Source organism: Erpetoichthys calabaricus, chromosome 12 (assembly GCF_900747795.2).
Source record: "Erpetoichthys calabaricus chromosome 12, fErpCal1.3, whole genome shotgun sequence".
Lineage (NCBI taxonomy): Eukaryota > Metazoa > Chordata > Cladistia > Polypteriformes > Polypteridae > Erpetoichthys > Erpetoichthys calabaricus.
Window position 1 is genome coordinate 27,747,875 of NC_041405.2, and position 72,089 is coordinate 27,819,963.

At 39.1% G+C, this 72,089-nt stretch overlaps 2 protein-coding genes and 1 long non-coding RNA gene across 3 annotated transcripts; 1 reads left to right on the forward strand and 2 right to left on the reverse strand.

Annotated features, from left to right (window-relative positions):
* Positions 1 to 5,638: 5,638 nt before the first annotated feature.
* LOC127529897 (uncharacterized) lies at positions 5,639 to 10,002 on the reverse strand. Its single transcript, XR_007936502.1, has 2 exons — positions 9,845 to 10,002; positions 5,639 to 6,418 (listed from the first exon to the last, which is right to left on the reverse strand). It is a non-coding gene; the product is annotated as an uncharacterized LOC127529897 (long non-coding RNA).
* Positions 10,003 to 12,526: 2,524 nt separating this feature from the next.
* LOC114661988 (tripartite motif-containing protein 16-like) lies at positions 12,527 to 31,402 on the reverse strand. The gene is made up of 6 exons (XM_028815267.2): positions 30,737 to 31,402; positions 30,433 to 30,528; positions 20,441 to 20,674; positions 20,087 to 20,246; positions 19,873 to 19,929; positions 12,527 to 14,192 (listed from the first exon to the last, which is right to left on the reverse strand). The coding sequence occupies exons 1-6, from the start codon at positions 31,307 to 31,309 to the stop codon at positions 13,654 to 13,656; spliced, it is 1,659 nt and encodes a 552-aa protein (XP_028671100.1). The 5' UTR covers positions 31,310 to 31,402; the 3' UTR covers positions 12,527 to 13,653.
* Positions 31,403 to 44,978: 13,576 nt separating this feature from the next.
* On the forward strand, positions 44,979 to 62,332 carry LOC114661987 (E3 ubiquitin/ISG15 ligase TRIM25-like). Its single transcript, XM_028815266.2, has 6 exons — positions 44,979 to 45,614; positions 49,163 to 49,258; positions 52,013 to 52,246; positions 56,622 to 56,781; positions 61,402 to 61,467; positions 61,558 to 62,332. The coding sequence occupies exons 1-6, from the start codon at positions 45,036 to 45,038 to the stop codon at positions 62,097 to 62,099; spliced, it is 1,677 nt and encodes a 558-aa protein (XP_028671099.1). The 5' UTR covers positions 44,979 to 45,035; the 3' UTR covers positions 62,100 to 62,332.
* Positions 62,333 to 72,089: the final 9,757 nt, after the last annotated feature.

The following is a 72,089-nucleotide window of genomic DNA, read 5'->3' on the forward strand; positions in this document are numbered from 1 at the left end:
GAAATGCATGTGTTCCAAATAACGATATATCATTTACCCAATACAACACCAGGCACCTCACACACAGTCAAACAAGACTTGAGCTGGAAGAACTTTTTGCCCGAGTTGAGCTGTTTGCTGTTATCCCATACCCCCTTGCTGCTTGTACTGATCGATACATTTACAAAACAAAAGACGCTGATGGAGCGGTGCAAAGGAATTTAAAATGAGCCAGTATTACAAGTTTTTTCGTAGGCTTTGGGGATTCTAGTTTTAAACTTCAGCAAGGCAGTAGCACTAGCAATACACTATTGTGCCGCTGAGATGTTTACCTGTAAAATACCACATTGGGAAGCCTGTTTAAAATGCATTGAACAAGTATAAGCTAATACAGGATGGGCAATGTCAGTCTTGGAGGGCTGCAGTAGCTGAAGGTTTTTGGTCCAATCCAGTTTCTTAATGAGAAGTCAGTTATTGCTGATGAAGTACTTATTGCTCAAGTTCCCCACCCTTAACTGCTTATTTCAGTCTTAAACAGCTGCATTCACTGTTTTTAATGGCTCCTTATTAGCAATAAGATGCAAATGACAAAGGAGCCAGCAGTTCTCCATCTAACTTGTTTCCTTTACCCCAATGTGGATTCATCATGTACTATTTGGTTTAATGAAACACTTGAGAACAATGTGACAGACTGAAAAATATACATTTTAGGCTTCAAATCACTAGGAAGATATCCTTGGAAAGGAAAAAATCTACGATATACTGTAAGAACTTAACATTGCAGAGTAACAAGTCATAAAATTAAATAAGGTCTGAGACTGGCAAGGGATGGTTTCTAATTAAGCAATTTGTTGGTACAAAAACCTGTGGCCACTGCAGCCCGCCATGACCAACATTGTCCATCCCTTTTTTTTTTACTGAGAAATACATTAGAGTAAGAATTTCAAAAAATGTTTCCATGTAATTTAAGTTTAGGTTCATATTCAGTTAACAGCTGAGACTGGGCAAAGAGCTCTTTCACTGTTTCAAAGGTGAAAGTTATTGTACAAGATATACTATGATAGTTTTACGAAAATCTTTGTGCACCCTGGTCAAATTTAGTGTTTAACTGAATTTATGTTTCTATCATTATTGTGATATGGCCTCACAGTGAAAAAGTGATACCACAATGTCTCCAGAGTAATTTATTGAAGTTATTGCAAGTCCTAAGCATAATCTCTCATTACTAAAGCACCATTGAAGCCGTGCCATGTTGTTTCTGTTTAAGCCATTAGGATCACCAGTCCTATTTAGGCTAAACCCTCTAGTTTACAAATGGAGCTTGAAGTCTAGAGCTCCCTTTTCTAAACCTTGAAGTAATGAGTTCTTTTTTTTTTCTTATTTGTTTTTTATTGTAATCACAGATTTGTACTTCTGGTTCAAGTTTTTCCCAATTAACTCTTAAGAATAAAGGTGCCAGAGTGGTTCTTCAGAGTGATGCCATAGGGGAACCATTTCTGGTTCCCAAAAGACTCATCCACTTAAAGGATCCAGAAAGAACGTTTTAATTATTTAGATCCAAAACAAGCGCCATACAATAAATAGCTATGAATAGGTGGTAACAGATTTGTGGAATACCAACATCTTGTTTTTAAAGGACTCTTCCTGCATACAGTAACACAAGCATGTTTTCTTAATCTGTTAAAGTCCTGCTAGGTACTGTAGTCTACCAAACATGGAAGGTTTCAGGTTTTTCCTACATATTAGAAAAATTTTCAAAGCCCAAAGAACCATTCCTAGAATGAAATGGTGCTTGGTCAAGCCATAGTTCTACGAGGAATCATACAACCCAGTAAAGAACAATAAAATGCCCTTGGACTTTGTCTTGATTGCCTTTGAGCGATCATATTTGCCTGCTGCACAAATTGCTCTTTACTCATTCTTCATCGTTTAAGCACATCTGAGTTTTTCTTCAGTAGATGTTGCTTCTCTTCTTCTTCTTCATGCCATTATGGTGGTTAGCACTTTGCTGTAAATACACAAGCAACTGGTCATATCCTTTATGCACGTTTAATAAAGGTTGATGTTCAATGAGAAATAATTACAATGTATTCAAAAGTAGGATGTTGTTTTTAGGAAGTACTGATGATCTCCTTCATTGTTGCCATGCATTTCTAGGTCTTTGTTCTTGTTTTCTATATCCTACTGTTCATGCTCAACAGATGCTCTTCTTCTTCTTCCAGTTATGGTGTTCTTTGTCGCATAATCAGCCTCTGCCATTTCCTTGATACTCAGCAGATGTCACTGCTCTTTTTCTTTACTTTTGGCTATGTCACTTGCTTTTGCAGTCCTTTTTGCCATAATAAACTTGTGACCAGAGGTCAGTTTGATAAGATTTCCACTTCCTAATTTTTATAATGTCTCTGGTCATAGCTTACGATTAAGACCAAGATCAAAGTTCTTGACCCAGTAGTCTGCGAGTAATCACACATCAAAGAGACAGACCTTAGCATTTATATTTAGCTAAATAACAGAATTATTTTGCCCTCAAGCTTGAAGGAGGCTATCATTTGTTGTTGTTTTGACACCATCGTGCATTTGTTTTCTTTATTATTATTTGAAGTTAATGGAGATGGCAAGGTTGGCACCCCAACATTTATTTTGATTTGACCTGTCATTCCCTCATATGACCACTATACTTTATATATACTACTATGCTATATATATATATATATATATATATAGTGTAACAGAGGCGCTATATAGGTGCCTGACCCGACACAGATAGACACAGAGGCATGTATAAAATGAACAGCGACTTTATTTTTCTTCACCCGTGGGCGCATGTCTTCCTCGTGACCCACAGGCAATACACAGTCCCAAATATCACACCAAGAACCACAACACCACTTTCCTTCCTTTACCACCACTCCTCCTCAGGCTTAGTCCTCCTCCTCCCGACCCTCGCTGTCGATTGGTGGTGGCTGGCCCTTTTTATAGCCCACCCAGAAGCGTTCCAGGTGCTTGACCACCTGGTCCTAATTGCACTTTCGGGTGGGGCTGAAGATTCATCCAGCCTGGCTGTTGACTCCATGCAGCTCCCCCTAGCGGCCATTCGAGCTCCCACCCAGGCTGTGGAGGACTCCATCTCCCATGGAGCCATGCGACAAGTTGGGGGCTCACCATCCACCAGGGAGGCTGCCACCAAGCATCTCGGGAGAGGTATTGAGCTGCCCGTGGTTGCTCCCCTGGAACAGATGCAGCAGGGGCTTCCCTGCCGGGCATCGGACCCAGCTGTCCGTCACAATAGATAGATTAAGAGCTGGTGTCTGTTGTTTGCAATACTTAGAGTCAATTTGAGCAACAAAGTCCTAAAGGCATTTAAACTATGTCCAATAAATACATGTTTTAATGCTACAATGAGACAAAATGGGAATGCTTCACAATGAAGTAAGGTTTTTTGCATTTTTATATTCACATTAAATAATGATTTGGTTCCTCCATATGATAGCAAAGAGATCACAATCCTCAGTCTCCCTGGGAAAGCCTATGCTGGGATGTTAGAATGGAGATGTAATGGCTCAGGTCCAGGAGGAACATTTAAGGTTCTGTTCTGGCCTTGGAACAGTGGACAAATATTTTGTTCTTGCAAAGATACTTAAAGGGTTATAACTACATTTGCTTTGTGAACATTACATGATTTTGGGACTGTAAGTGAGAGGTATGAGGTTCTGCATCCACTCTCATCTTGGTTCTGGCCTTATCTTCTCCTCTTTAGAAGAATGATGCACAATGAATTTCTAGCATATGTCTCTTCCAAGATCCATCCATTTATTTTGGGAAAATAGGGAGACAAGGTCTATTTCAGCAGTGTCATGTGCAAGATAGAAACCCTGCAAAGGGTGCCATTTACTCACATAATCATACTTAGCTATTCAGAATATCTTAGAGTCACCACTTAATTTGAAGCTGTGCAGAAAAAAAGCAACCAAGTGCATCGCAGGACTTATGGACATGTCCCACTCTGACAGATGCAGTGAATTAAATCTGTTTAGTCTCAAACAAAAGAGACTGCATGGGGACCTAATCCAGATATTTAAAATCCTCGAAGGCATTGATAAAGTAGATCTACCAGCAATCTTAAGGGTGAATCACATACTCAAGTACATCAGTGGAAATTAAGGGGAAGTACATTTAACACTGAAGCCTGGATGAACATTTTTATGCAAAGAGTTGGGGACTCTGGAACAAACTCCTGAGACATAGATTTGAAGCAGAAACCTTGACAACCTTTAAGAAAATTCTGGATGTGATAACAGGACAGCATGAGTTATTAGTTAAACAAACAGGCATGGTGGATTGAATGATCACCTCTCATTTGTTAAATTTCTTATGTTTTTATGTTGTAGTTCATCCTATAGATGTTTGCGATCTGATAAGTAAACCAGATGACCTGGGTTTGCAACTGTTACAGACATGCAGGGAGCATACAAAACTCTCCACAGACAGTCAGTAGAGTAGATTGATTCAAACGTTACGTGAGCAATGGCTTACCTCATCAGACACCACACAGGTTTCATCCCAGTGTATTATACACTCATCCACACAGCCACACTCACACATCGTGAACTACATTAGATTTCGGAAAGAAAAACAAATTTAACACATGCATTTTGGGAATGTTGGACAAAAGCCCACAAGAGTCAAGAAGAACATAAACACTCCATGTGGACACAGTGATCAGGCTGGAAGTAAAACACTGACTTCAAGTTAGGTAGTAATGCTAAACCACCATTATGCCTGCTGTCCAAATATTTACCTCATTTATAATAATAATAACAACTAGCCAACCCACGGTGTAGTATACGCTGCATAATTATGTATTGATGGGTGAACACTTCCTGAAATACAGTTGTCCAAATGGGGTGGGTTTGAGGATACGACTGTAAGTGAATGCAAAGATGGAACTATGGAGAGAGGGCGGGGAAGCGGGCCCAAGAGGTTTCGGGTCCTAACCGTCCAACGACGGATCGGCACAACCGGTAATGATCCTTCCGCAGGTTCGCCTACGGAACCCGTGTTAGGACATTTACATCCTCTAGATAGGCAAGTTCGATCGTCTGACACCCATTCCGCCCCTGCTATTCTAGCTGGACACCTGGTGGTGCCCTTCCATCAATTGCTTTAAGTTTCAGCTTTGCAACCATAGTCCCCCTGGCACCCAAAGACTTTGGTTACCCGGTTGGCTGCCCGGCGGGTCATGGGAATAACGCCATCGGATCGCCAGTCGGCATCGTGTATGGTTGGTATGTGATCTTCTTCGAACCTCCAACTTTCGTTCTTGATTAATGAACACATTCTTGGCAAATGCTTTTGCTCTCATGCCATGGCCGGCCGTTTAGTGAATTGTTGGCGGGCGTGGCTGTCCTGCTTGCCATGGACTTAGTGAATTTATATATATATATATATATATATATAATAATTCTTTCAATTTATATAGCGCTTTTCTCACTACTCAAAGCGCTCAATTTGGAAGTTGCTTTGGACAAAAACATCTGCTGAATGAATGGAAATGTATTTAAGAGATTTCTTTTTGAAATATAGCATAAACATGAACAGATAGTATATTGAAAAAAAATTGTGCCCATTACAAAGAAGTGATTATGAACAAAAAAAATAATTTTTCTAAATCAATATGCATATTTTATAAAGGCTGCATATGCAAAATGCAATCCTCTTGATCTTGAAAAAAACAAACTTAATTATTTACAAACAATAAAAGCACATTTGCAGAAAGTCATGTGTAATCGTAGAAATCTGCTAGATTAAGTAAAAAGTTATACTTTTTAGAATTTATCCTCTGAGATGACCGCTTCATCCTAAACTAAACTGAAGATGGTATGCCATTGCGTGTGTCTCATCAAGAGCAACAAAATGTCAGTTCATCGTGGCATACATCACCTAACCACCAGTCACTTCCAAAACCTGCTTTAATTTGTTTGGATCAGATATAACATGTGTATTATGATCAGGTCCATAGTGCTGAACATGATGTTCCACAACAGCAGTTACAGTGAACCACGGCATTTCATATTTAGCGACCTGCAAAGATGTTACCAATGGCATCTGCTGTCTGAGTTGCAGCCTTTAGAGCTTGATCCCCTCCTTGTTTGTCACCACACATGTAATGGACTGCCCCTTTAACATGGCCAACAACTGGTAAGATATCCATTGTTTCATTTACACCTTGGAGGAACTCCAGCTGTGTTCTTCTGGCTCCTTCTTCATCTCCAAGGACGGCCTGAACAGCTGATGTACCCTGTGATACTATGGGGCAAAGTTTAAAAAAATTCTCTTGTGTCTTTCGGGCTCCTTCAGCATCTCCGGAGACCCACTGTGTAAATGATTTTATCTGGGAAAACAGCGGGAATGCATCCATCCTTGTGTCTTCTTAAGGAGCCTTAGAGAGGGACACAGAAAGTCAGCATCAATGAGTGTAAGCCTTTCATATGGAGTTCACAAAACATTTCAGGTGTTTGAATACTTGTAAGGAAGAGTGAAATGCTGCCTAGTGAATGAATGCAGGCTCTAAGAAAATCATTTTAAATAAACGTAATGTATAATAATAGGAAGTAATGGAGATTTCCTAAGAAAAGAGAATACTCAACGATAAATTCAAGATAATACCATAAAACAGGACGTCACATCATCATGGAAATCGCTCCTGCTGGGGAAAAACCACAAATGATACACAGAGAATCATAATGCTGAACTACATGGTACCAAAACGCAAAAAAAAAATTAAGAACTGAAACAAAAACAGAGGACTAGCACTGTGGTCACAATGAAGATAGGAGAACTTAGAGAAGAAGGTCTGGCAATAAAAGGTAAAACCTTATTAAGTGTGTCTCACCATTACATATGTATATACACTCTGAAACACAATTGATAAATTAAATTAAGGATCATGGTGGGCCAGAGTTATCCCGACATCGAGCACAATGAAGATAAATAACCCTGAACATGGTGAGAGTCTATCACAGGACATACCTATACATAGGACAATGTGCAGCCACCAATCGCCATACCTTACATGACTTTGTTCATTTTAGAAGAAGACTGAAGTACCTGGCTGAGAGATCCAGGAATAATCAGCACACATCATAAGCATGAAACATCATAAATGTGAATTGAAGACACACCCCTCCTCTTCATTCTTTGGTGAAGAGTCCTGTATTCAGTGCAAAAGGGCAATCCCATGAGGCTCTAGTTTCAGAGGAGGTGGTGTCGCTAACTATGTTGTCTTCCTTTTCCCCTACAGTACCAAGAAACCATCCAGTGAGGGCAACTGACTCGGACCCTTGCAGTCCCTGGGACATAAAAGCACAACCGCCCAGAAGGAGGTGTCACTTCAAGACTGAGCAACCAAAGAGACAGAGCTCCTCTAGTACCTAAATAATGGAATTATTTTGCCTCAAGCTTGAAGGAAGCTATCATTAGTTGTGACTTTGATGCCATCATAAAATTGTTTTCTTTATTACTATTTGAAGTAAATAAGGACAGCTGGGTTGGCTCCCAAACATTTATTTTGTCATGACCTAGATATAAATATTGTGTTGGGTTGTTTGGAATACTCAGTGATAATCTGGCCAGGTAACTGTTGTGACATTTAGATACAAATTCAGTACCACATGACGTTAACCAGGAAACATTTAATAGCCTGGTTTTGAATTTTGAGTCCGCATGAAATTGAAGTCAGCTTGAGCAGCAAAGTCGAATTGGCATTTAAACTACTGTATGTCCAATAACTACATGTTGTGATACTATAATCAGACGAAATGGGGATAACTTCACAATGAAGATAGGAGAACTTAGAGAATAAGGTCTGGCAATAAAAGGTAAAACATTATTAAGTGTGTCTTATCATTACAATGTTTAAGATATGTGATGATTATTATATAACTATTTAATGATATTAAGCCAAAAAGCATGCATTGTGTACATTTTCATCATATTACTGGATAACTGACATGTGGATAATGTGACTTGACGAACAAGAGATTTTTTTTTTCCATAAATATTTCCACATCATGTGCTGCTGGACAACATTGGTCACTATTGGCTTTTATTATGTCGTAAACCTTTTTCCGACTCATTTTGCAAAGCTTGATATTAAAATCTTTTCTTGTCCATCACTACAAAGCACAGGGGGTAAGTAACATATAAAAATATAGCATTATTTTGGGTGGAGTATTCCTTTAAGAGGGAATTCTATGTATGCAGTATGCATTCCTCAACGCTGGACTAAACCACAAGAGTCAGTCGGCCTTTTAACATTTCTTAGGTTACCTTCCTGTAGATGAGAGAATAGTCCATCTAGGGCTGGGGCACTCAACTCCTGTCCTGGAGGTCTTCAGTGCCTGCAGCTTTTGCTTTAACCAAACTTTAAATTAGAACCCATTTATTTACTTTTAAGGTAATATGTTTTTAGGACTTAGTTTTAAGTTAACTTGTTTGTTACAATTCAAAACCCTTAATCGCCTTATTTTAGTTTTAAACAATTGCATTTAGATTTTAATTGTTTCCTGTTTTCTTAACCAGTCATTAGTTCACAATGCAAATGATAAAGAAAGCAGTTCTCCAGATAGTGTGCTTCCATCTACACTTGTGTACATGTATCATGATGTATTCGTGCTAATACAATCTCCTGAAATAAATGAAAGTGAAAGGAAGGATCAAGAGATACAAATCTGTTCCAGACCACAACATTCTCATAAAATGAAAAAAATGTACAAAGTGATAAAGATTTGTTTTGGAAGAATGAAAGCCCCAGCAAGCCATAATATAATTTAATACCAAATTTCATTATCTGCTAGGCCGGGCTTCTAATCATGAAACTAGTTGGAATGAAAAGTGAAGCCACTGCGGACCTCCAGAACCAGAGTTGAGTACCCCTTTTCTAGGGTTCAGAATGAGATAATGAACTTCCTTTAACTTGATGATCCCTTGTGGAATCCTCTTTATTAGACTGCCTGCTGATTGTACTTCAGTATGAAGCCTCTTATCAGTTTCTCCAACTGGCATAAAGCATGCCTCTTTTATGGAATTTCTCCATTCAGGTCAATTACTATATTTATATATATTCACATTTTTTAAAATGTTTTTGTTTTCCTGACTTAAAACTCTTTCCTCAGGTTGGTCATGTCACCTGTGCTCAGTTATACATCAGTTTTCAAGTTGTCTCCTTTCGCATTTTTACTTGGAAAAAGGACACGATTTTCAATCTCAAATGCCTTCTGGTGGGAGTGGAGAGGGTAACCCTGTTCCTCTAGTAAAATGGGTATAGCTAGAACACCTTGTAAAAGGCAGAAGTACGTTCCCTCATACAAAACCACAGTATCATGTACAATATATTGTTTCATTTTTTAATTCAATCGTTTATTTTATAAACACAGTTTTACTATGCCTGTCCTGGAGCAAGTGGAGACAGAATAGGAAGCTACCCTGAATGAGGTGCAGAGGAACATTGAAATGTCCATACTGCTTGCAACTTATACAATTTAATAATATTTACAAAATCTACAATCCAAAGCTATCTATATATACGAGGGGGAGTCAAGCTAAAGTTAGAAAATGGGATTTATTAGAAAATGGAATGAACCTTAACAAAACTGCTCATGTCATTTCTCAATGTAGACTCCACCCGTCTCAAAACACTTGCACCACCTGCCTAGAAATGCCGGGATTCCAGCAGAATAAAAGGTTTTGTCTTGCCCTCACAACATTTGTATATTTTTATATGTGTGTGCATGTGTGTTCAATCAAAATGCGAGAAGTAAAACAACAGAGGAACTTAATTTAAAAAGAGCAGATTAAGTCACCTTACCTTCTTGTGTGGATGAGTGAGCCTCCCGTGTTTGCCGAAAACCCTTTGGAAATCCAAATTTATAGCAGTGAGTCACTTGAGATCCAACCTGTTTCAGTGCCTTATTTAGAAAAATGAAAGCAATGCTTTGCAGGGGAATGTGATGATCTGACATGATGGGAAACACCCACACACAGATATTAAATGAACACTTTTGCTTTCTGATTGTGCTATTGTTTTTTTTTTTTTTTTAATAAACCGCTGTATTTAATTTTTACATTTAATGAATGAAGATATCATTATCTAAAATATAAAATTGACATTCTTTAAAAAGTGTCTGCTAGATGTGGATTCTGAGGTGTTTCCATCTGCATCTTTCAATTTGACATTTACACCTGTGGCCAGGTGCAGGAATGACTGGTCACCAACCTGGTCATCCTGTTTAATAATTCACAGAACTAAAGGTACGCTCTTCTGAGTATTTGCCTTCGATATTTCAGGCTACGAAAAAAGGCCTTGAAAAGATATTCGGCTTCTAGCCGCAAGTTAGGGTCAGTCTGCTAGGGAGATCTTTCCACTGGGTTACTCCTGCTAAACTGGTGCCTCCTTCCAGGTAGCCAGCAATTTTATGGACTGTGAACCGGAAGGAGCAGAGTTAGTTGCTCTCACTAGGCAGTTTCTCAGCACTGTGGGGAAAAACGGCTATGACAATGTTAGCTGCCCCCTATTATCCTGGGAGGGTTATTACATACTTTGACACAGGCCATAAGGAGATCCTTCAAGGCACCTGCATGACAGTGTCAGTTACTCTGTACTTTGCCTTCAAAATTTAATACACTACACTTCACACATGACAAATCCAACAGTGACATGGGGGAAATCATTATTTTTCTCACCCACTCATATTTTCAAACCTAATTGGTCCAGTTTTTAGGATAACTGGAACACTAGGCACATGGGAGACATCAAATCTGGATGGGACTCACAATTTCCATAGAGCACATACATTGAGCCAGCTCAGTCACACTGGGTCAATGCAAAGAGTCCAGTTAATCTGCAATGTGCATTACTGGGAGAAAAACCAAGAGGACCTGAAGAAGAAATCCACACAGACATGAAGAGAACAAGACAAGTTTATGATTAAAACACATACACACACATTATATGAAACACAGTAACACTACATTCTTAAACCCATGTCAGAGTTGTCATGGCCAAAAGCCTGTCCCAAGAGTACTTGGCACAAGACAGAAGCTAACCCGGGACAAGGTCCCAGTCACACACACATCCACACTAATAATGAGACCAATTTAATGTCACCAAATAACATATCTTTCCAAGACTTTAGTTATGTGGGAGGAAAATGCAAGCACACACGTGGAACCTGCTAACTCTATATGAAATAGGACTGAATATATGATTTATATTCAGAATGCTGGTTCCTGAGGCAGCAAACCACTGCGCACACATGTTCGCTTGACTGCACTTTCTTAAATCTTTATTTCAATATAATGATAAAGATTACGGGCAACTGCACAAGTAGGATAGCACAGGCCTGATCAAAAGATCTGCAATAGAGAGAAAGAGAACCACAATGGCAGCAGGAAAGCCCCTGAAGATGCTACTGTTGAAACACAGGAGCTGCTAGGGAGTGGTGTGCTCTAATATGTGAGACATACCAGATGCCAGTTCAGTAAAAATCTGTTGGAAAGTATGGCATGGAAAAGAGGCTGCAAGAGAGCAGAGAGAGACGTGAGGTGAGAAAAGAAGGGAATGTACTGAGAAGACACCACTGGAAACACAGGATCTTAGGCAAACTCAGAGAGGCAACAGGGTTTCTCTTTTCTTGTTTTCCTTTTAATTTGTCCTTTTTTCTGTTTACGTTCACTTAATTATAATTGCAATTAACCAGAGCAGACAACCAGGGAACGGACACCGATGCTGAAAAGCTGCAACTACTTCAGTGTCAGACACACCGATATGCTCATCTTAACCTTTTGTCTTCGCCCTTCAACAATATCTCTGAAACACAAATCTGATGCAAGTGCTGGTGATACAGTAAAGAAGAGAAAAACCATCACCATGGAAAATAAAGTAGAAATAATAAACAGGTCAGAGAGGGGTGAAACTCCATCGTTCATTGGCAGAGCATTTGGTTACAGTCGGTCAACAATAACATTTGTTAAAATAATGTACCTCTTCCGACTTACATACAAATTCAACTTAAGTACAAACCTACAGTCCCTATCTCATACGTAACCCGTGAACTGCCTGTATTTGATCTCTTTTCGCTGTTCCGTTATTTCACCGAGTGATAATTTCTGTTTGTTTGTACTAATGTGATCTTTCCTATCCTTTTTTTGAGACTTTCGAATTTTCGTACTTCCATTATCTCTAACCTGCTCTGCATGTGTATCGCGCCAACGTATTTGAATTCTTTACGACATTCTACTTTGTCGTCTACTCTTTGTCTTTTATTTCCGGCCCCAGGTGTGGTTAAATCTCTTGGCACAAAGTTTCGTCTCGCGGGACGTGAAAGTGTCGCTCTTCAAAAGATCACGTCTCGTTGCAGAATAAAAAGTCTTGTCTCCCAAGATTTTTTTATTATAATAGATATATATATATATTATATCACTTTATAGAGATCTGTTTTCATTTTCACTTTTGAAGTCTTCTTCTGTTGCTCAGTCTCAAAAAAGCAAATGAAATCCACTGTGACTTGATGTTGTATAACAATAAAAACACAACCTTTCCAAGAAAGTGAAGACTTTGTTTATAGGCACTGTAATTTAACGGCTTAAAAGTGCACAGAAGAAAAAATAAACTATACACGTGATCAGAGGAAGAAATTAGCAATACATTAAAGACCAGGCTTAAATGAAATTGAAAACACAGTTTTCATAGCGCACCCGTACTGTGCTAACCTTTACAGATACACAGAACAAGTGTTCATGTATACAGTGCCTTGTAAAAGCATTTACTGAACATTCTCTAAATAACAAATTGTACACAGAAAATGTTGGTCACTGTGGTATTTTCCACTTCAAAGCACTGAAACTCCAATCCCCAACGTGACCTTGTTTTGTGCAAGAAAAAAAAAATTAAAATGCTGCTTGCTTAAGCATGAAATCCCCACGTTAACATTTTGTAAAGTAATATTTGCAGCAATAACAGCTATGATCTTTTAGGGGTTTAGTACTGTATATCCCAGCTTTGCACAACATACTTTACGAACAAGCCATGCTTGCCCTAACAAATGAAAGGCCCTCAGAGACAATGACAACATGCAGGCAACGCACTGAAACCACTCCATCAAATGAGATGATGTGAAGCTACCTAAACATATCACCCAACAAAAAGAAGTGTTACAAACACATTTAATTTATTGCAACCCCTATAGCTTATATTTAGAGTTTTGTCCTCTGGTTCTGTGCGAGAGCCAGCGGAGTGTAGTTTAGGTTCACGTTTACAAATAAAACACAAACCAAGATGTAAAAAAAAAAACAAAAAATGTAATGCAAGGTGTATATAGGAAGTAGAAGAATATACATACACTATTCAAAAAACTAACTAAAAATTATGCAAATTTAAAGAAAAATGACAACTGGCAATGAAGCAGAAACACAAATAAAATTATTACCAGTAGAGAGTCCATTTACCTTTGGCTGACCAAGGAACTGACAACCCAGGGGAGACTCCTTCTACCACTAAAGTTTTTTCGACTACCAATTTTGGAATTCTCTGCCCTTTAGCTCAAAATTTACAACTTCATCCAATCAGCAAAACATTTACATGTGTATGGAATATTAGTCTTGACCAGACTGGCTCAGCTAACAGATTGTTATACTAGAATCACACTTGGATTCAGAATCACCTTTATGAACTCGAAAGCCTGGATATACAGGCTCAGTGAAGCTGGTCTGGAATTTGTGCAGGAGGGTCATTGTCTCCGAGATGCTATAAAATGAGAGGCAGCCACTGATATAGTCCAGATATACACCAATCCTGGAGCAGCGAGGTGCAGAGATCCTACACTCCCTGTTACTGTGAAGGGCACGGTAGAAGGTACTGGAGCAGGATAAGCCCCACGACTTGTCGTTATACCCCAGTCGACACTCATCCTCCTTTCCTTTCCTTCTGATGCTTTTGTAAGAGACCGCTATGGTTACTGTCCTGCTCCACTCCACTTCCCAGTAACAGCGAGTATTAAAGAAACCCTCTCTGCAAAGGACTTGAGAGTAACAGTCAAATCTCTCAGGATGGTGAAGATGCATCAGAGTTCGACTTTTCCATGTTGCTTTTCTGTTTCCAGAAAACAGATGAAGGTGTCTGTTTGCTGTTCTGGGGTCTAAGGTGAGCGAACAAGAATCTAAATAAAAAGAAAATGACAGAGGAAATCTGATCAGTATATAGTCAAACTATACACAGTATCCGAATATAAAACGGAATAACGATTTCTCAATCCAGTTTTTCATCACAGAGTTATGGTGAGCAAAACTCCATTACAAAAGAATTTCTTGGATGAGATACCAATCCAGTGCATACTGTATCTCCTCTCTCACACACATACAGATTTACCAATACTGCCTTAATTTCCAATTTTTTGATGACATGGGTTTACATACATAAAACAGAACATGTTTATTCCAACATAAAAAAGGCAATTTGTAGCAGTGTCCAGTTCTAATAATGTAATCAGATCACTTTACTGCACTCATATTGCAATAAGGGCACCTAGCGAGAATGAAGCACATCTTCTACAACTCTGTGATGGCCAGTGCTACTGTATTTTCTTTGCTGTGGTGTACTGAGCTGGTACTATCACTTCAAGGGAGGCCCACCGAATCAACAAAATAATTAACAGGGAAGGCTCGGTTATAGGATGCACTATGGAACCCCTGGAGGATGTAGCAAAGGAGAGAATTAAAACAAAACTGAGTGCCATTACAAACAATGGTGCACATCCTCTCTCAGACACACCAGCACTGAGGAAGAAGTGCGTCAAGAAACATGACTGGGGCTCCTTTATACTGACAATACACCTGCATAATGCCTCATTGGGTCTATAGCTGACTAGTCAAAAGTTTTTTCTTTTTCAAATGTCTCCCTTTTTGTCTTTATATTGTGTGTTCAGACTGTATTTATTTATTTAAAGATCTTCTGTAAAAAGCCAGAATTCCCCCTGGGAACAAATAAAGTTCTAGCCACCGTGTATAAAACTAGACTGCTGATACTGTGCTATAATCTCACTAACAGATCATCCTCATCATCTGGCAGAGCAGTGGACTGAGCAACTGGTAAACCCTACTCATACTCTGCTGGCATTTCTGGGTTCATTACTACTTCTGGTGGGAGTTTCTCCTGTCCAGATGAAAATTCTGGTCATGTCCTCAGTGAGGAGATTGACAAGCAAAAAAAGTTATTTTTATTATGCAGTTTAATAATCATACATACTGTAATTCTGCATAATTTTATCAAAGTGTTTTAAATGAAATCCCTTTTACTTTCAGTGTCACAGTATTATTCTCTGCTTTGTAGTCCTGTTTGCTGTTGGCATCAGAGGTAACCTACAAAACTGGATTTCAAGTTGGTTAACAGGCAGGAAACAAAGTTTATGGATAAGAGGAGAATACTCATGTGGTGAGGTCATCAGTGGAGTATCTCAGCACCTCTGCTTTTCCTAATTTATATTAATGGCATTGATTCTGGTATAATTAATACAAACTTGTGAAATCTGCAGATGATTCTAAAACTGCAGGGTATAGCAAATACTGATTAGGCAGCAAAAATAAATCAAACAGACTTGAAGAAATCTTCAGAATGGGGCAAACACTTGAAAAATGCAGTTTAACATTGACAAGTCACATTGAAAAAGAAAAATTGATTATAAATACAAGATGGGGGATACTGTCCTACAGAAAGTCACCTCTAAAAAGGATTCAGGGTTTTACACTCAATGTTTTTCATTGTTTAAGCGATGTGCAGAAGTGATTAAAAATGCTAATTAAAATGTTAGAATAAAAGCTGTTGAATATAAACCAAGGGATATTATGCTTAGACTATATAACAAATGTTTCCAACCTCTCTCCCTCCCCCTCTCTCTATTTTATATATATATATACACACATATACATACACACATGGATAGATATATTATATATATATATATATATATATATATATATATATATTGTCACATTTGGTTTACAAAGTTGCACAGATTCATTCAGGATTTTCAAGAAACAGCATAATAAAGCATATAGAATAAAGCAGAGGGTGTCTGGGGGAAGACAGACAAGGCAGTGAGACAAAAGGACAGCTGCGGTGTGGACTTTTAAATGTTCAGAGCCCCGCTTCAGATGCAGATCACGTGGCATGGATTCAGCAGGCTTGTAGCTGATCGAGCAAAGATGAGATGTAAAACTGTGTTAGTTTCCCATAGAATCACTGTTTAAGAGGGGGTTTCCAGAGGACCAGCCACGTCCCCTTGGGGCTGCGTTCAGTGTGTTCACATATATATATATATATATATATATATATATATATATATATATATATATATTATATATATATATATATATATAAATGGTTGAAATAGTTTACTGTCAAATAAATGCAAAGAGTACACGACACGTGTTTCGCCCTCATTCTGGGCTCATCAGGTGTACACACTCCACTGCACTAAACGAACCACACGCCGTGGCGCAACGTTAGGGGCATCGCCTCTGACGCTGACGTCCGAGGTTCGATTCCCGAAAGGGAGTGCAGTGGAGTGTGTACACCTGATGAGCCCAGAATGAGGGCGAAACACGTGTCGTGTACTCTTTGCATTTATTTGACAGTAAACTATTTCAACCATTCTATGATCTGCTCTTCACAAAACTGAGGGCACCGTGGCGGATGTTAGCAGATTGCTGGCCAACCACAAAGCGTTACCTGGTAGGTAACCACCCACACTATCAGATTGTGACACAGACTTCGAATGCCGTGAATATATATATACACACACACACACACACACACACACACATACACACACACACACACATATATATTTTATTATATAAAATGCACTAGTGAGAACACAGAGTATTGTGAGCAGTTCTTGTCTCTACACTACAAAAAAGGCATAGTGGCACTTGAAGCTGTGCAAAGGAGATCAACCAAATGCATCCCATTAATAAAGGACATGTCTTACTCTGAAAGGCTTAAGAGAATTAAACCTGTTTAGTATCGAACTGAGGTCACTGCAAGGGGACCTAATCCAAGTTTTCACATTTTCAAAGGCATCGATAAAAGTAGATCCAACAGAATTCTTTCAACTAAATGGTGAATAATGTACCCGAGGACCCCAGTGGAAATTAGGGGGAAGCGCATTTACGACTGAAGTCAGGAACCACTTCTTTACTCAATGAGTTGTAGGAATCTGCAACAGACTACATAGCTGTGTAGTTGAAGCAGAGACCCTGACAACCTTTTTAGAAGTATCTGGATGAGATACTGAGACAACTTAGCTAAAGAAACAAGCCTGATGGACTAAATGGTCTCCTCTCATCTGTCAAATGTCTTATGTTCATATGTTGAAAAGCATCTAGTGATGGTGTATGCTATTAATGGTGCTAAGACTGAATGACGGACATTGAAATCAAAACTGCTACTGTAGTTCTGATCCTTGGAGCCTGCAGGTTCTGCAAACCCAACAATGTACTGTACTCCTTGCTTAACCTCCTTAGCATTAGACTCAAGTATCACGCAGGCTGTGAAAACAGTGCTAAAAGCATTAGTCCCGAGTGTCACTCGAGCATCTATATAGTGAATCTCACGTAAGACCCAAGGATTACTCAGGCTGTAAAAGTATCAACAGCGTCACTGCCGAGCGTTACTCGGGCAATGGTATGGGCATGTCAAATGCAAGCTTCAGGCCTGAGCATTACCTGGACATCTTGTAATGCCTCTCATCAGCAGTGATGACGACGTGAATCGGTCTTCAGGCAGTGAAACTGAAACAGTCAGTGATACCAAAAGTGAATCCGAAAGTGACGTTCATGTCACTCGCACGCATGCAGTGTGCTGTTCATATTATTATTCATCATCATCATCATTATTGTTTGTATTATTATTATTAATATACTTTCTACACTTCTGACTATGTACTTTTAGTGCTTTGCACATTTTACAGTAGTAAGAGGAGATTTAATAGAAATTAAATTTTTCAAGTCAAAAAACGCAACGTTTTTTACGGTTTTTTTTTGAGAAAAAATGCACAGTCATGGCCAAAAAGTTTTAAGAATGACACAAGTATTGGTTTTCACAAAGTTTGCTGCTTCAGTGTTTTTAGATCTTTCTGTCAGATGTTTCTATGGTATACTGAAGTAGAATTACAAACATTTCATAAGTTTCAAAGGCTTTTATTGACAATTACAATAAGTTTATACAAAGTCAATATTTGCAGTGTTGGCCCTTCTTTCTTTTTCAAGACCTCTGCACTTCACCCTGGCAGGCTGTCAAGCAACTTCTGGGCCAAATCCTGACAGATGGCAGCCCATTCTTGCATAATCAATTCTTGGAGTTTGTCAGAACTTGTGGGTTTTTGTTTGCCCGCCCACCTCTTGAGGATTGACTGCAAGTTCTCAACAGGATTAAGGTCTGGGGAGTTCCCTGGCCATGGACCCAAAATTTCAATGTTTTGTTCCCAGAGCCACATAGTTCTCACTTTTGCCTTATAGCCCGGTGCTCCATCATGCTGGAAAAGGCATTGTGGGTCACCAAACTGTTCTTGTATAGTTGGGAGAAGCTGCTCTCAGAGGATGTTTTGGTCCCTTTCTTTATTCATGGCTGTGTTCTTAGGCAAAATTGTGAGTGAGCCCACTGCCTTGGCTGAGAAGCAACCCCACACATGAATGGTCTCAGGATGCTTTACTGTTGGCATGACACAGGACTGATGGTAGCATTTACCTTTTCTTCTCCGGACAATCGTTTTTCCGGATGCCCCAAACAATTGGAAAGGGGATTCATCAGAGAAAATGACTTTTCCCCCAGCAGTCCAATCCCTGTATCATTTGCAAAATATCAGTCTATCCCTGATGTTTTTCTTGGAGAGAAGTGGTTTCTTTGCTGCCCTTCTTGACACCAGGCCATCCTCCAAAAGTTTTCAACTCACTGTGAGCGCAAATGCACTCCCACCTGTCGGCTGCCATTCCTGAGCAAGCTCTGCACTGGTGGTGCCTGCCACCGAGTTAACTTTAGGAGACGGTCCAAGTGCTTGCTGGACTTTCTTGGGCGCCCTGAAGCCTTCCTCACAACAGCAATGGAAATGTTTTTTTGGGATTAAGTTCATTTTCATGGCAAAGAGGGACTTTGCAATTAATTGCAATCATCTGATCCCTCTTCAGAACATTCTGGAGTAGATGCAAATTGCCATCAAAAAAACTGAGGCAGCAAACTTTGTGAAAATTAATATTTGTGTCATTCTCAAAACCTTGTTTCTCTCTCCGAGTTCCAAAGACTGGACTTTACAAGGGTCTTTGTGCAGTTATCAGACTCCATTCAGTATTTAATTGTATTGATTCTTCTTAGAATAATTATTGATTGTATTTAAAGAAACGTTAAAATCTGACAGAGACACATTTGTGAAAGAGAGAGTCGTCAAAACAACTAACATCATCACAAGGCACATTCATGCAGGGCCAGTTTAGGTTCACCAATTAACCAAATACATGTCCTTTGAATGTAGTTGAAACACAAGGACAAAGTCCAACCTCTGACCAAGTAGGAATTTAAGCACAACCTCCATATGGCAGCAATGCTAGCTAACCCCAGGACCAACAAAGTCAGACATTGCTTAAAGAACAAATTTTAGTGAAATTAACAGGCATTTATTGAACCTTTTTTTACAGTGGAAACAATGGGATTTTGCTTGAACAATTTGAAAATCTGGTTTCAAAACATGCAATATTTGCTATAAATATGCGGTCTTAGGTTTCTACATCTGTACATATCAATAGTAAGTTTTTAATTTAAAAGTTAACTAAAAAAAAGACAAGTCTTACATTTTAAGAAGTCTTCTCGTTTCTGTGGTTCTGGAGGCACCATAACATAAACAGGGGCTTCACATGACAACAAAAAAGAGGAAACAAGAATTTGCTCATTATAATGTTACTCTGTATTAACTTTGAAAGTTTTAGGAACTTCCCAGACTAGTCTGCTCTTCAATTCTACATAACTCTCCTAAGCACCTGAAATATTACATTAAATAATGCTCACTTGTTTTAGTAATTTTTGAGAAATTCCACTGACTGATTTTGAAAAGATTTTCAGTCAGCTGGGACACTTGCTTCCGCAGGTCCTCAGTGCAGAAGTCTTTTGTGACAGTAACTTGGAGCGAATCTTCATTTTCAGTCAGAACACTGATAGACGGGAAAGTCTACAAAAAATGTTACCAAACAGGGAATTAGTCAAATTAATAAATAGTGACACCAAATCATTTTAATAACCTATCACCACAAAAGATAACAGGAAAATTGCAAAAGTGTACAACAAAAGGTAACAGTAACTTAGCCAGTAAATAAATTTAAACAGCAGGTCTTGAAATTTCTTTTTCTACAGCAACACACTCACTTGGAGGAAGTGGATGTGGTCATTTGTCTCTGAGAGTCTGGTCAGTTCAGCATCTCTCCTCTTTAGCTCTTCAATCTCCCTCTCTAGCTGCTCCATGACTTCTTCAGTCTTAGCGATCTCCATCTTTTCAAGCTCTCTAATGCGGTCCATCACATTGCTGCAGGTTTCTTCGATGCAATGGATCAGGTTGGCAAAGCTGTTCTCGACCTCCTGTGCTTCTTGATCAGCAGACATCTAAATAAAGAGTGCCATCATTATGGTTAGTCAGTTTAGGCAAGTGTTGGTGCACAGACTTTGAAAATAAGATTTTTTTTATTATTAATTTAAACTTTTTCAGAATCAGTGAAATTATATGTGAGTAACTTGAAACAGCAATAAGAATTACATTTTGGTAAACCTGAGCTGTCCCTTATAGCTCTAGAGTCCAAAGCTCAAACCCTGACTTGATCACCATCTTAGTGAAGTGTACACATATTTCTCTCCACATCTACAATGGTTTTCATTAGATGTGTTTGCATATAATGCAGGAAGCACCTATTGTGGTAGCCATGTCTGCGAGTCTGTCTGAATAAAACAATTCTGCTCCCAGTGGACCAATTTTGCTGAAATGTATCACACTTATTCTTCAGGGAAATTCGTCAAGGCAGTTCAATTTTCAAACAGATAGTGCTGTAGAAAGTTTTGAAATTTTAAAATCGAATTTGCAAAGTCATCTATCTTACAACAGAGAAAGAGCCTGTACGACTTCAACTACGGTTTCAATTTTACCTTAAACTTGCATATTTTGCACCTTTTTATCTTTTACTTATATGACAGCCACTAGGATCCCCACTACAAGATAAGCAAAACTCCACGGGAGACACGCACTCAAGCCACTCAAACAGAAGCACACATAAAAAGTAACATACAGTGCATCCGGAAAGTATTCACAGCGCATCACTTTTTCCACATTTTGTTATGTTACAGCCTTATTCCAAAATGGATTAAATTCATTTTTTTCCTCAGACTTCTACACCCCATAATGACGTGAAAAAAGTTCTACTTGAGATTTTTGCAAATTTATTAAAAATAAAAGAATTGAGAAAGCACATGTACATAAGTATTCACAGCCTTTGCCATGAAGCTCAAAACTGAGTTCAGATGCATTCTGTTTCCCCTGATCATCCTTGAGATGTTTCTGCAGCTTAATTGGAGTCCACCTGTGGTAAATTCAGTTGATTGGACATGATTTGGAAAGGCACACACCTGTCTATATAAGGTCCCACAGTTGACAGTTCATGTCAGAGCACAAACCAAGCATGAAGTCAATGGAATTGTCTGTAGACCTCTGAGACAGGATTGTCTCAAGGCACAAATCTGGGGAAGGTTACAGAAATATTTCTGCTGCTTTGAAGGTCCCAATGAGCACAGTGGCCTCCATCATCTGTAAGTGGAAGATGTTCGAAACCACCAGGACTCTTCCTAGAGCTGGCCGGCCATCTAAACTGAGCAATTGGGGGAGAAGGGCCTTAGTCAGGGAGGTGACCAAGAACCCGATGGTCACTCTGTCAGAGCTCCAGAGGTCCTCTGTGTAGAGAGGAGAACCTTCCAGAAGGACAAACATCTCTACAGCAATCCACCAATCAGGCCTGTATGGTAGAGTGGCCAGAAGGAAGCTACTCCTTAGTAAAAGGCACCTGAAGGACTCTCAGACCATGAGAAAGAAAATTCTCTGGTCTGATGAGACAAAGAAAGATTGAACTCTTTGGTGTGAATGCCAGGCGTCATGTTTGGAGGAAACCAGGCACCGCTCATCACCAGGCCAAAACCATCCCTACAGTGAAGCATGGTGGTGGCAGCATCATGCTGTGGGGATGTTTTTCAGCGGCAGGAACTGGGAGACTAGTCAGGATAAAGGGAAAGATGACTGCAGCAATGTACAGAGACATCCTGACCTCAGACTGGGGCGATGGTTCATTTTTCAGCAGGACAACGACCCTAAGCACACAGCCAAGATATCAAAGGAGTGGCTTCAGGACAACTCTGTGAATGTCCTTGAGTGGCCCAGCCAGAGCCCAGACTTGAATCTGATTGAACATCTCTGGAGAGATCTTAAAATGGCTGTGCACCGACGCTTCCCATCCAACCTGATGGAGCTTGAGAGGTGCTGCAAAGAGGAATGGGCAAAACTGGCCAAGGATAGGTGTGCCAAGCTTGTGGCATCATATTCAAAAAGACATGAGGCTGTAATTGCTGCCAAAGGTGCATCGACAAAGTATTGAGCAAAGGCTGTGAATACTTATGGACATGGGATTTCTCAGTTTTTTTATTTTTAAAAAAATTTGCAAAAACCTCAAGTAAATTTTTCTCACGTTGTCATTATGGGGTGTTGTGTGTAGAAGTCTGAGGAAAAAAATGAATTTAATCCATTTGGAATAAGGCTGCAACATAACAAAATGTGGAAAAAGTGATGCGCTGTGAATACTTTCCGGATGCACTGCATCAAAATGAATGGGCTTAGACTGCATGAACATTTCCTCGGTATTTACATTAACTCGTTGAGGGCTGGATATTTTTTCCAAAAAACGCAGTTTTCTGAAAAACATACAAAGTAATGGATCCACACATAAATCAACATAAAACATCTGTTGCTGGGTGCTGTGGCTGCCAAGTTCGCAGTCTCTTGTGACTTGAGATGCTCGTAAAATAAAAGCGTGGGCGCATTTGCTAAGATTTGAAGAAGTGTTTTTTGAATGTTGATTGATGAAAAGCGTCCACACTTTTATTTTACGAGTGATGTATGAGAGACTTATTTTTTACTTTTTAGTACACTTTTTAACTTAATATAAGCATGGTTTTTAAACAGTTTTCTTTATATATAATTTATAGCTTGGAGACCAAAACTGCAGAGTACTCCAGATGAGGCCTCACCAGTGTGTTATAAAGCTTGAGCAGAAACTCCTTGGTCTTGTATTCCACATATCAGAGTGCTATATAACCTGACATTCTGTTAGCCTTCTTAAAGGCTTCTGAACACCTTCAGGAAGTTGATAGTGTCTACTCTACCAAGACTCCTAAATTCTTCTCAAAAAGGTGGGCTTTCAATTTTCAGACCTACCATTGTGTAATTCAAATCTAACATTTTACTTCCTACATGTAATACTTTACATTTACAGACATTAAATATCATCTGCCACAAATCTACCCAAGCCTGTAAGATGTTCATGTACCTCTGTAATGATTTAACAGATTCCACATTATCTGACGATCCACCTACAGTATTTTGGTATCATCTGCAAACTTAACCAGCCTATTACTTATATTCCTATCCAAATCATTTATATATACAGTAGAACCTCTGGTCACGAACGTTTCCGAACACATACAAATCGGGTTACGATCAAAAAGATTGCCAAAATTTTGCATCTGTTCACGACCACACGCTGTGGAGGCAAACAAAAACACTGGCTGCCAGTTTCCCTACGCACGTTCGTACGCACCAATGATTTCCCATTCTCCGTTTCACATTTTCTTTTGTTTGCGTATACAGGGCCGAACAAAGCAGCTGATGTTGCAAAAGGCGTTACAATGTTAACCAAGCAGAGGCCTCAAGTGCTGGAAGAGGTGGAAAAACTGTTGCTAGTGTGGTTGAACGAGAAGCAACTTGCAGGGGATAGCGTAAGCGAGGCGATCATATGCGAGAAAGCCAGGAAGATTCATGGCGATTTGCTGAAAAAAAAATCCTTCTTCGAGTGGCCAAGGTGAGGAATTTAAAGCCAGTAGAGGATGGTTTGAAAAGTTTCACAAGAGAAGTGGCATTTAATTTTTTTTCCCTGTGCTTAAAACTCATAAAAAAAGTGTTTACAGTGAGTGGTTCGTAAGGGTCTAGCTCAAACTCTTACAAGGTTAGTTTTCTCTGTTATTGAAATGTTTTTACATTTAGTTTACTATTACACTGTGCATTCTATGGTATAATTACTATTTTTGTGCTTAAAAAATATATATATTTACATACAGTTTGTACGGTCTGGAATGGATTAATTGTATTTACATACAATCTTATGGGGAAATTACGTTCGGGTCGCAACCAAATTGGGTCACGTCCAGAGTTTTGGAACGAATTACGGTCGTGACCAGAGGTACCACTGTATTAAAAGTAGCAGTAGCCCTAGCAGTGACCCCTGCTGGATACCACTCAATGTCAGCCAATTCTGATGAGGTTCCTCGCACCATAACCCTCTGTTTTCTGTGTCTGAGCCAATTTTACACCACTCTACAGTACAAACATCACCCTGAACTCCCACTTCTTTTAGTTTGATGCCCAACCTCTCATGTGGCACCTTATCAAATGTGTTCTAAAAGTCCAGATAATTTTAATAATTTAATAATATCATATGCTGTGACCATACCCTTTTGTTACTTCCTCATTGAATTCCAGCATGTTAGTAAAACATGACCTTCCTCTTCTGAACCCATGCTGACTGTTCAGTAAAAAATGTGTAATTGGATAAGTTGTGTCCAAACTTTTGCATGGAACTCTAAAATTCAGCTTCCTCCCAAACACGTGTACAGTATAATTTGGCTAACTGGACTTCTATGAGTTGGCGTGAATGAATAAGCATGTTCAGTGTTTGGGAAAGGAAGCAGTTATTTAGGAGATGAAGAGAAAAGGGAAAAGGATGGGCTCATTTAAAATAATCTCTACTGTGACATATAGAGAGGAAATTAAAATTCTTTCTTGCAAATGCTATTTAAAATGCAACATGTCACCACTCTTCGTGATTAATGAGAATAAAAAACTTAACGGAATGCCTTGCCACTGGACATCTGAATATTAATCAGAGCAAAAGACAAGCAGCAACAAAAGGTATGTTTCTAGCTTTGAACAACTGTACTAACTGTTTAATAAAATATCAACCCCAAATATAAGTAGGAATAGATGAAGAGGCAGAAGAAGATCTCCATAGTTCTAAGTTCAAATTCCAGCTTGGGGACAGTCTGTGTGGAGTGTGTTCTGATTGTAATAAGGCCAGAAAATTCTCTGAAGGATGCATGCAGGCTGCATAAGGCCTGAATTTAGCAGCTAGAAGTGGAAAGAATGGGCATGAAGCCCAGAAGTGGCTGTGAGTTAATCAGACATATTTCTTTACAAACAAATGGAAAAAGCTGTAAGATTTGTTCTTGTGTAACTGAGGAAGATTTTAAAGTCTACTCAGGAGATAATGTGCAATTGGCTCACCAAAGACAGAGAACTATTATGTTTAATTTCTCCTAAAACATGATGCAGAGCCTTCGCATTTTTCTCCACCCTATGAATGTACAGAATTAAATGTACATCCTTCCAAATCCTGCACTGTTACCTTTACATTTTCAGATAATGCCTGGGACAGGATGATTTTTAAAATCACAACAATATTAAGAAACAATGGAGTATGTGAATTTCCCCTTGGGATTAATAAAGTATCACTCTATCTACTGAAAATGAGACCTCACATGTAACAGCAAGATGTCACATTTGTTTTTGTCCTCTCTTCTGTCTTTCACTACAGGAGAGCACACATGCTACAAGATTATGCTCACAAAGAACAGCACACGTTAAAAGATTTGCACTCAAGATAGAAACATGACTTCAAAACATGGATGGCGATTGAAGGTCAATCTCAAGCACATACATTCAGCAGATGCAAATTTTACCGTCCTTGCAAAACATGTCCATTGATTTTTCATTGTTTTATGTAGTTTCTGTTGCAGAATTACAACAGGGTTGACCATCTTGTAATTATTTACAGAAGGGACTCGACTTTATGACACAATACATAGTAAATTACACTTTATAACTCTACAACAGAAAGATGATCTCAATTAAAATAGAAGACAATACACAAAAGTCAGAAGGATCCACCATAGTTTGTATTTTTTTTTTTTTAAATGGATAAAAAAAAATGAATGTACGAGGGGGAGTCAAGCTAAAGTTAGAAAATGGGATTTATTAGAAAACGGAATGAACCTTAACAAAACTGACCAAGTAATTTCCCAATGCCGTCTCCACCCTTCTCAATGCACTTGTACCACCTGCCTGGAAGTGCCGGGATTCCAGTAGAATAAAAGGTTTTGTCTTGTCCTCGCAACCACTAGTGCACCGCTTTCTTCACGTTGTCATCATCGGTCTTGAATTGACGACCACCCAGATGTTTTTAGAGTGTTCCAAAAAGGTGGAAATCACACGGTGCCAATTCTGGCGAATAAGGAGGATGTGGCAATACCTCAAACTTCAGTTTCTCCAGACAAGCCTTGGTGTTCTCAGCAGTGTGTGTCATCGTCTTGCAGAAAAAAAGACTCCTTGAGAGAGCAGTCCCCGCTCCTTGGATAAAATAGCAGGCTTGACATTGGTTTCCAGCAAGTCACAGTAACTTGCACTAGTGACTGTAGTACCCCTCAACAAGTAGTGTTCTACAATAACTTGGGTGCACAAGTTCAATACTTGCATGGACTGGGTGTTGGGCAGTTGCTGTGAGGCATCTGTTGGTGAAGAAAGATTCACAGATCTTGACTTTGCCAACTATGTTGTGATCTTCATGGCATTTAATGGTGGATTTGAGTGAGGAGTCCAAGTGTCTGGGTTTGCGAGCATCCTGGATAAAAACCAAGAACCAGGCCGTTAATGACCTCTTGGGCACGGCCATCAGCAGTGTGTCTGTCTGTGGGGGGAATGTCGACATCGTTGAAAAGTTACTTAACTTGGCAGCGACATTCATGACTCTGGTGACTCTTCTTATGAAGTCATTAGACAGATTGGGAGAGCATAGTGGGTCATGAGGTCATTAGAAAGGGGTGTGTGGTGCTCCCGATACTCTTTGCAGAAGGCTGAAGATCCATGTCTTTAGAGTCCTGGTGCTCCCTGTTTTGCTATATGACTGTGAGACACGGACACTATACAGTGAATGGAGACAAAGACTGGTCTCTTTCAATAACTCATGGAGTTATGCATTGTGATGGTTTACAGCAATGGCTGCAGCAGAAAGTCGGTCATTTCTGGAGCGTGGGACTGGATTGTGTGTCTGCCTGGGGGTTGCCAACCAGGATCTCAAGGTGTTCGTCATGTGGTGGGTGTATTAACATGTTGTACCACTACATGGCTCCCCAACCTGATCTGACCTGACCTGACACTCATTTCTTGGTAGCTATTTTTGTATAAAAAACAGATGTAGAGGAAGTGACTTTAGAACTGGAATGGTTGCCTGAATGCTGCTCATTGGCAACTTACTACTCAAAGATGTTAGTATGGGTAACATGCAAAAGATGAATTTCCCCATTATGATCGATAAAGTGTAAACTCAAGTTGACAAATTACAACAAATAAATAAAAAAAATAACTCCTTAAAAATGGCTTGTATCCCTAAAGAAATACTTTTCTACACAAAACAAAAATTGGAGAGTACCAAAATCAAACACTAGTTGCTTAAAGTATTTGTACAGGCTTTTTGCAAGGAATACATGCCAGTCTTCTGCACTGAGGCATGCCCTCTTATAATGCTGCCCCCTCTACACTAAAGACCCTCTATGATGGAGCACTTGTAGCAGAGACAGAAAGATAATTTCTTGTCCGTATAACTGAGCTGTGGGAAGTTTGCATCGTGGTATGCTTCCACGACTGAATTGCACAAGTGTCTGGTTTTTAACAGACCTTTCAGGGCTGCCAGTAGCTTATTCATCTTGAACAGCTACAAATTTCTTTATTGATGTGTGACTCTGGTGGAGATGCTGGAATAAGTCTGTCATGCTTCTATTTAGCTGCCATTAGCTTTAGACAGACATCACCATGGCCAGTGGTTTAATCAACGCAGATTTAACAAAACGGAACCACTTCCAAATGACTGAGTGGGCACTGCCAGTTTCAAAAACAAGCTCCTTGTTTGTTTATACATGAGATGCTGTCTTGCTACTGTGTGTCCGAGTGTGACGGAGCAGGATGGTTTGACAAAAAGCTTCTCCAGTGTTCTGTAATTACCCAGGTTAAAGTTAATCTATATTTTCATTTTTACACATCGTCCCAAGTGAAAAATTTGAATTGGTCGAGTTAATCAACTCTAGGTAGTACATAGCATGACTGATATTGGTTTATGGCTTTACGCAAAAGGTTATGCAATTTTTATCATTTAAACACCTCTGGAAGGGAAGTTAGGGAAAAACAGTTTTCCAAGGAAATGACAGAGAATCAGGAAGTATTTGGTTAATTCCAAAACTAAAAGCCAGCAGTGGTTGAGAACATGGAGGTGCGATTTATTTGCCGCTGGGTAATTCTTTGAAATTAGCAGACACCTCCGCCCAATAAGACTCTAGAATCAGCACGCATTATGTCGCATTTTTTTAGAATGTCATGATTGAAGATGCAAAACAACTTGTGATGACAGCAGGAACGTATGCGAGTCCAGTCCTTGACGTGTCACATTAATCTACTCCATTGTTTTATAAAAACAAACAACGTTTAGTTTCCACATTATACATTTCCACAGTCACAATGAAACTCAAGACAGACACGGTAAGAAAACTGTGTGTTTCCAAAGCCCTATTAATCCACACAAAAACTTATAATCCCTTCATAGTTCCCATAACTCCCGCTACCCAACACCCCTTCTTAAAGTAACAATGCCCCATTACAACTAAATAATTATTGTCTAGCCATATTCTTAATATATAAACTAATCTTGAACTACAAATAAATTCAACATATTCTCAAATTAACTAAACAAAAATGTAAATACAGAACTTGGCTCATGCAATGATTTTTGCTCATATTCAATGCAACATTATCACTTTTTACTAGAGATTTATTGACCATTACAGTCCATTTGTTGCCCTGCATTTGTTCCACAATCTCATTTCTTACCACTCATTTCCATCTGAATTAAAGTAAAAACTTCCACGGGTTTTAAGTCACATCCCACAGGTCCTGCTACCTGTTCAAACACACACCTCTATTTCAGAGTCAATGAAAGGAGCCAAAACTTAAACCCATCCAAATTAAAAGAGTAAAGATAAAAACAGTTCATAATACTGGGGCATTTTTAGCAACCCCTCTCAACCTGCTAGCACGTCTCTGAGGCGCAGGGCAAAAATGGAGCGTCAACAGGAAGTCCACACAATCTAAGCTTAGGCTTAAAAGCAGTGAGACAAAAACAACGCCAGACCTACCACAATACACAATTGCTAAAAATTCAGACATGTGCGTCAGTAGGCTTTGCATCCTAGGAACCAAGTTACCCAAACTATAACATTTCCGTAATTATTTACCGCTCTGATGCTGATCTTTCTTATCATAAAATAGGTCATTATAATTGCAATTGACAAGAAGAATTCATAATTAATTGCAGAATTACGGTATTTGAGGGTTCCTCTAGAGTGCCTCTTTCTGTTGCACGATTTGGCTCAAAAACTAATCAGCACATCGTCATCTCATAACAGGCTAAAGTTTTAAGTTTGGTATTTATACATGCAGCTGTTTTAGCTCTAGAACATCCTCAAAAAACTGACACACATTGAGATATTGATACTTTCGGTATTAGGGGCCCCTAAAACGTCGAGATCTGTCGAAAATTGGCGATCGGAATTTTTGACGAATCTAAAGCTTTCACTCCTTCCCCATAGATGATAGGTTATGGTGGGGAAGGTGCAAAGCAAAAATTACCAAAATTCATACTCTCATAACAGATAACCAGACTAATTCAATTCAGGTTCATGTCTAACCCACCAGCATCAGAAACCATTCACATACTGGCTACTCACCCAGATTCACAAAGAGAAAATATGGAATCACAAGTCAATATGGCGTGCACATCTTTGGAGGAGATGTGGGAGGTGCACCAGTGTACCAAAGAACAAGCAAACTCCACATGAACAAAGGCCAGGTGTACGATTCAAACTCAAGCTTCTGAAAGTTCTTTTAATTATGACGAAACAAATTTATTTATACATATAAAGTATTTGTATTTTGAATTCTAGTAATTAGAAGGTACCTTAATCGAACCTAAAGATTCTTTCATTTCTTGCATTTTGAGGGACCTCTCCAGGATTCCTTCTCGAACTTCTAATAGCTTTTCATCCACATCATTCTATTTGAAAACAAAAATCAGTTTAAAAGTTGGGGGAAAAAGTTGGTGGCAATCACAAAAAAGAAACAAAACACTTACTGAATAATTTCGGAATCTGAGACTTGAATATTTTATTGTGGTTGCAACTCACCATTGCAGCGATAACTGACCCCAATTAAAATGTCAGCTTCTTGATATACTTTCATACAAACTCATTTAAACTCCTCACCTGTTTCTCCTCTCTTTCTGTCTCAGGTGTGGTCGCCTCGTGACTCCTGTGCTCCGTTGCAAAACAGACATAACAGATGCAAGTTTGATCGTCTCTACAAAACAAGTCCATTGGTTTTTCGTGTTTTGTGCACAGTTTCTGCTGCAGATTTACAGCCGGGTCGACCAGCTTGTGATTTTTCAAGAGGGCTTTTTCATAATGGGGTTGGATGTGCGTCTCACAGAAGGACACCAGACACGTGAGACAAGACTTCACTGCTCGGGACTTCTTCTCGGTGCAGAAATCACACTCTGATTCTACTGGGTAATTTTCACTGCATGGTAAACCGAATCCTGTTGTTTTGAACTGCTCGACAACTTCCGATAGCAGGGTGTTCTTGCGCAACACCGGCCTCGGAGTGAATATCTCACGGCACTGCGGACAGCCGCTCTCGCCTGTCCGATCCCAGTAGTTTGTAATGCACTTCATGCAAAAGTTATGCCCGCATGGAACTGAAGCGGGATCCTTCATGGTGTCAAGGCACACAGAGCAAATAAACTGATCCTGCAGTACTAATAAGCCTGCTTCTGCCATCGTGTTTTAGTGCGAGTAAGCGAACACGCCGGCCTACACGCATTCAGGATCTGAGGTAATAACGTGAGATTTCCTACTTCCCGACGACTGCAGGGAGGAGGGATTTGGTTCAGTAACCTAGGAAACGGGGACGCAGCACAGTGTAAAAACATCCGAGGCACGCGGAACTGCACGGGAGATCATCTGATTTTAGTGTTGCTTTGGTGACAGGGAGTAACACGTGTCTCTAGAACAGTGCATCCCAACCTCGGTCCTGGGGGCACACTGCGGCTGCAGGTTTTTGTTCCAACCAACTTCTGTTTTTAATTGGACTCCTGAGGTAATTAAGTGAGCTGTTATTTCCCAAGTTCTGTGTTTTGGGAACAATATAGAAATTAGAAAACTAAGTTTGGTAATATATAAATGTACCAGGCAGTTATATGGGAATAATGTTTTTTTTTTTCGTTTTAACAATATTTTCATCTTGATTTTCATTCTACTTTTCTAGTGTTCTAATTTTTTAATTAATCCATTATTTACTACTTAGTGGGTCTGATGCTAAAGTATTTGCAGCCTTTGATTATTCAGTGCTGTTTGCCAGAGTGTCTGCTCTGCTTGTTTTTATTTGTCATTAATAAGATACAATGAAGCGGAAAAACTGCACAGAGAAAGGGCAAAATACAGAGTATAATGAAATCAACAGAGTTAAGCATTTAAATCTATAGCAAAAGAACAAATATTAATAAAAATGTCTTAAAATGTAAAAATCATGCTGCTGTGCTTTTCTGAATGTTGAATAAAAGAATCATACCAGCTAATTAAATGAGATCAGTGTTATCAGGTGTTGTCACTGATTAGGAATCTGGTTGGAACAAAAACCTGCAGCCACAGTCAGTGTGCCCCCAGGACCAAGGTTGGGAAACACTGCTCTAGAATACCTAAAAAAAAAGTTAGTTTTTAAAGTTTGATCGCAGTTTAGTTAAAATTCTGAGGTTTTCAGAATTAATGTATTTGTATATACTTTTCAACCGAAAACTTTAATAGATTACACATGTTCTACTAATTAATTGTTCACACAGATCCTCCCGTTATCTTAGGAAACGTTTGTTAATGCCGTGCTACTCAAATAGGTAGCAGGTGACATTTATAACGTCTTATATACAGTGCCCATTGTAAATCATATCACCTCGTCTTTACTGGAATTTTGAACAAATCATTAGTGCTGTGTGAAGTTCCCTGATGCTTCAAACAAGCCAAAGTCATACCACTCCTAATGAAATCCCAGATGAAAGGACTTATAGACTGCAGGGGGGGGGGCTCATGTATAAACGGTGCGTACGCACAGAAATGTTGCGTACGAACCTTTCCACGCTCAAATCGCGATGTATAAAACCTAAACTTGGCGTAACGCCACGCACATTTCCACGGTAACTCATACTTTGGCGTACGCAATTTCTCCGCTCGGTTTTGCAGACTGGCGGCACCCAGCGTCAAAGCAGTGCTACTGTTCCTGTGTGGTTTCCTTTCATTTTTAGATCGACATCCCTGACGCGGCTGTATCATATACACTGAAACTAACTGCATATCGTTGATAAATTTAAGGCACCTGATTGTAATCACTTTGTAACAATATAATTGTGCACAGATTGGCCAAACTATTCCACTGCCATGGCTGTCTTAGCATTGTTAGAGGACATCGCAAATGGAAGGATTAGAAGAGAACGCGTATTCAGAGATCATACGGATTTCTTGGCACATGATGATGACTGGCTACTAAGTCGGTTTAGATTTCCAAGAGCGATCCTCTTGGAGCTGTGTGCTGAACTGGCACCTGCTTTACAAAGGCAGACTTTCAGGAATTGTGCTGTACCTGCTCCTTTGCAAGTTCTGTCCACTCTCGGATTTTTAGCCACAGGAGCTTTTCAGCGTGAATTGGCTGACCGATCCGGTATTTCTCAGTCATCACTGAGTCGTGCCATGCCAGCTGTATGGGATGGTATTATCCGCTTGTCAAGCAGATATATCAGATTTCCGTACACTCCCGTTGAACAGGCAAACATCAAAGCGCAATTTGCAGCATTGTCCGGTTTTCCAAATGTCATCGGAGCGGTCGACTGTACACACATTGCTATAAAAGCACCTTCACAGAATGAATTTGTTTATGTGAATAGAAAGCATTTTCACTCTGTTAATGTGCAAATCATCAGTGATGCGAAAATGCGCCTCACTAATGTTGTTGCGAGATGGCCTGGCTCAACTCATGAGTCATTCATCCTGAGAAATAGTAGTGTGGGGAACAAACTTGAAAATGGTGCAGTGCGTGATGGCTGGCTTCTCGGTAAGATAAGACTTTTATTACCTTTTAATCAGAGTCGTACGTTATCTGTACGATGTAACCATATAACACGATTACTTAGGTGACAGTGGGTACCCGCTGAAGACGTGGCTCCTCACCCCTCTCGCCAACCCACTGACTGAACAAGAGCGACGTTATAATGACCTCCACTCTCGGGCTCTGGCGGTGGTAGAACGTACTATAGGGCAGCTTAAGGGCCGTTGGCGCTGCCTGGATAAGACTGGTGGAGTGCTGCTCTATAGTCCACAGAAAGTGTGTCGCATCGTGCAAGCATGTAGCATTCTACATAATATGGCACTCATTCGTAGCTTGCCCGTACCTGAAGAGATGCAGTATGATGAACCGGACCCTGGTCCACCAAATGAGCAGCCACACCGGACAGCATTACAATGTCGAATGAATGTAATTCACAGAATGTAAAAACAGGTAAGCAGATGCATCATTTATTTATTCACAAAGTCATTTAATTTTTGATTAATCACACAATACTGCCTTTATATTTCGTAGTTCATTGGCTACATCTCTCACCGCATCCACCAATGCATTTTGGGATTCCAGAATTGCATCAGTCAGCACACGGCCAGATGATCGAACAGTGGTTTCCGAGGCAGGGGTGTGTGAGCAGCCAGCGCCCGAAGATGTGGTCGGCACAGACGTAGCACCATCATCGCCTGGAGCCACGTCCTCAGCATTCGGGTCAGCTTTTGTACTGTTGTCTGGAGTTAATTAAACAGTAATTAATACAGCATCTGCAGCCTGATTGTCTTATTTCACATACAAATTATTTACACGAGTATGGATAATGGTAATCAAAACAGAAATGGTAACTCACCGTCACCTGCGATGATGTCAGAATCACCTTCCCCAGCTGGTACAATGCCGGCAATGAGTGTATCGCCAATAATTGCCTCAACTCGCTGCTCAAATGGTGTGAGCTCCGGGAGTTCACTACCTCCTCCAGTCGTGCTGACATGCAGACGATGAGCTGCAACTCTCCTTTTCAGGGCAACTTTGATGTCGGACCACTTCTTTTTTATTTCGGTCACAGTGCGACTTTCTGCTCCAGCACTTTTGAGTGCATCCACCACGCTATGCCACTCCATCAATTTCCTTTTGTTACTATTTCCACTTCCTAAGCTACCAAATAAAACATTTTTCCTGGCCTCTACTTCACTTAGCAGGACCTCCATTTCGCATTCGGTGAAGCGCTGAAGGTAAGGGGCTATTTATATTGATTTGCATATTCAAAGAGGCATAATTCTGGGAGGAGTTGGGGTGTGGCAGCAAGCGCGTGCACGTGCGTTACTTTTCACGCTGATCGGGATTTATGTAGTAGAAGAACGTGAAATTTTGCGTGCGCACAGATTCCTGCATCTGGATTTTTCTGTGGGTACGCACAATTCCGCTTTTGTGCTTACGCCACGTTTATAGTGTGAGTTCTACGCACGGCGTTATACATGAGGCCCCAGGTCTGTCGTTTTGGCATCTGTGATCATGAAAACCTTTCTAGAGACTGGTGTTAGTTTATCTGAAGGACATTGCTCTTCTCCGTATTGGATCTTCTGCAGTTTGCCTACCTTGAGCAAACAGGTCAGTGGATGATGCAGTCAATAAGGGTCTGTACTACATCCTGCAACATCTAGACAACCCGTGACCAATGTTCCCTCTAAGCTGAGCGCGTGAGCGATCGCTCACACGAATTCAGAGCGTCGCTCATACTTCCCGCACGATCGCTCATTCCGACGGCGTCGCTCGTACTTATCACACGATCGCTCACTCCAACCGTCGGAGTTGGTGCTCATAAATTTTTGGCTTAAACAAAATGTCGCTCATAAACAATGTTTTTTGCTCACTATATGCTATTCCTTAGAGGGAACATTGCCCGTGACCTATGCAAGGATTCTATTTTGGGGCTTCAGCTCTACATTTACTGCAATCCCAGAACTCCTCCACTCTCAACTCCTGTATGATCGGTATTGGTGCCATTTATACCAATGACAGCGCCTCTAAGGAACCCTCTACCAAACTCCTCAAATATGTGGATGACACAACCATCATTGGACACATCAGAAATGGTGGAGAATTTGCATACGGCAGGTAGGTTTGCGCAGATGGCCCTTTGGAGTGGAGCAATCTGGAGATGAACATGCTGAAAACAGTGGGGGTGACCGTTAACTGCAGGAGAGTCCCCATCAGTATTATCTCCAATCTAAATACTTAACAATAATGGGTCAATTTTGGAAGAGTTAACATTTTTGGGATCCATATGACACAGAGAACCTACATAGACTCCATCATAAAAAAGGCACATCAGTGGCTGTACTTTCAGTGACAGCTGGGGGAGTTCAATCTACCACAGGAGCTGTTGATTCAGTTCTACGCAGCAATCATCAAGTCTGTTCTAAGCTCATCCATTATGGTTGGGATCAGCAACTAAACATGAGAAGAGCAGGCAACAATAGTAATAACTGCCAAAAAGATCAATGGCAACCATCTTCCCTCCATTACAGGACCAATCCTATTCCAGAGTCATGAAGCAGGCAAGTTTGACAATTCCTAGTTCCACGGCGTCCATCTGTTCTTAAGTTATAAAGTAATCAATACGAAGGAGCCATCACATCTGAGGCTTCTTCTTCGTTTACACAACTACTGGTACATCTCAGGAAGAGACAATGCCTTGATGTTAAATTGTCCTTGTAAAATTAAGTTAATCTTGTTTGTGTGGGCAAAAAATAAAAATATAAAATTTAAAATCCAGAGCACTACAACAACAGAATTTATTATGCACTTAAAATGTCCTCTTGCTTAATAAACATAGTGACCTGTAGGGGATGCCACTGCGCTCCCAAACCATCAAACACACCAACACAAGGCCCAGGTTCAAGTAAGTGAATTTTATCTTCACAATACCTTTACAAACTTCTTTCTATTAGTAATGGAATCACCCAAGTACAATTCTCTTCTTTCCCCTCATTCTTCTTCTCCTTCCATGCCTCCAGTTGAGCTTAGTCCTCCACTTCCCTAGTCTGATTCCCTGAGGTGGGGCATCAGAACCCTTTTTTAACAGACACATCAGAAGCACTTCCAGGTCAGGTGGAAGTTACTTGAACTTCCCTGCAGCTCCCCCTGGCCGCACCCATATAATCCAGCAGAACTGTCTAATGGGACTGCAATTCCCAGCCTGCCCTGTGAGTATCCGTGCAGGCACGGTAGCTCAGAGAGACTGCCACCTATTGTTCTGGGGGAGTCCTTCCGGTAAACTAGCCTCCTGTCCCAGTAAGGATCCTTGAGTCATCCCAACCGTAATGCCAGACCATGCTTTGTGTTAGAGACAGAAGCAGTGCATCATCCCTGGTGACTCTGAATAATTAGAGCAACTGAAAACACGGAATATGTGCAAAAAGCTCTGGATGCGTCTTTTCAGAAAAGAGTTCAAAATAGAATTAATTTCAAAATGGCCAGACTAACGGTCATATGGGTTCCAGGCAGGAGGAGGCATGTCCAGGAGAGTGGACAACGGAAGTGATGTCAGTGGTGGAATGGTCATCAATCTTTCGTTCTGCAGAGGATAAAACAGAGAAGGCATTAGAACACAGTGCCAGACCCTGGTTTGGTGGATAATTACCGTCACTAGAGACCTTAAGCTGCCTCCCATGAGCACACGCATGACACAAGAAAATAGATTAGAACATACAATTTTGATGTTAGTTTGCAGGGGATAATGATATAACATTGCCTATTCAAAATCACTTTGCATTCTATAAATAAAGCTACATTTTAACTAGGTAAACTCCTGTATCAATTTAACATAACATTTACTTACTTGAATGGTTCTTACAGTGTTCTACTACATGACCACTAGATGGCAAATTAGGTTCACTTCATTCAGCATGCCAATACTAGAGGAAATGCCAAACACATTTTAAGCTGTAAAATTTACACATACAGTACTGCCTACATAAACAGGCAACAATTCAGCTTTAAATATGTGAATCATTAACTGCATGGGCATAAGCAGAATATATGTACCACTGAGAACATTTCATAACACTGCCTATTTGTCTTTTAATTGGAAATAAAAACATTTGGGTGAACTCCTATTTGGTGTAGCAGTGTCACTATTGGGAAATTCTGTAAGATGGTAAAGAAGGCTTGAACTACTATAATGAAGTCCCCAATTCAGTCCCATATATTAGGTACAATTTGTGTGTCTATATTGTTAAAAAATCTTAAATAGTAAATTATTCCATATTTTATTCATAAGTTGAACACCAGCAAATGAATCACCATTTTAAAACTACATTTAATGCACATTGTCCATGAGGCGCGTCATACAGTCTGAAATTGTGTGATAGGCATGTTCAGAATTATTATTATCATTATTGGACAAAACAAAAAAAACAATGGTAAGGAGGCCTTTCTGTTTGTTATCATTTCTAGCGTAGGTTTTCAAGTCATCCATGTAGAAGAGGTGGTTGGTGATCTTGTTTTCTGTCTTCTACCCATAGCCACTTTTGTTCAGAAGAGAGGATAGTGGAGCAAGAGTAATGCAAAAGCGAAGAGGTGAGAGAGTATCCCCTTGAAAGATTCCACTTTTGATTTTAACGGTTCTGGTAGTTAAGGTTCCCTTTCCGTGGTTGTGATGGAGGGTGGTCTTCTATTTTATCATACTGGTTCTGATAAAGTATCTATTGTGATCAGTGAAAAGTTGCAGATTTGTAGGCATTTTATTATGCAGCTCTGAGGGACAGAGTCGAAAGCTTTCTTATAGTCAACCCAAGCTGTTGTAAGGGTCTTATTTTCAGTCTTGATCTCCTTCATTATGGCTTTGTTTATCAGCAGTTGATCTTTACAGTTGTAACTCTCTTTGCTGCAGCATTTTTGTTCTGCTGGTAGTAAATTATTAGGTTCTACATGTTAATATTGATGTTAAGATTTTATACATCATAGGGAGGCATGTGATTAGCCAGTAGTTTTTGGGTTGGATGTTTCATTATTTTTGGGAATAAGATAGGTAGTAGCAGTTGTTAACCAGCTTGGGCATTCCTCAGGGTTTTCTATGATCTTGTTGTACGCGTAGGTCAGGTCTTTGTGAAGTGCTGGCAGCTCCTTAATCCAGAAGTTTGTTATGCCATCATTTCCCAGGGCCTTCCAGTTGCTTGATTTCTAGATCACTGTTGTGGTTTATTCTGTGGTTATTTCTGGCCACTCTTATTCGGGTGTTTGTTGTTTTTCATACTCTATTTGATTTATCCACTCAGCATTTTCATTTTGATGTTTTTCCTTTTTCCAGATGTTGGCCCAGAAATATTCAACTGTTTCTTTCTCAGGTTTTTCGCCGATTTCGATGTTCTTCTTTCCTAATTCTCAGTAGAACATCTTGGTGTTTTCTTTGTTCATTTTGTTCTGTTGGACGAACTTTTGTTTCTTTTCATATCATCTGATTCTCTGTGATTTTGCTTGCAGTTGTTGTTTAAGCTTTTCAATTATAGGTCGTATGTCATTCTTGCTTTTGATGTTATGCTTTCTCGTGACGGCTTTTCTTTTCCTCTTCTTCACATTGTTTCCTTTATTAATTTCAGAGAATGTTGAAGGAATGGCTTAGTGGAGCACATGAGACTGGCAGATGAAAGGAAAATGTAAACCTTCAAGGGTGGTTGCAGGTTCTTTGTTTATCTCAGGACATGGAGGACATTTTTTTATTTTTTATATCATCTTTGGCGTTTGTTAGTAAATGGTGCAATGAAGATCAATTGTACAATTTTTTCCTAATACTTGCCAGAGAGATAAAAAAATGATTAAATCTTAGCTCAATTAGAAAAGGAAACTGAAAAAATTCCAAGGATAAAGACAAATTTCCAAACTTTAGAGTTTGTGGTGTGCACTTTGATAAACTATGTCACCTCTACTATACAAAAAAAATCTTGCGATGAGACGTGATCTGGAAGAGAGACACTTCAGAGAGGCAGAGACAGTTTCACTTCCCGCAACACAGTCAAGTCACGTCATACTGACATCCATTGGAAGCATGTTCCCGTGAGACGGTGACCTAGGCAAGGAAAGTAATAATCATCTCGGAACAAAAATTAAAAACCTTATAGATCCAAAAGGGCCCAAAAATAAAAGAACAAGTGGAGTTGAAAACCTTCAAGGTCCAGACGGGCTCAGAAATAAAAGACAAAGGCACGTCCAAACATACACATGCAGAGCAGGTTACAGATTATGACAGCAGTTGAATTCGAAAAGCTCAAAAATAACCTTGGCACGATACACACGCATCCAAGTTAAAAAATACGACAGTACTATACAGTTTCCCTTGAGAATAGCTTTTGCAATGAAAATTAACAAATCACAAGGACAAACATTTGAAAAAGTCGGTTTATTTATAAGGGTCAAAGAAACAATATCACTTACGGCCAGTTGTACGTTGCATTATCACTCTGTAAGACCAAACATTGAATCAAAATTCAATGCAATCTTGAAGAACAGTTCATTTCCAAATATTGTTTTTTACTGAAGTTCCAACATAAAAAGTGAACATAATGCATATCTAACAATTCCCATGAAAAAAAAAAAATAAACACTTTAAATTGTTTTCCACAGGACCAAACCCGGGGGTTGGCGAATGAAGTGAGCAGGGGGCAGAGCCCCCTAGGTATATAATAAAACACTAAGGTCTGTGTGTCCAGTCCCTCTGAGAATCTCATTGTTAACTTGGCATCAGTGAGACAATGAAATAGGAAGTGCAAATGTGAGATGCACAAGGAGGTGTAGAGGTGTATAAGGCATGCCGGGAGAGATGCCTTCAAAGACGAAAAGTATAAAATCCATATTACTAACCGAGAATGGTAAACTGGATGGCATGGACGCACGAGAATGGTAAACTTGATGGCATGGACGCAGGTACACGGCGATGGGACCATGAGATGTACTGCGCAGGCATGTACAGCGCACGTCTCATAAACCGCAAGCGAAGTCGTATCCACCGCGCACGAAGGAGTCACGGCCCAAAAACGAAAGAGCTCAACTGACGTGAATGAGAAATGAAGCAACAACGCGCCCATAGCAAACTACTACCGACACAGCCACACAAAAAAAGAGGATTCTGCGCTGCAGCCCAGATTCAAACGGAAGAGGCTACAGAGGGCCCCACAGGTCCACAAAGATGGTACGGAGTGAAGGCGCAGGCGTCACCGCCATATTGTGAGTGGCACTACTGCGGAGTGAAGTTAGGAATAATGTGCTGCTTGGGATTGTACAAACCGCTGAACGCTTTACACCAAATTCAAACACAATACAGCTCAACGATACAAACACGAGCCCCCCTGGGTAAATCAATGAACGCAGGTGCCTACAACGCGTGTCTGAAATGCCGCGGGCAAAGCGGGCACGGCTCCAAAACGAACAAGCTTGACTAATGTACTTCAAGATACCCAACGCCGGGGTAGGTGAGCGAAGCGAGCAGGGGGCGGCGCCCCCTTGTTGGACAAGATGCAAGAAAGGCATCTTGAAATAATGACAGAGTCTGAGAAGCAGGCTTTACAGGAATGCGCTTGAGTGAGGGATTGGCAATGAAGAAAAATTCACACTCGCAAATACAGAGGAAAGACACTGAAGGTACATGTAGGGCAAGAGATAGCAAATATTTTTTAACTATTCTATTTACTACATTCAACAGGTACCATGGTTAGTAGTTTTATATAAACTGTAGTAGGGATTATGAAATATGGGAAAATCCATGTCTCATTGTGAATTGATTCCATGAGAATGTGATCATCTGATTTACAGAAATTCATAAAACAGTATTTGCATTGTAGACCTTAAATCATGTGACGATCTCTACTTGACACTGCCTCCCTTTAGCATTTGCACCAGGACTACATGGCACTCCATAATGAAAGCTGGGAAATGGTCAACAGATTTCTCTTGACTCTACCATTTGTTAATTGATTTTGCTGCTCACACTTGTCAGAATGCTTGGTGCTCCCAAGATTCTCATCTAGTTGATAGAAAACATTACAAGGGAATCATCTTTCCATGGCTCTGAGCTGGATAAGTGGCATTGAACTAAACAATGAATAGGATTTTGTATAACAGACATACTGTATATCCACTGCTTTTCTGCTCTATACAAGGGCTGAGCCACTTCATGATACTGTTGACTTCCACCCCACCTTATGCACTAGTTTTTACATAGCATGGTTATCAGTGTTTCCATGATGGCTTCTGTTTTATATTTTAAACAAACAGCTCTTTACAGATATCCTTAATTAATCGCCTTACTGATTGACGAAAATAGATATAACTTACCAATCAGTGTACTCACTGTTTAGTCGCACAATCAACTTCAAACAGAATTAAGATGCTATATTTTGGCCCTGTGGCTGTAATTCTCACCAACTCAACAATTTCATAGCACCATCAGATACAAACACGTGTTAAAGAGTCTCTAACCCCATGGTCATTTCTAACAATATTCATTTAATTCCAATTATCAAAGAGAACATAGTCTCTCACCCCAATAAAATACTGGTTTTAAATTAGGTTTCTTCTTCATTAAGCTTTACCGGTCATAGGTCAGAAGAAGAAGTGCCCTTGCAAGACTTAGAATGATATCCCTGGGTATTTACCTTTTGGCTGATTTGGAAATGGTTTGACCCTTAGCGATCTACTTTTCTAGTTTCCTGTTGAACCTAATATGGGCTTTCACAGTTCTGTGTCTGGAAAATTCGTTTATTTCTTTGAAATTAAAGTCATATTACATAAACTTTGTTTAATTTCAAAATGACCTTGGAAATTTGTAAAACGTAGGGAAATTTCTTTATGCCTTTTCAATTTAGGGTATGAGCACATAACTATATTTAATAATGGAGATTAGCTAATGTAATTAAACCCACAGCTAGTCCAGTAATAGGTTTGCAAGTGTAATACAATGATAGATCATTCCGTAGTATTGCATGGCACTCACACCACCCTGCCTCGAGCTGCCCTATCATGGATAGTAAATTGGACTCTGAATGATTTTACAATTTTCATAAAAAACTGGAGCTATTTTTGCATCATGCTGAAGCAAAAAATATACATACAGCCCCCAGAATTATTATTATTTACCTAAGATTTGTAATAAACAAAAAGTATGTATTTCTATAGCACATTTTCATGCAAAGAATGTACCTCAAAATGCTTTAATAATAATAATAATTATTATTTATTTGTCACATAAGTAGTTATAGAGGACAACACGCAGTGAAATGCATCTTTTCGCATACCCCTTGGGGTCAGAGCGCAGGATCAGCCATTGTACAGCGCCCCTGGAGCAATTGAAGGTTAAGGGACTTGTTCAAGGGCCCAGCAGAGCAGCATCTCTTTTTTAGCAGTGACGGGGATTCAAACCTGCAACCTTCGGGATGCCAGCGCAGATACAAGATGTCAAAGAAAATGTTGCTGGCAAAAGCAAAACAAATTAGAAATAGTTAAGACTAACAATGAATAAAAGACATACCAAAAACAGTAGGTAAAAACTAATCAATATGCACTTAAATAACACAAATATAGAAGTAATAGATTCATTTTTAAGTCTCTAACGATTAAAGTTTGATGCTATGGTCAGATGTCCAAGGGGAATAGAAAAATTAGAAAAAGCACTATGGGGATGAGGCAATAAGGCCATCTGGCCCCCACTGGGCATCCTGCCTAACACAGATGTGCTTAAGTAGTCCCATATTGTTTTGTAAGGTTTATCCTAGTGGTGGGTCTTATCAACAGTTGTAGTATCAGCTTTTACTCCATGATCACAGGTGGCTGCACAGGATTTTAATTAGGTGTTGGTGGTGCAAAACACCACCACAGAAATATCCAAAAAAGAAAGCAGAAAAGCGTACAGATTAATCAGGATTGGCAAATCCCAAAAGTATATGATATTTCTGTACTGTATAAAATCAATTAGAAATAGAACAAAATACATCTATGAATAAAACATTTGAAAAATCATTTTTAGGAGTTATTCATAATGTTCCTCTTAATTAGTCTGGTGTGTCTCTGTTGGTAAAGCATTCCAGGTTTTAGGTGTACCACTTCATTTATACTTGGCTATTGGAGTAATAAGCAGGACATTATTTAAAGATCTAAGGTTATGATTAAGAATGTAAGGGGACACGTTCTCCTAAATATAGGAATGAGAAGAATTATTTAGAGGTTTGTATACCATTAGCAATATTTTAAAAATCAATTCTAAAGCACTCAGGTAACAAATGTAATAATGAATTTAATGTAATAATGAATTTAATGTAATTAAACATCCAACACAATCTGTCCCAGTACAAGCAGACATCCCATTTAGGTCAACAGAGGTGTCACAGCTTTTTGAATGCATGTTCAAATCTTCATCTTGAAGGTAGGTGTCTCTGTTTGAATCTCAGTCTTAACTGCTTCTTCATTCATTCGTTCATTTCTTTCCTGAATCCAAATGTTTTGTCACATGGGCCACAACATACTGGATGTTGGCTACATATTTTTTAACATAGTATAGGCATTTGCTGTAAACTTTCTTCCGAGTCGCTCAACTAAAAGGGAAACCAAAACATAGTATTCTGTACATGAGATACAGTAGGTGTGTTTGTTTTATTTCCTGCTTGAACTTGTCTAGTATCAATTCTCATGTTCTGCCAGTTAGTTGCCTTAAGCAGTTTCTCACATGAACATTTGCTTCACTCAGTGCCACACATAACCTGAAAAGCTGAGAATTGGTAAACCCAGTGTTTTTAAAAACCCTGTGAGACAAATGTGTTCCTGATGTTCCACCATTTGTATTTATAATCAGGATTTGGATATTATGAAAGACATGTGAAAATGTTTTCTAAGAGAAAAAAAGTCAGTAGAATGAAAAATAAATTCAATGATAAAAAAGAGACCAGTAGAGTTGGTAGCAGTTAATTATTTTGTACATTTCATAAAGAAAAAACCACACAAGGGGAGGTAAAGTTTAAAATGTGCATTCGATTCCTCAGCCTATTTAATCCAATTCTGGTTTACACAATGGATAGAGAGCACGGGGCACAGGACAGGATGCAACTGGGGCGAGGATGTCAAACCATCCCATCATTCACAAAACCTGTAATATTACACAATTTGCTTCTTAATCAGAATATGTCTAGTACAGTAATTTACACAAAATATCAAAAAGCAGACGTTTGACAAATTAATGAAGACTAGACACGCAATAGCTACAGTTCCCACATTTAGATCAGGCCGTAAGAAGAACCTTGTGCAATTCAATCCTCCTCACTCCATTCTATTGCTCCTCCTTTTTCCTGCCAGGAACAGAGGAACTTTCACTTTCCTTTTTATAGTTAGGCTCCTCCGTGTCCAACTGACGTTCTGCTCTGACAGACAATGGCAGGGATAAATCTTTTGGTTACAAAGGATGAATTCATCTGCTCTATATGCCTGGAGACTCTGAGAGACCCAGTGTCTATCCCTTGTGGACATAATTTCTGTATGAAATGCATTACTGAATGCTGGGATCAAATGGGAGTGTGCAGATGTCCACAGTGTAGAGAGACCTATGCTCCGAGGCTTGTGTTGCGCAGAAACACCCTGCTGGCTGAAGTTGTGGAGAGATTAACAAATTCTGATGTTGATTTGAACGTGTCTCAGAATGTAGCTGGACCAGGCGATGTGCAGTGTGATGTCTGCAGTGAAAAAAAATGTACAGCTGTGAAGTCCTGTCTGACATGTCTGGCCTCCTACTGTGAAAGTCACATCCAGCCTCACTATATGAATGCTGCTTGGAAGAATCACAGGCTGCTTAACCCAACTGGAAATCTTCCGCAGAAAATCTGCAAAAAGCACCATAAAGGTTTGAAATTTTTTTGCGAATCAGAAGAGACATGCATCTGTACGATGTGTGTGGTCACAGGACATAAATGGCATGCTATGGTTGAGCTGGAGACAGTAAGAAAGAAGAAACAGGTAAAAAAAAATTTTTTTTGAGAAGAAAAAACTTTAAATATAGAATTTGTGCTATTATTTGAAAACATTATAACAATTTATTTATTATTTTTAGAAATCCGCAGTATAATTTGAAGAGGCACTTTTTGAGCCCCAAGTTCATGTTTTAAGAGGGATTTTATTATAAAACCAGTGACTCCCCCATAGTAAGTGATGCACTAAATACAAGACATGAAGGAGCCATGAAATGTCAGGGTGCCACACAAAATAGGAGATAGGAAAGGTAGCTGTGTAATTCCAATATTATCAGTTCTGTAAGGGTGATTGTTTCCTTCGTGGCCCTGATACTGGGTTATTCTTGCAGAAAAGACTTTCTTGTAAGAGGAGTTGGTGACTTAAAATTGTCCCTATGTGAGCATGGGGTGTGTGCAGGACTTGGCTCTATGAGAGACAGTGCTGTGATTTAGCAGATCTGCTATTTTTAAAAAGCCTGTGCATTAAACTGGGGAGACCAATGTACTTGAATTTAATAAGGATTATGACATCTTTTATGTGAAAATATTGTAAAAAAAAGTAAAACTGCGAGTAAAATAAAACATAAATTCAATTATAACAGGAGAAAGCTAAAGAGTTACTTATTATTAGGTTAATGCCTTTATCTGAGACGACTTGCAACATTTTAGACACAGTTAGTTACGATTATTTTGCTTTTCCAATTGGAACACAGACAGGTGAAGTGACTTGCTCATGGTCGCACAGTGTTAGTGGTGGGATTTGAACCTACAACCTCAGGGTTTGAGGTCCAAATTCTTAACCACTATGCAATATTAGTAATTAACTGATTATTTCACACGTCACCTAAACAGGCTAAATCGGACCAATTATTTTTTATCTGGAACATTCATTTCTGTTTTTCCTGCAACATGAAGGTTAGATTAATCAGTGATTATGAATTAGCCCAGTGTGCTGTGTGATGGACTGACACCTTGTACATATTTTTTTTCTGGTGCTGCTCTAACTGTAATTTAAGTAAAGCAGGTTTTAAGAAATTGATAGACTACTTCTTCTTCTTTCGGCTGTTTCCGTTAGGGGTTGCCACAGCGGATCATCTTCTTCCATATCTTTCTGTCCTCTGCGTCTTGTTCTGTTACACCCATCACCTGCATTTCCTCTTTCACCACATCCTAAACCTTCTCTTAGGCCTTTCTCTTTTTCTCTTGCCTGGCAGCTCTATCCTTAGCATCCTTCCTCCCAATATACTCAGCATCTCTCCTCTGCACATGTCCAAAACCAATGCAATCTCTCTTTCTCTGTCTGTCTCCCAACCGTCCAACTTGAACTGACTCTCTAATGTCCTCAATTCTAATCCTATCCATCCTCGTCACAACCCAATGCAAATCTTAGCATCTTTAACTCTGCCACCTCCAGCTCTGTCTCCTGCTTGGTGGTCAGTGCCACCGTCTCTAACCCATATAACATAGCTGGTCTCACTACCGTCCTGTAGCCCTTCCCTTTCACTCTTGCTGACACCCATCTGTCACAAATTACTCCTGACACTCTTCTCCACCCATTCCATCCTGCCTGCACTCTCTTTTTCACCTCTCTTCCACAATCCTCATTACTCTGTACTGTTGATCCCACGTATTTAAACTCATCCACCTTCGCCAACTCTACTCCTTGCATCCTCACCATTCCACTGACCTCCCTCTCATTTACACACATGTATTCTGTCTTGTTCCTACTGACCTTCATTTTCTCCTCTCTAGATCATATCTCCACCTTTCCAGGGTCTTCTCGGCCTGCTTCCTACTATCGCTACAGATCACAATGACATCAGCAAACATCATAGTCCACTGGGACTCCTGTCTAATCTTGTCTGTCAACCTGTCCATCACCATTGCAAATAAGAAAAGCTCAGAGCCGATCCCTGATGTAATCCCACCTCCACCTTGAATACATCCGTCAATCTACCGCAGACCTCACCACTGTCACACTTCTCTTGTACGTATCCTGTACAACTCTTACATACTTCTCTGCCACTCCCAACTTCCTGGATGAACCCAACCACAGGGGATGCACAAACCAGTGTGTTTCTTTGTGCCGGTCCCAAGCCCGGATAAATGGGGAGGGTTATGTCAGGAAGGGCATCCAGTGTAAAATTTTGCCAAATCAATATGCAAACAAAAAGAAATTGATAGACTAACAGATCAAAAAGGGCTATAAACTGTTTTAAAGTAATGTCAAATAAAGCAATCATTTTAAATGTCTTGTTCAAATAATCTGAATCAAATGTACAAAATGAAGAAACTGCACTTCATTTTTTTTCATGTTGTTATGGCTCTTCCATTCTTTCATTTATTATTTGCACCGTGTTGTGTAATTCAAAGACATGTCCTGTCCTGCTACCATTAGTTGCAGGGTACAAACCAATTGTGGATGATGCAATAATTCATAGTAAATTACACTCCTGCACACATACACCTTCAAATCAGACCAATTCAGAGTTGCCAAATTCCTTAATTTGCATGTTTTTTTGTATTTGGTGGATTGTCTACACCCAAATTCCCATTTATGCCATTTAAAAAAAGAATTTGGCCCATCAGTATTTTTATTCAAGCTCCTGATGAGTTACAACAACATATAGATAGCAAGAAGAACACTTGTTTGTGTAGGCATAAGGAAATAAATTTGACAAGTGTCCAGGAACTGCCTGAAAGCCATTGCAGTGATGCCGAGACTGAAGTTACAATACAGGATCTTAATTATTTGTCCTCTTTAGCATTGCTGTTGTTGATTGAGGATAACCGGAATACATTTTTATATGTAGTATAGGACACCTGGAAGTATGTACCCTTCTAGAGAATTGAGCTCTTGACGTGATTAGAGACTAAAATTTCAAAGATACATCCTTAAACCACTCAAGAGAAAATGTAACTCTGCCATACACAACAAATTATAAGCATGACAACAACAGATATTTTAGCTTATATAGTCTAATAATTCTCAGAAAAAGGCATGAGTTTTGAAAATGTGCTCTTCAATTGTGAATATAGATGATGATAGATAGATAGATAGATATAGATATAGATAGATAGATAGATAGATAGATAGATAGATAGATAGATAGATAGATAGATAGATATATAGATAGATAGTAGATAGATAGATATAGATAGATAGATAGTAGATAGATAGATAGATAGATAGGAAGATAGATAGATAGTTAGATAGATAGATAGATGTGGAAGTGTGGTTCCGGGATTGGCCCTTAAGTTCCCCAACTGCTAAATTCTAATTTTGTACCGGTTAATGTCGGTGTGGAATTTGCCTTTTCTCGTCCATAGAATATTCTGATACCTCAAAGATGTGAATGTTTCATGATTGGCAAGTCTGTTTTGTTCCTGTTTGAATGTGCTCCTGTATTCTATCCAGAAAGGGTTCCTGTCTTGTATTTGGTGCTGCTGTGATGGATTTTCTGTAACATTATATTCAAAACCCAAATGGAAGGACACTTTGTAATTAAATCAGCTGTCATAGCACACACCTGCCCTCTTCTGTTTTTCTCTCAGGATATATTAAAAGCAACACTGAGCATAATCCAGAAGAGACTTAATAAAAAGATGAAGAAACTGGATGAGGCCAAAAAATCTGTGGATAGGATAAAGGTAAGAACTATCACTGGTGGATTTCATAATGAGGTCAATAACAATGAATTAAAATTTTACAATATGAGCTCTTGTGGTCCTAAACTGATTTAAGTGCATTTGAGTATTTTATGTTACATTATGTTATTTGTTTGTTAGTAACTGATACAGTAAATATAAGACCTAATCAGGGCATGAAATGTCAGGGGCAATACATGATAGAAGACAGGACTGGTAGTCGTAATTTCAGCATTACTTGGTTGGTAAAAACTGAGCTTTGAAGGTGTTTGTTTCCTTCATGGCACAGAAATCGGGTTACTACTTGTAGGCAAAGAATTTTATGTAAGAGTAGCTGCTGAACTTAAATTGTCTCTGTGAAAATGTGAGTCTGGGTGTGTTCATGAGTGGCCTTTGTGATGAACTTCCATGCCATTCAGGGTTGATACCTGCTTTGCACATAGTGCTACCAGGATAGGCTCGCGATTCTCAGTTCTACATTGAATAAGCAGGATAGAAAGACAAAGAATGTAGAGAACAGATTACTTTTTAATTCACCTACAGATATAACATTTCTCTGATATCAACACTCAGCATGTAAACATTCATCCAGCCATCCGTTTTTGAATCTGTCAAATCCAGGTCAAAGATATGGGACCAGTTTTTAAGCGAATTAAGAAAACCTCAGTATAGTTATTTTCTAAACAAATGTTTTCCATGAAAGGATCACACGGAGACTGTCCAATTTTAGCAAAATTATTGGAAAAGCAATAAATTAACCTGGATGTGACCACAGTCCATTCCAGGCCTAATTTAGGCACAGTATTAAGTCACAAGTAATAAAATACATGGAATGTGGGAGGAAAGCCAAATCACTAGAGAAAATCAATGGGAATCTGCAAACTACACAGAGACATTTACTGATTTAGGATTTGAACTCAGGTCTTCATAGCCTTCAGGCAACTGTGCCAAACATGTTCCCAGCATGCAACTTCTGCTACTCATTCCAATTTATTCAATTCAGTTTATTTTTCTATAGCACCATTCACTGAGTAGAGGCTTAATAAGTTGCAGTAACAATTTTACTGGTAAAATACAAATTACATAATGTAAAAGACAGATTAAGTTAAACACACAGAAAAATCAAACAGTTTTGAACTACAAAATATACTTAGACAATAATAACATACAGTATGTCCATGTTGAGATATAACCAGCTGACAACTAAGGAGTGGAAAATAAAAAACTCCAGTCAGGAACATTCTTAGAGAAAATAAACTTATTAGTGGTTCAAAGTTGGTTAAAATGAAAATCAAAGTCAGACACAGTCACAGCTTGGGAGAACTAAGCCAACTGGCCATCTTGGAAATTCTATAGCATAATTTCAATTTGTGGGGGGGCAGTCTAATAAAAAGAGAAAATTGCTTCCTACTTGGATTCCAAGGCTCACAGGTATTTCTTGGACTTTTCCTACAGGTAGGAGAAAAGGATTGGCAATACAGTATGTGGTCATACTTTCTTTAACTAGCTTAAGACTGCTTATAGAGCTGTTTGATCAGCATGGGAATAATGTGATGGTAAAATTATACTACGTACTATAAATATAAATATATGAATTACATTTCTCAGTATCCTAAATATTTAATTAAATGAAATAAATTATTTTCACATTTCCTACCTGGGAAAAACAGGTGATCGATAGTGCCTCTATTAAAAAATAAGAATATTAATTAATTACATTAATATAGCGCTTTTCTAACTAGTCAAAGAAGTATTAGCAAAAGTAAAGGTTTCGGTTCTTTAGATTATCCATCCATCCATCCATCCATTATCCAACCCACTAAATCCTAACTACAGGGCCACAAGGGTCTGCTGGAGCCAATCCCAGCCAACACAGGGCGCAAGGCAGGAAACAAACCCCGGGCAGAGTGCCAGCCCACCGCAGGACGCACACACACACCCACCCACACACCAAGCACAATGCACCGAACCTGCATGTCTTTGGACTGTGGGAGGAAACCCACGCAGACACGGGGAGAACATGCAAACTTCACGCAGGGAGGACCCGGAAAGCGAATCCAGGTCTCCTAACTGTGAGGCAACAGAGCTACCACTGCGCCACCGTGCCACCTTGTTTAGATTATCCATCCATCCATTTTCCAACCCACTATATTCCTAACTACAGGGTCACGGGGGTCTGCTGGAGCCAATCCCAGCCAACACAGGGCACAAGGCAGGAACCAATCCCGGGCAGGGTGCCAACCCACCGCAGGACACACACAAACACACCCACACACCAAGCACACACTAGGGCCAATGTAGGATCGCCAATCCACCTAACCTGCATGTCTTTGGACTGTGGGAGGAAACCCACGCAGACACGGGGAGAACATGCAAACTTCACGCAGGGAGGACCCAGGAAACGAATCCAGGTCTCCTAACTGCGAGGCAGCAGCGCTACCACCGTGCCACCTTGTTTAGATTATTCGTAAGTGAATTGAAGGGTGTTTTTTTTTTATATCATTTTTAACATTTTAAACATTGTATTAACTTTATATTCATTTATGTTTGTTCCTTTGGTTGCTCCTGTATTTCTTACTAATTACAAAGCTATTTAAGCTAGCTTGACTGGTGTCCTTCACCTGTCCTGTGTTGGACTGGAACCCCATTAAAGACTAGTTCCCATCTTGCAAGCGACATAAACACAAAGGTTTTACTGTCATGCCTTTTCAACCTAATGCATTTTAAAACAATGTTTTGTTTTGTTTTTCCATAAAGATTTCAACAGACCGAGAGGTGCAGAAAACCAAGAAATGTTTTTTAGATTTGATTCACTGCATTGAGAAGACCCAACAGAAGGTTGTGGAGCGTATTGGAGAGCAAGAGAAGATGGAAACCGAGAAGGCTAAACAATTGATTAAGCTACTGGAGAAAGAAGTTGACGAGCTGGAGAAAAGACAAGGGGAGCTGACTGAATTTTCAGAGACAGAAGACCACATCCACTTCCTCCAGGTGAGAGTGCTGCTTTTGAGGTTATTTGATCAAACTAGGTTTTGAGAGACTTAAGAATATATTATGAAAAAACTGTAACAGTTGATACCCATAGGAAAAATATTCTGCTCAAAGGCTGATCTTAGATGGCTCATGAGACTTAAAAGAGATTCTCATGTATGTTTTATTTAAGAATCAGTTGTCACAGATGTTTCTACTAAAATTCCTTAGGAGAAATAGCTTTAGTCAGAAAGGAGACATGAGGTACAACTGAGGTAAAAGGAGTCAAAATTGAGAATTTACTTTGAAAAGCATGTGATATCTTGTGACATATCTTTCTAGTCTTATTTTAATCTTTTCAAAAGATTTCATATTTTTTACTTACGTACTATTGGACTGATGCCTTTACATAAGGTGATATAACACCTGAGATATGATCGGGTACATTTCTGTTGTTTCTCCCATCGGAGCACAGGCAGACAAAGTGACTTGTTCATGGCCACATTGCGTCCGCAGTGGGATTTGAACGCACATCTTCAGGGTTTGAAGTCAAAACTCTTAACCACTACACCATAATGCCTGCCTTTTTCTTCCAGAATGAGCGTGATCTAACTGGAGCACAGCAATTTAAATTAAAGCAACTAATAGTATTATTCAGACACAGAAACTAGAGTTTTGTAATTATAGTAAAGTGTTATTATTACTGCAAACAACTGTCTATATATTTCACCACATTATACTGAGCACACAATGCAAATAATAATAATAATACAAAAATTTTCAAATTGTAAAAAAAGATGTTAAGACACTACTTGGAAAATCTGAGCAGATTGTGTGACTTTGTTGAGATCTCTGCTGAAATTCAAGTGGAAACCCTTATGAGAATACCAGGGTATTTTGTCTCAGGAAAAAACTTGAGAAGCATGTGTGGTACCCGGATGGGGGTGGTACTCAGCCGGGACGCTCGAGAAGATCAGAGGAGGGCTTGTGCCTCCTCCAGACCTTGAGGGGGCAACCGCCCTGGGGGCTGCGGGTACAGAGCTGGGAAGCACGACCCTGTAGGGGCCTGTGGTCACTGCCAGGGGGACCCCAATACCTGGAGGACCCTGGACCTCAGCACTTCCACCACACCAGGAAGTGCTGGGGGGAAGAGGAACAGGGACACCCGGAGTGCTTCCGGGGGAGACAGCCGGCACTTCCGCCACACTGGGGCGTGTCGGTGGGAGATTGCCGGGAACACACCTGGAGCACATCCGGGCTCCCTTCAGAGAGGGACTTGAGTCGGGTGGAAGAAGGACAAGGTTTTTGGAGGAGAGAAGGAGGCGGTCTGAAGACAGAGAGAGAGAAGGCATTGTGTTGGCTACTGGACTGAGGGGTATTGGGGTTGTGAGTAGTGACTTTGTAAATATGGAAGCCCGAAATAAATGTGTGTGGGGTGATTACAACGTGTCTGCCTGTCTGTGTCTGGGTCAAGTTCCACACATGAGACAAAAGAACACATCTCAAAATTTTATTTCTTTTGGATTTTATTGCTGTCTAGAAGAAAACACAAATATATTAAGGAGATCTCTATTTCGGGTAGCATTGTGCTACAGTAGTTAGTGTTGTCTCTCAGTTTCAGAACACAGGGATTTCCATTTTTCATATGAGATTAAATAATTAATTAATAACTATTTTATTTTAAGCACCATGGTAAAAGAAAATTGATTTGTGACCATTTTGTAATTTTGGTGTTAGTAGACCCTGCTGCTGTAAAGACAAATATATTAAAACAGGTTGCTGGACCAACAATGCCTGCTTTCAACTCCACAGAAATGCCATGTTTAAGCTGGAGTTCACAAAGACCCCAAAGATTTATGGGATTGGTGGGTGGTAGCTTCTCAACAGGTTTGGTGAGGAGGAAAGTAGGGAAAGATATTGTAGCTATTTAATAGGACTTAAATATGCCATTCATCATATAGGATGATTGTAGTGAAGAAATATACTGCATTATTATTATTAACAATTTGCGGTCTTTACATAATTATAATTGCTAAGTTACATGAGCAAGTCTCAGAGACTTATAACTCATCTCATATGAGAAACTTCCTCAAAACATGTGCTGAGTCCAGGAATGCAATCTTCTGAACTTCTCTGGCACTTGGTCATCCTGGGGGCAGGTCAAGGTAATTGTTGAAACCCTTTTTAACGTTACTGAATGGTCCAATGACAACTGGCACTGTTTTTACCTTTGTGTCCCTCATTCTCTTGATTTCTATCTCCGGATATCTCTGTATTTGCTAATCTTCTCCACTTCCTTTGCTATTCCTCTATCTAAAATAGCCAAACACCTTTGAATCCATATCAAAAGTGAGACATGTAACATTAAACTATATATTGAGTGTAAGAACAGCATGGGGTGGGCTTAGAGATGTTGTGGCATACTGGTTTGAATCCTGTGCCTGATTGTTATCTGTATGGAATACAATATGTTCTCCCAGTGTCTGCATGGGTTTTCCTTCCATATCCTCAAAGCACGGTTACATTAGCCATTAGCTGGCATTTTAAAGTGGCCCATTCTGGGTTTATTCATGATCAGCGGTCACCCTGAGCTAAGGATGTTTCTTGCTTTTTACCCAGTGTAGCTTGAAAAAGCTTTAATTCCATACAAACTCATCAATATAATACAGTTATGCACATTCACTGAAGTAAATGTTAATTTAAAATTGGAATAGTGTATTTTAAACAATTCAGATTTACAAAAAAAGACAGTGGCTCAGAGAACCAGTATCTGAGATTTCAATCCCACACGTGGTCATTTTCTGTGTAGGGTCGGCATGCTGTCCCTCATGTCTGTGTAATTTTTCTACAGTGGATTCTGATTGTCCTCCCACAATCTAAAAATTTGTGATGGGTTAATTCTAAACTGGCCCCGTGAGAGGAACTGGCACACTCTCTAGGCCAGGTTCCTGCCTTGAGCCTAATGCTGCAAGAATAGCTGCTGCCCTGATTCTGAACTTGTTCAAGCAGGCCTAAGAGTATTATGGTAAATGAAAATCCAAAAAACGGTACTGCCTTAAAATTCAGTTTATATGATGTTTAATGTCAAAGCCATCTTCCTTGATATTAAATATTAAAAAGTCTGAGTTAAAAACAATGATTTACTTCATGAGGTAGGAGTACGTAATAAACAAGAATAGTTGCATCAGATATTTGAAATTCTAAAATGTAAGTTTCAATTTAAATGTTTACAGTTTAAAAATTCTTGATTGTAATAGAAAAAAAAAACATATTCGTAATCACTAATCTTGAAATAGTATAAAATGATACTCTTATACTTCTTATGTTTGAAATTAGTATTTTTAACCCTCCGGGGCAGCTATTTGGGCGTTAGGACCACAGATAAAGAAACAAATATTAAAAACAAATTATATTCTTGATCAGCAACCTTGAAATATTATAAAACAACACTCCACATACCTATATCACAAATCTCTGTCTTTTCACAGTTTTATGAAATGGAGTAGCTTTGACTTCTCATATTCCATTAGTGGAAGAACCCCAGCAGTCCATTCAAGTCCTTCTGATCATTTTTGCTGGAGATACCTATTGGCTTATTCTTTATCATATATTTGCAAATATGCATTCTCTCATTTTTCGTGAGCTCATCTTCATTTTTTTAAGTGGCTGTGACAATCAGATGTCTTATTTTTAATAAGGTGAGTCAGGAGGCACTGAACAAAACAAAAAAAAAAACTGAAATAACACGAAAGCATTCAAGAGTAATTCTTACAAACACAATATTTATATATCAACAAATTACTGTATAATTAAGAAGGAATTTGGAAAGAAAACCTCATGCAATATTTTTGTGAGCCTGATTACTCTAATACAGAAGCATAAGAAGCCAGATCTTATCCTGTCAGCGCTGGATACCAGGCAAGGACCTGTCCCCTATGGGTTGCCTGACATTCAAAGAGCAAACTCACATACATAAACACACACACCCAGTGTCTTTTACACCAGCCAATCAGCTTAACATACCGTAGTGCTGCATGGCCAGCCCCGACCCAGTGGATTTTTGCTCATTTCATTGCTCTTTTATGTAGTGGTGAAATGACATCCTTATCAAGACCATTCACATTGCAATGCAAAAGTGGCGTTTTAATACATAATTTTAAATCTCATACATTTATTTCATATCCATAGGTTACTTTAGTTATCTACATTTGATTGTTAAAAACATTTACAATATGTTAGTCTAATCAGGCACATTCTAAATAAATAATTATTATGGTCTGTTGATTTTCAACAAATCATATTCTTTTGAGAGTACTTGTCATCAGATATGATACAAAAATATGAAAAACAGATACTTTTACTTTTTTGTTTCAAATTGTGTTTTTTCCTGATGCAGAATTTCTCATCGCAATGTGTCCCTCCTGGAGAAGGAGACTCACTCAGCATCACAATGACTAAAGATTTCTCATTTGAGAACATGAGAAAAAAGCTCTACAATCTGAAAGGGTATCTGGATAAGGTCAGCCAGTGGGAAGTGGAGCAAATAACTCCAGCAGGTACCTCTTCTGCTTATGTTGTGGTCACATGACAAATCCACAACAGAAATCACTTCATCTTTATTGTTTTTGGTTCTCTGTTTTATATAAACACATGTAAAGGGAAAAAATTTCTGGATTGTATTTAAAATATATATTCAAAACAGGGCCGGATTAAGATCCTTAGATGCCCTAAGCACTAAGTAATTTTGGTGCCCCCTTACACTAGTAATTAAAAATATTAAAACTATCGAAAATTCGAAATTAAACAAAACATACTTATAGTAAGAAGGAAAATAATATTTATTTTTGTATGCTTCATTTTATTTTTATTTTAATATTTTTCTCCTACTTTTTTTCCTTGCAGACTCTTTGATTAGATCTTCATAATCAATCTTACGTAACACATCTGCTTCTATACATAATAGAGCTAAGGCATCCAGCCTGCCTTGATGCATAGTTGTTCTGAGGGGATTTTTAATATATTTCAACTGAGAAAATGAGCGCCCAGCTGAGCAGTTTGTCGCCATTATAGTTAAAAATATAAGAAAGGCAATGTCTACATTTGGAAAAGCACACTCAATATTGTCTTCTAAAATTATTTTATAAAGTTCTGCATGACTGAATCTTGTTTTTACATTTTCTGTTGCACTGAACTTATGGCGCACATATAAATGAAACTGCTGAAGTTCAGCTGAGAAATTACTGTTGAAGAGAAAATGGCATCCGAAATTTTACAAATGTTAACATTTGGGGTCGATTTTAAAGGTTTTTTTTTAAATGTACGGTTTTCATTTTGACATGAAAACCATAGATTTACCATTTTGATTATTTAATTTATTTATGACTTTTGTGTCAATTTAGCAAATCTATTTACACATATTCTTAGAACAAGATTTGAAGAATATTTTGTGAAAATTTTGTTAATAAATCTTTATTAGTAAAAAAGTTATAAGCAATTTTATCCAATAGTAATCAGCTGTACGATTTTCACTTTTACATAATGTAAATGAATTTTAAAATATCCAAGAATAGAATTAAATAGACTTACCAGAATATTTTTTCCTCAAACTGGGACAATTTTTTGTTTTTACTTAAAACAGAAAATAACGCTTTCTACGCACTAGAAATTTATTTTAAGTTAAATAACAGATAATACATGAAACACAACAATTACGTGATAATAATTTTAATCAACTATTAACTATTATTTAAAAAATATAAAAACATATTGTTTTGAATAGAATTATTTTCACAATATTTTGACATAACATGGCATTTAAGGGAATCACCACGAAACGGGAATTCCTCATCGTAGATGACACCAGTATGCAGAACGCACTGTGTAAGGCGCCATCTACGAACAGTGACGGCATAGGGAGGTACAGGGAGGCATTATTCATTTTTCATTAAATTTTGAAAATGGCTATAAATGTAATTAATTTAATAATTTATGTGATAAATTCTGCCATGAAAAATTTTTGTAGTGCCCCCTTTACTCTTGATGCCCTAAGCATGTGCTTACTTTGCTTATGTGGTTAATCCAGCACTGATTCAAAACCTAGATGAACAACATGGCCCTAAATAGCCAAGGGAATTTCTCAAAATTACTTCACTTATTGGTACATCCAATCACTCAGTCATCAAACCACTCAGTGACTTCATCCAATTCATTAACGTTCAATAGTGGTGTACAATAGTGCACTGGACCATCTGATGAGCAGTAATATCCATTTGATCTCTGCCTTAAAGTCTTTACATTTTTTAAAGGGGCAATTACATGAGACTGAAACAACAACCAAACCCTAAAAGTTCATACAGATCCTATTAAGATCACCCTATCAAACTCTTACTTAAATGTTCATCTTCACAAAATAAGAATAAAATTGCATTACTTCATATTTTAGATGCAATTATAACCATTTACTGCTCTGCTTTCTTTGTAAGAAGCACTAGGGGTACCAGGGCTTGAAACTTTTACACACTGCTGGCCATTACAACTACAACAACAAGAAAGACACAAGATATCAAAGTAATATATAAATGGCCAGTTACTTATGATACATGGCATACATGATTAGAAGTACAGCTTGGTCACACAAAACATACAGTACAGTAATCCCTCCTCCATTGCGGGGGTTGCATTCCAGAGCCACCCGCGAAATAAGAAAATCCGCGAAGTAGAAACCATATGTTTATATGGTTATTTTTATATTGTCATGCTTGGGTCACAGATTTGCGCAGAAACACAGGAGGTTGTAGAGAGACAGGAACGTTATTCAAACACTGCAAACAAACATTTGTCTCTTTTTCAAAAGTTTAAACTGTGCTCCATGACAAGACAGAGATGACAGTTCTGTCTCACAATTAAAAGAATGCAAACATATCTTCCTCTTCAAAGGAGCAAACAAATCAATAGGGCTGTTTGGCTTTTAAGTATGCGAAGCACCGCGGCACAAAGCTGTTGAAGGCGGCAGCTCACACCCCCTCCGTCAGGAGCAGAGAGAGAGAGAGAGAGAGAGATAAAAAAATCAATACGTGCCCTTCGTGCTTTTAAGTATGCGAAGCACCGTGCAGCATGTCGTTTCAGGAAGCAGCTGCACAAAAGATAGCAACATGAAGATAATCTTTCAGCATTTTTAGACGAGCGTCCGTATCGTCTAGGAGTGCGAACAGCCCCCCTGCTCAATCTCCCTACGTCAGGATCAGAGAAAGTCAGCGCAAGAGACAGAGAAAAGTAAGCTGGGTAGCTCCTCAGCCATCTGCCAATAGCGTCCCTTGTATGAAATCAACTGGGCAAACCAACTGAGGAAGCATGTACCAGAAATTAAAAGAGCCATTGTCCTCAGAAACCCGCGAAGCAGCGAAAAATGCGCGATATATATTTAAATATGCTTACATATAAAATCCGCGATGGAGTGAAGCCGCGAAAGGCGAAGCGCGGTATAGCGAGGGATTACTGTAGTATATTGTATATAGTATATTGGTGTATCCACCACTGGATATAACCAGTCTGGCACTGATATCAAGAGACACTAGATGTGTGTATGTGGAATGTCATGCCATGCCACTGGTGATCTCTGGCATGCTATTCGTTGTCCTAACCATGTACAAGATGTGCTCAGTAAGAGACAAATCTAATGAATGTGTGGCCAAGGGAAGAATTGGCACATAGTGGTCATCCAGGAAATGTTTGACATTTTGTGTCAAATGTGGTAGAACATTGCCCTGGTGGAATGTGGAACTAGGGAACATCTGCAGATTGGGTACCACCTCAGCCTTCAACAGCTCATAGATGTACAGTCTCTGGCTAGTCAAGGTACAGGCAATGGATGCAAGGCAGAAGCGGGATTAGAACCCAATGGTACCCCACACCATATGTATGGTGCTGGAAAGTGCATGCCTCCAGAAGCCTTTCACCATGGTGCCTCCATACAGTAATCCACTCATCATGGTGCAGTAAACTGACCCATCTAAAAACACAATATGATTCAAGTCATCCTGCCATTGGTAACATTTTTGGTACCACTGTGTTCACAGACACTTGTGATAAAGGGTACCTAAAGGAAAGAACACAAAGGTCTCACTTCTGCAAACAGTGTAGAAAAGTGTGTATGAACACCCGCTGACATATGGCAGACTCCAGTTGTTGGGCTCGGGTCTGTAATGTGGCGGTTTGGTCCATCACCACTATGTGCTATGTGATGTCTGTCCTGCCATTTGCTTCTCCATCAGGGTGCTCAAGTCCCCTCCCTTTGATAGATCTGACCTCTCCTATGACTGCATACAATTGTCACTGTGCTTTGCATTCCATTCATCATGAGTGCTGATGTCCTGGAAGGATAATCTGCTTTCATGCATTCCCATGATTCTCCCTTGTTCAAAGTTCGAGACCCGGAGATATGACTGTCATCCTTTTCACTGGGGCATGTTTGGTTTCTAAGAGTACATTAAATGCCAGCCATCACTCATTGAGATTCCCTTAGTCGGCTCATTTTATACCCACAGTGGGAAAGTCCTGGGTGTAACTCGCATGCAACATTTACTCCATTTGTAATCATTTTCACACTCTACCATGACCGATTTATTTTACAAGCTTCAGACCATTATGACGTGTATTTCTCTATGTTACACTTTTAATGGCCAACAGTGTGTCTGTCCTTCAAGAATAAAATGAATGGGCAGGTCCAACTCTGGGACTCGCCTTGTTCCTATGACATCAGGTAACACTGGCATTAGGAGATAATGAGAACATTAGTTATAGAAGTAGAAAAGTGACATTGCCGATTATGCACTGTATGTCTGAATATTTATTTCAACTAGCGTCTATCCTAGGAAGCAGTATTTAAAATCAGTTAGGCAAATTGTCATTGTTTTGTATAGCAGCCTATACTGATCACACCATCACAAGTTGTTTTACAAAGGAAACATGAATAACATTTTAAAATAACAAGATATGAAGTAAGATCAACCAATATATGATAGATTAGAAGAGCCTTCATCAGTAAAAGTGAACTGAGAGTAAATTGAGATTATGAAATTACAATACACTAAAATCCTATCATTACAGCTGCAAGAACAAGTCAAACTATAATAGAACTTGTCAGAACATCTCACTCAGTTTATTTTCTATGTATTTAGTGGGTGAAGCTGTTGCTTGTACCATACCATCTTCTGGCCCCGAAACAAGAGAAGAGTTTCTACAGTGTGAGTTCAGATTTTTTTTGTAACTTCACACAAATCATATTTCATTGTATGAGATGAGATTTTTAAATATTTGTCTTTCTCTTCATTCAGACACCTGTCAACTTACACTGGACCTCGACACAGCACACCCAAAAATCTGTCTGTCTGATGGGAACAGGAAAATGACACTGATGAAGGATCCTCTGGCTTATCCAGACCACCCCAGTAGGTTCAATTGTTATCAACAAGTTCTCTGCAAGGAGAGTCTGAGAGGTCCTCGCTGTTACTGCGAAGTGCAGTGGAATGGGTGCGCTGTGTTAGGAGTCGCAAATGAAAGAATCAGCAGGAAAGGTTGGGGAGCTGATTGCCGACTTGGAGGCAATAACAAGTCCTGGAGTTTGTGCTGCTCTGCTTCAGGTTTCTATGCAAGGTATAATAATATGGAGACTAAAGTCTCTGTCCCATGTGATTCCAGAATTGGGGTGTTTCTGGACCGTACATCTTCCTCTTTGTCATTTTATAGCATCGGAGACAAAATTACCCTATTATATAAGTTCCAGTCCTCCTTTGATGAGCCACTGTACATGGGGTTTGGTCTTTTTCATTCTCCTGGTTTCAGTGTAACAATCTGCAATCTCAGTCCATCAACTTAGTGACAGCTATCCTACCATGAATTCATCATTTTACTGTTGCTACACAGCTGTTTAACTTGTATGTTTGACGGAAATCTGAAAAAAAATATTTTGTGGGTATCTCCAAGGGAACAGTAGGGGACAATTCATTATGACAAGCCCGTCATTGAAAAACACAGTTCCAAATAACCAAGGGTATTTCACAAAATCACTCCACTTATCGATACTCCCAATCACTCATTCGTAAACTGGTCAGCCAGTGTGAAATGGAGCAAATAAGTCCAGCAGGTACTTCTTCTGCTTATGATGGTGTGGTCATATAGCAAATCCACAACAAAGACCACTTCATCGTCTTCATCCTTATGGTGTTTGGCTGTTTGTTTCATATTTTATTTAAATTTACTTTAAATACAGTGGTGTGAAAAACTATTTGCCCCCTTCCTGATTTCTTATTCTATTGCATGTTTGTCACACAAAATGTTTTTGATCATCAAACACATTTAACCATTAGTCAAATATAACACAAGTAAACACAAAATGCAGTTTGTAAATGGTGGTTTTTATTATTTAGGGAGAAAAAAAAATCCAAACCTACATGTCCCTGTGTGAAAAAGTAATTGCCCCCTGAACCTAATAACTGGTTGGGCCACCCTTAGCAGCAATAACTGCAATCAAACGTTTGCGATAACTTGCAATGAGTCTTTTACAGCGCTCTGGAGGAATTTTGGCCCACTCATCTTTGCAAAATTGTTGTAATTCAGCTTTATTTGAGGGTTTTCTAGCATGAACCGCCTTTTTAAGGTCATGCCATAGCATCTCAATTGGATTCAGGTCAGGACTTTGACTAGGCCACTCCAAAGTCTTCATTTTGTTTTTCTTCAGCCATTCAGAGGTGGATTTGCTGGTGTGTTTTGGGTCATTGTCCTGTTGCAGCACCCAAGATCGCTTCAGCTTGAGTTGACGAACAGATGGCCGGACATTCTCCTTCAGGATTTTTTGGTAGACAGTAGAATTCATGGTTCCATCTATCACAGCAAGCCTTCCAGGTCCTGAAGCAGCAAAACAACCTCAGACCATCACACTACCACCACCATATTTTACTGTTGGTATGATGTTCTTTTTCTGAAATGCTGTGTTCCTTTTACGCCAGATGTAACGGGACATTTGCCTTCCAAAAAGTTCAACTTTTGACTCATCAGTCCACAAGGTATTTTCCCAAAAGTCTTGGCAATCATTGAGATGTTTCTTAGCAAAATTGAGACGAGCCCTAATGTTCTTTTTGCTTAACAGTGGTTTGCGTCTTGGAAATCTGCCATGCAGGCCGTTTTGCCCAGTCTCTTTCTTTTGGTGGAGTCGTGAACACTGACCTTAATTGAGGCAAGTGAGGCCTGCAGTTCTTTAGACGTTTTCCTGGGGTCTTTTGTGACCTCTCGGATGAGTCGTCTCTGCGCTCTTGGGGTAATTTTGGTCGGCCGGCCACTCCTGGGAAGGTTCACCACTGTTTCATGTTTTTGCCATTTGTGGATAATGGCTCTCACTGTGGTTCGCTGGAGTCCCAAAGCTTTAGAAATGGCTTTATAACCTTTACCAGACTGATAGATCTCAATTACTTCTGTTCTCATTTATTCCTGAATTTCTTTGGATCTTGGCATGATGTCTAGCTTTTGAGGTGCTTTTGGTCTACTTCTCTGTGTCAGGCAGCTCCTATTTAAGTGATTTCTTGATTGAAACAGGTGTGGCAGTAATCAGGCCTGGGGGTGGCTATGGAAATTGAACTCAGGTGTGATACACCACAGTTAGGTTATTTTTTAACAAGGGGGCAATTACTTTTTCACACAGGGCCATGTAGGTTTGGATTTTTTTTCTCCCTAAATAATAAACACCATCATTTAAAAACTGCATTTTGTGTTTACTTGTGTTATATTTGACTAATGGTTAAATGTGTTTGATGATCAGAAACATTTTGTGTGACAAACATGCAAAAGAATAAGAAATCAGGAAGGGGGCAAATAGTTTTTCACACCACTGTATGTACTCAAAGGCCCAGCTGAACAACATGGCTCTAAATAACCAAGGGTATTTCACAGAATCACTCCACTTATTGATACTCCCAATCAGTTAGTCGTTAATGCTCTGAACCACTCAATGACTTCATCTTATTCATTAATGTTCAATAGTGGTGTGCAATAGTTCACTGGACTATCCGGTGAACAGCAGTATCTCCGTGCTTTCTGCATTAAAGTCTTTACATCTTTTAAAATCACATGAGACTGAAATAACAACCAAACCTTAAAATCCATAAAGACTCAATTAAGATCACCATATTGAATACTTACTTAAATGTTCATCTTCAAGAAAGAACAGCAAGATCACATTGCTTCATATTATAGATGCACTTCTAAACTTGCATTGCTCTGTTTTTATAGTAGGAAACACCAGAGGTATCAGGGCTTAAGACCTTTATACAATGCTGGCCATTAGAATTGCAATGCCAAGAAAGACAGGAGATATCAAAGCAATATGTATATGGCCAATTACATACATGATTAGAAGTACAGCTCAGTCATGCCTGCAAAACGTACCATAATCCACCATCCAGCATTAATGGATATAACCGATCCATCAGAGATATCAAGAGACACTGGCTGTGTTTTTGTGGAATGTTATGCCATGCAGCTTCTACACCTGCCCAAAGGTCATCCATGGTAACCATTGGTGATCGCTGGCATGCTACCAACCATGTCTCGGACGTTTTCTCACTAAGATTATGAAAATGAAGTCTGCGACTGAAAATCACAGAAAAAAAGATGTGCCATAGAGGCAACGGCCAAATTAAGAGGCAAAACCTAAATTAATCCTAAATTTAATCTTAAATACATTCATTTTCATTTAATAATCATTTTAATTAATGATTTCATAGCAGTAATCACAGGGTGTTTTCAGCAAATTATTAAACCTCATTGACTGTGGAGAAGAATAAATTGCATCTTTATTACCTAACTGATAACCTGGGGCGGAGTGGTGGCTCTGAGGCTAAGGATCGGTGCTGGTATCCAGATGGTTGCCGGTTCAAATCCCCGTCACTGCCATAAGAGATCCTACTCTGCTGGGCCCTTGAGCAAGGCCCTTAACCTGTAATTTCTCCATGGGCGCTGTACAATGGCTGACCCTGCGCTCTGACCTCAAGGGGTATGCAAAAATTCCTAATACAAGAAATTGTATAACGTGAAATAAAGAACAAAATAAATAACTACTTCATTAGTTAGAGAAAGCACGTTTCTGCTAGAATTAAATGCCATCAGCATGGTGTCCTTCCAATTATTTCTTCATTTTCTTGACAAGTCCATCCTGAAAACAGGTTGTAATAAACTGGCCTTGTGTTTATTTGAGCATTCTGTGGAAGTGTTGATAAAAGTACCGTCTGTTCTCAAACGCAAATGCTGTCACACCTGAACTCCAACTCGAATAGCTTTGGAAAGTGGGTACTTTTCATCTGTTCAGCCCACTATAAAGAAACTGAACGACAAGTGCACTGTCTTGTTTAACTAATTTATTTGGTTGCCATATCCCAGGATCTAATATGACATTTCCAGAAATGTCACCCACTTTGGTTCCAATCCTACAAAAGAATCCACTAGTCAGCCATTATACTCACCAAAGTGCACAGTCAACTCTTGGCAAGTTGTATTTATGTTATGATGACACAAGACTTATTGAACAGTTATCATGCAAAATTCTGATTGTATGCATTTTTACAGATTCTTGCTTATTAAACCTTTCCTTCTCCCTTGCGCTTAATCTGCACCATAAACAATTCCTGCCTCTCGTGTGGATTGTGTCAGCTACATCTAGATCCAGTTTTACTCAAAGCCATGCAGAAACCTGGTCGGCTGTATTTCTAGAATGGAAACCTGGCTTAGAATTATGTTATGTTTTCACTAATAACTTAATGAATCGTGCCATGGTAAGTATCAAAGGAGACTAAGCCTGGCTTGGGTGTTATGGACTACGGATCTCTAGCAACCTTAGCTCATAACATTCAAACTGCCTGTCCTAACATGAATTCAGATGTTCATGTTATGTATAGAAAACAAAGCTACCGTATCTCAACTTAACAGTATTAATGAATATTACTATTGGCAGAGTTCATTCCACCTTCTCATGTTATGCAGGCTGGGAACACTGAGAAAGCTATTACAGAAAAAGATTGTTTTTGGAAATCAGTTTTTTGACAGGTCCTTTCATGTTTTCCCATTGCCAGTCAGTCAGTTTTGTGTTGTTATTGATGGTGTTTTTGAAATGAAATTTCTGGGGGAGCCACAAGTAGTTGACAGAGAGAAGGAGACTCTGTCAGAAGGGTCAGAGCTGTCCTGAGAGAAGCTGCATTGAGGGCGTATGTGTGTGTAAGAACAAGAGAGACAGAGAAGTGATCAAGCACTTAATGAGCAGCACTTAATGAGCAGCACTTACGAGACCCACTCCTCTGCTTAAATTCATTAGCCAGTGTAATGACTGCAAAGGATGGCAGCAGTTTTAAGTAGGATGGAATCAGGAGGTGGAACATAATAGTAATTGTGATCCAAAGACAATACTGAGAGGATAAAAATCAAATAAACAATGGCCAGGACGTGAGACAAAATCATAAACTGAGAAACGTATTGAGAGAGTGTCAAAAGCCAGAATTTTCACTAAGCCAAAACACAAGTCGTAAGTCGAAGTTGCAGAGCAGAAAACAATTCAAAGCCAGAGTGATCTTCAAAAATGATGACACTAAAGTTTAGAATTAGTCACAAACTTAGACAGGAAAAGAGAGTGTAAAATTACTGACTTTTATACAGTCGCAGTAATTATGTTCCAGACTGTTATGTTTCAGCCAGGGCTCCAGATCTTTGTTTATAATTCTTTTGTTTGCATTTTTATGTTTTTTTTTAATTTTTTTCCTTTGTATTTGATGTATTCTATGCTTCTAAAGCCATCTACTAATGGCTACTTCCAGCATGATAATGCACTGTATTAAAATAGCAAAAAAGTTGTCTGAAACTAGTTTTCATACACATGACAATGAGCCATTCATATTTACGAGGACAATAATCTCAAATGAATGTTTCTAACATCTTGTGGAAACCAATGTCATGAAGAACTGAAGCTGCTTATTGAGCAAAAGGAGGCCCTACCTATTATTAGTACAGTGTTCCTCACCATTTTAATCAGAGTGTAAGAATACACAAATTGTACACAAACAAAATGATACTAAAATACAGGAAAGGATAATCTGAAGATTACAGGCTTGAGTATTCACATTAGAACATTAGACAAATTTAGACAATAACAGACCATTCAGCATAAAAAGCTCGCCAGTCCTATTCACTTAACTCTTCCAAAGTAACATCAAGTTGAGTTTTGAGCGTGTCCATAAAGTTCCACTGTCTACCACACTACTTGGTAGCTTATCCCAAGTGTCTGGTTCTCTGTGTGAAGGACAACTTCCTAATGCTTGTGGGAAATTTACCCTTAACAAGTTTCCAACTGTGTCCCCGTGTTCTTGATTAACTCATTTTAAAGTCATGATCTCGATCAACTGGACCAATTCTCTTCATGATTTTAAACACTTCAAATCAGGTCTCCTCTTAATCTCCTTTTGCTTAAAATGAAAAAGCTCAGCTCTTTGAATCTTTCCTCAAAACTCACCCCCTGCAGTCCTGGAATCAGTCACTCTTCTCTGGACCTTTTCCAATGCTGCCATGTCCTCTTTGTAGTGTGGAGACCAAAACTGAATACAGTACTCCAGATGAGGCCTCACCAGTGTGTTATAAAGCTCAAGCAGAACCTCCTTGGACTTTTACTCAACACATCAAGGCGCTATATAACCTGACATTCTGTTAGCCTTCTTAATGGCTGCTGAACACTGGAAGTTGATAGTGCAGAGTCCACTACGACTCTTAAATCCATCTCACATAAGGTGTACTTTCAAGTTTCAGAAACAGCCAAAAACTGTGTAATTATATCTAACACGTTTACTTCTTGTGTAAAGCTTCAAACTTTTTTACATTAACCTTCACCTGCATCATAATTGCCTGACTCTGAATCCTATCGAGGTCCACTGGAAATTATTTTACTCATTCTAGAGTATCTGTAATCCTCTTTTGTTTATTCTATAAATCTATTGGAAAATGATGGCTGAAATGAGTTTGTGTTTCAGTGTCTCTTAATATTTGTATATTAAATAAACTACATCATCCACATCTGCAGTGAAAGAAACTGCTTCTTTTATTTTTTTCTGTGGCAGACAATTAGTGACATTCTCAGAGCTGATAGATTTAGTATTTTAGATTTCATATTCCACTTCTCTGATATCTCCTTATTTTCTTTTATCACAAACCTGATCCTTACTTTAATTGTTCCATATGTTACTTTTGAACTGATTTGCATTCAGTATAGAGTAAGAAAATTAATTGCAAGTATAAAAACATGACAAAAATATACATATATGCTGTATTTTAATACATAATGTAATAATGAAAAAAATACATTCTTATATGCAGAAACAATACAACCCAACATGCCACATTAGGCAAAACACAGTTACGCCAAACCCTTGAATTTACTACATCACAGCTTTATTGCTGGTGTAGTGAATACCTCCAAAGCCCCCCATGAAGCAGAGAGACTCCAGACGCAAGGAACCGCCTAACCAGACCTCCAGAGAGAGAGAGAGAGAGATTTCCACAAAGCCAGCCACAAAATATGTATTTATTTTTGCAAAAACGACAATATTTTATTTATTTTTAGGCTAAACAAAAGAGTGAAAAGCTGTCACATTGTGTGACGTTACAGGCATCAGACACGCGTGAAAATCTGCATATGTTAGCTAGTAGATAGCAAAGAGATCCATCGTGATATGAAAAGGAAAATAACCAAGCATTGCCGAAACCAAGTATTTATCGCAAGGAGCCATTGCCAAGTCACCACCAATGCTTAAAACATCAGTGAAAGAAAGAAAGAAAGAAAGAAAGAAAGAAAGAAAGAAAGAAAGAAGAAAGAAAGAAAGAAGAAGAAAGAAAGAAAGAAAGAAACGAAAAAAAAGAAAGAAAGAAAGAAAGAAAAGAAAGAAAGAAAGAAAGAAAGGAAAGAAAAAGAAAGAAAAAGAAAGAAAGAAGAAAGAAAAAGAAAAAGAGAAAGAAAGAAAGAAAGAAAGAAAGAAAGAAAGAAAGAAAGAAAGAAAGAAAGAAAGAAAGAAAGAAAGAAAGAAAGAAAGAAAGAAAGAAAGATGTGGGTAGCGGGATAGCCACGTAAAAATACCAGAATATGCTTTTGTATTATGGGAAAACACAATATAAATTCATGGGGACTATTCAAACAATGTTCTGCATTTACTGTTAATATAAAACTTACTACTCATTTAAAAACATCGGGTTAAATCGTGCAACACAATTTGTTTTTGCACTTTAGCAAGGATACCGAAAAACATCTTCACTTGTAAGCGAATCCACACCAAATTGTTAAACGAGCGTTTACATTCATAAATCCAACATTCTACTATTTTGGTATACAATAGATTATCGATTATTTTTTTTAACTTGTTAAAACTGAATGCATGACATTCGTTTAACATAAAAATTACTTTACCACTTCTCGCTATTTCGATCCCTGACAAAGTGGTAAACTCTGTCCGAATCAGGGGGCGACTGCATCCGCATCAACGCGCCGCTTCCCGTTTCTGAGAGAGCTTAGAGCTCATCTCCTTCGTGTTTTTCACTTCTACATAGTACCTGCCCCTCATCTGGGACTGGGTCGTCAATACCTCACCCCTAGTCAGTGGTGCAGATACAAATTAAATTTATGTATAAAAGTGTTAAAATAATCGCGCCCATCGAACAATTTACATTCCATTCAACATGAAATACAATCCAAAAAGCACCATATATAGCGCCTACATTTCATCAGTGATACAGTGGATTTTCCCCACGTTACTCTCCCTGCAAGACCTCTGTGGATGACGGTAGGAAGCGCATATTTTTTTGAAGAAATCTACAACTTCCTAGTTAACCTCATTGATTTCTCATAAAAATAAAAATTGGGCAGATGCGAAACTGGGCTGTTTATTCTAAGAAGGCATGACGCGAGCTAAACTTTTATTTGTACTATGACACGAGCGCTCTTCTTCAGGCTGCTTAAGTATTTTAGTAGATGTAGCACCTGCAAGAAAGTGGAGTTTTATATCATCGATGGATTATTTTAAAAGACAAAAATGCAAATGCATCTGTAGATGTTACATATTATACTTACGCAGTTTAGGAGAAACTTTTAAACCCCTCTTCCTTCACTTTCCTTTACGTAATTTATTTAAACCAGTGCAGATCTGCAGCGGCGTAGCGTGTGTCTCGATTGCCATGTAGATTTATTATTATTTCTTTTTGAACCGCCAGTCCAACCTTTACATTGACTTTTAAAACCGTCGGAATTTTTCTTATTTCTTGAAACTGAAATGTTAGAACAATACCCCATCCAAAACTAGCCGATATATTTCAATAATGTCCCTGATTTTTAATCATGTAATTTTCTAACCCACTTAATCCAAACCAGGGTTGCGAAGGGTGCTGGAGCCTTCCCAGCTAGCACAGGGCACAAGGCAGGAACAATCCCTGGACAGGGCGCCAGTCCACCGCAGGGCAAACACACACACACACACACAGGTCAATACGGCGTCTACAAATTCACATAACCTTCATGTCTTCGGTCTGTGGGAATAAACTGGAGGATCTGGAGAAAACCTATATAAATACGCGGAGAACATGAAAACAGTATGCAAGGGTGGTCCCGGGTATATGACCTCCTAAAATTGATATTTATAACGGATAATATGATTACTGCTATACAGGTTTCTTCTTTCTTTACCAGTATTTTGTGAAAAATTGTGTTCATATTAATTACTGATACATTCAGGTTTTTTTTGTGGTCCGGCGCCTCTTGACTCACCGGTACTTGATCCACCCCATCCAACTGAACCGTCCAACCCCTATCAACCTATGATATACCAACTGACTTGTCTTGATGTCTATGCTCCCAACGTTTCTGTCCCTTTTGACCCAAAACCCCCTAAATTTAGGTAATTTTCAGAACATATTTTGAGTAGGAAGCTACACCCATGTAATAAAGAGTAAACCACTAGTTGTCTTCAGAAAAAATGATCAGAAGGACTTTACGTTGTGCATGTCACATCAACCGACCCTAGGGGTTCACTCCCTAATGGAATACGAGGGATGAAATGACAAAACATTGAAAAAAGGAGGTCGGTAAATAATCATGTGGGGGTGTCGCTTTGTGCCAGTAGTCTTAGCCCTCTAAGTGGTAAGGTTAAAAAAGACAAACGTCAATCATAACCATGGGTATCGTTTTAGAATATTTCAAGGTCAGTGATTATGAATTTGATGCTATTTTTTGGATCCTTTACTAAGGACCCTCTGCATATAAATCGAAAATACAGTATTTCAACATTTAAATTGATGCACACATTTTAATATTTCAAATATTTGGCACAACTGTTCTTATTTATTATGTATTTCTACCTTGTAGAGTAAATCATTACATTTCTTATTAACATTTCGACTTAAGGCAGCTTACGGTAATTCACACTTGTACAGTATTTACATTTACTTTCTGGGCAGATGCTTTTATCCAAAATTTACAAAAAAAAAAAGGTAAGCATAATCGAGTAACATTAGGTCAGGGCCTGTTCGTTCAGTAAGTGTAATAGGACAGCTAAAAAAAACTGGTTGCGACAAGTGGAAGAGATGTAATAACTAATTATTTACAATCATAGAATACAATCAATACCGCGATTAAATTTAACGATACACAAAACATCATAGCAGAGTTTTTTATTCTTTTACTTTTCAGTTCACTTACTCCCCCCCCCCCCCCTTTTCCAACCTGCTGAATCCGAACACAGGGTCACGGGGGTGTGCTGGAGCCAATCCCAGCCAACATAGGGCACAAGGCAGGAACCAATCC

Coding starts and splice junctions, on each gene's coding strand:
- LOC114661988 (XM_028815267.2), bottom strand. CDS start 31,309: ATGGCAGAAGCAGGCTTATTAGTACTGCAGGATCAGTTTATTTGCTCT. Junction 20,675..30,432: donor AATCTTTAGGTTCGATTAAG/GTACCTTCTAAT, acceptor CTCTTTATTTAG/ATGTCTGCTGATCAAGAAGC. Junction 20,247..20,440: donor ACCACATCCACTTCCTCCAA/GTGAGTGTGTTG, acceptor CATTTTTTGTAG/ACTTTCCCGTCTATCAGTGT.
- LOC114661987 (XM_028815266.2), top strand. CDS start 45,036: ATGGCAGGGATAAATCTTTTGGTTACAAAGGATGAATTCATCTGCTCT. Junction 49,259..52,012: donor AATCTGTGGATAGGATAAAG/GTAAGAACTATC, acceptor TTTTCCATAAAG/ATTTCAACAGACCGAGAGGT. Junction 52,247..56,621: donor ACCACATCCACTTCCTCCAG/GTGAGAGTGCTG, acceptor TTCCTGATGCAG/AATTTCTCATCGCAATGTGT.